Here is a 72,089-nt window from a genome sequence, read left to right on the forward strand (position 1 = left end):
TAGCCCACTCGCTCCAGTCTACCTTGGACAGTACTCCTGAACGTTCCAAACTCTCCAGCTCTGCTTCGACGGGTGGGCGGATCGCATAAGGTACCGGTCTGGCCTTAAAAAATTTTGGGCTTGCGTTTTCTTCCATTTTAATTGATGCTGTCATGCCTTTTAGTGTTCCGAGTCCTTGCTGGAATACTTCTTGCGCGTCGGTTATGATCTTTGATGAAATAAAACCTCTCCTTCAATGTTGACCCACCTGTTCAAAATATTGGCTGTTCTAAAAATTCCTCAGCCCCCTTGGGCATAAACTGCACACTTATTAAAAGTTGGGCCCAAGTCTCTACAACCCCCTTATAAAACTTCAGGAGAAGTTTAATCGATTTCAAAAATATACTATTGTATTCGATATACAATATCACCTGCCCTCCTATCCCACTTCATTTTAAAAAATGCTCAAAACTCTTCCAAAAACTTGTATTTGACTTCTGATGAAACCTCTTCGCCCATTTGATTCTAAAGGATTTTTTCTTCAAATCAATATCTGGGAAATTGAGTCCTCCCTGATTTCTCCGTCCAATGATGGTATTGTAAGCCACCAAGGCTGGTTTCCCTTCCCATAAAAACCTCACACAAGCCTCTCGGATGGACTTTTCCACCCACTCAGGAATATCCTCCACCGTCAATAAGCACCATAGCTTAGATAGCAGGAGAGCGGACCACTGTCGCTCTTCCTTGCACTTTCAACCACCTTCTTTCCCATCTTCCCAAAATCTTTTTAATTTTCATAACCTTTGGTTCCCAATTTAATCGATCCACTTCATCCCTGTATTCCTTGCACTCCATATGCACCCCCAGAACTTCCAAAACCTCCACCACCTTAAAGGGATTTTCCCCCAAACATTCCCCCCTACCCCTTCCAGCAACCAGGCATTGGGACTTACTATAATTCACTCTGGCTCCTGAAGCTCTACAATATTCCTCCACTACATCCATAGCTTTCCTCACTGACTCCCCATTCCTCAATGTCAAGGTTGTGTCATCTGCATATTGGTGTATCACCAACACCAGCCCAGAACCGGGAACCACAATCCCAACTACACCTTGTTTCTTTCGCATCATGTAACCTAATGGTTCTGCTACCAATGTGTACAACAATGGTGGCAGGGGACAACCCTGTCTCACCGATCTTAACTCTGCTGTTCCTAATTCTAAGAACCAAAGCGGAGTGGTCACTAAAAAGTACTTTTTTATAATAAATCTCCATCACCTCAGAACTTAACCCTTCCCACATTAACATAAAATCTATTCAGCTCTGTTTTAAAACATCACCCACCCAACCTGTTCTGAAGAACTCCTTTTTTATGGGGTTCCGGTCCCTCCATAAGTCTCTCAAATTTAAATTTGCCATAATTTTTACTATCATCCCTCTGGAGTTATCATGCTTAAAGGTCATCTGGGCTGAAATGTCCATCCGAGATAAAAATACATTAAAATCCCCCACTATACAAGGATTTTCCACCTCTGCCATTTCAGTGAATAACCCCCGAAAAAACTCACGACACTTGCAATGGTCGTTCGGTGCATAAATATTAAAGAGATCGCAATTAAATTCCTCCGTTTTTACCCTTAGCTGTAAAAATCTCCCCTCAGTGTCCTTGTCCACCAAGGCAACGTTCTCTTTTATGGATGGACTCAACAAAACAGCCACCCCTCTATGGTTATTGTTTGCACAACTTGCAAACACCCCTCCCTTCCAAGCCTTCTGAACTCTTTCCAGGATATCCTCATCCCAAAAGGTTTCTTGCAGACACAAGTCCGTGCCTTTAAAACCCTGCAACAACTGCTGCAATTTCTTCTCACCTCTCAGTCTGTTCCCATTAATCGAGACCAATGTAATCATGGCTCCAAAGAAGGGAAGTATGCTTGATAATCTCCCCATCATTTAATCTCTGGCCCTTCCCTCCTCCCAAGCTCCTTCCCAACTTTTTGGCCAGCTGTTGCTTTTTCCTGCAGCCTCCGACTTGTAGGATTTGCAAAATTGAACATTGTCCTATAAAGATCTATTGGCAGAAAAGGCCTTAATTTTAAAGACTGTTTTAAAAGAAGCACAGAAAAAGGGACACACAAAATGGCTGCCAGACCCCGTGACCAGCTTTTTGGGACATTTTAAAATGGTTCCTGCAGTCCACAGACAGCTTTGTGGATTCAGCCCACAGTAAGTTCTGGAATGCAATTTCGGAGAATGCGAAACCAGACAGAACCCCATACATATAGATTGGATGCAGATCCAATCAGATCGGCCTGTAGACAAAGGCCATCACAATGTTTACCCAAAGGGAAACAGCTTCAAATTCAAAGGGGGACATCAAGACCCATTAAAGACAATACAAGGTCATTCCAGACCAGAGATGACAGTTACCGGCCATCCTGAAAGTACTTTAAACACAATGACTACCCCGCTGCGCTACAAGCCTGCCAACATTTAAACATATGGCGGGAGATAAGGGTCTCAATGAGAAGTATAACCGGAGACCCGGGGTAGCATTCAATGGATATTCGATCTTGAACATTCGAGTCGTTCGGGAGGATTCGATAGACGATTGGGAGCGGAGGTGTTTGGAAGACTCAGAGTAGCCATTGGTGGTTCAGGTTGAGTCAGCGTCCAGACCCGGGGTAGCTATCGGGAGATCATCGACAAACCCCGGGCCGCTGACGAGGCGATAAGGCGGCAACCCTCCAAGTGGAGAAACCCATATAAAGATGGTCAAACAAATGGGCTCTCTCCACACCGACGTCCAGGCCTGCTAACATCCAGCCTGTCCATGTCCATCACCTCGAGGGAGAAAAGAGTGTGTCACAGCCCGCTGCGTTCCGCTGACCATATGGAGACAGGACGCCTGAGAGGACCAAACCGCAGATTTCAAAACCTCTATTTTCTAACTGGGACTGGTGAGCATGTTTCTGGCCCCTCATAAGCTAATCAAGATAGGTTTTAGGGCATTTGTGGGCTGGATTTTCATTCAGTAGTCGGGAAGGAGGCGGGACTACAACTTTCGGGATTTAGTCCCGCCTCCTTCGATGTCCGGCCAATCCACTCAATTTTCCATGATTGACCTTGTTGAGCCCGCCCAGCGGGCTCAGCAGGCCAATTAAGGGCCACCCGGCAACAGGTGATGTCACAGACTGAAATTTCATGTCAAGAGGTGTTGACAGATGAAATATCAGTGTTTCACAGCTGTTTGAAGCTGCCAAACATGGACAGTCTGACTTTTAACCTGAGTCCTTCTACGCAGACTCAGTTAGAACTCACACCAGCACTCAAAGCTGAAGGCTGTCACTTTTGACAGATCGCAGCCATTCTACTTTCAGTGCCGGCTGAGTGATGGACTCCCGACGCCTGGAGGAAGAAAGGCTGTTAAAGTAAGTACAGGTAATTTAAACTTCTTTACACACTTCAGACACACCAAACACACTTACCTTTGCACTCATGCACCCATCACTCACCTGAACACTGACATCACGACGCCTCCAAGTCCTTCAACCCGACGGCCCGCCTCCTCTAACCTGGTGTGGTTTGGAGCCATCGGGAATCCCACACGACACCCCTCAAAATAGGGATTAGGCTAAAAACTGCCTGTTAACTACCTGTTAACAGGCAGTTAATTGGCACTAATCCCTTCCCGCCTTGGGTCGGCGGGTCCCAGTGCGGGGCGGGTACCCGCCTCCTCTGAAACTTACGTGGAGGCGGGTTTTGGGTGGGATGGTGTCGGGACCCCCGACTTCGGGATTTTTGGCCCCCGCGCGCCTACAAGCCCGCCTCACGGCACACTGAAAATCTGGCCCAGAGAGTTTTCCTGCTATCGTGGTTTCTCCAGCAGTGCCGCTCCCTTCGACCTCATCTCAATCTCTGACCCTTCTCTCTCTGGGACAATAGCACACCTATATTGCTCCCTTCTGGCGTCTTTGTCTCGCCGCTCCTGTCCTGCTGCCCTTTAAGGCTCCTGCCTCTTGCACCCTCTCCTTGTCTTGCCCCCTCCTGCTCACCGAGATGTCCGACTCCCAGTCTTTTTTTTGGAGTACTTACATTTACCACGCACCCCGCTCCTGCCTCCTCTCCCCCCGCGGATACCAGGTTCTTTAGGGAGAGCTGAACCATATTAAGGCTCGATTCTGCACTCAACCCTTGCTGCCCTCTGCTGCCTTTGTTCTTTTCCACTGCACTTGGTGTGTTTTCCACCATCTCCATCCTGTTCTCTGTTTTGCAATTTTCTGCCTCTTCCTGTGCTCTTTTCTCCTTCAATTTACCAGCTGTGTCCTCCGACTGCTCCGCTCCTCTGGCCGTTCCACTCACACCTCCTGCTCCTTCTCCCATCTCTTCATCACTCATAGAGCTTCCTTCTGCCTCACACTCACAGTGGGTGGGGCCTTGGTGATGCACCCCACAGCTCTCCACCTTGCAGCTCCAGACAGGCCGCAATTATAACAGTACAAGTCTGGACAGTTTCTTACAAGATGGTCGTGTCCAAGACAATAATTCCAAACCTTCACTTGGTTATCATGCAGTACTCGTAAGTACTGCACTCCTTCCATTGTCTCGAATTACATGCTGTATGGTAATGACTTCACCCACTCTGGGAACCGCACCTTTATGTAACGGGTTCCATCTGCTACCCGTGTTCCTGGATAGTATCCCCTCTTTATTGCTGAGCAAATTTTAATGTCTCACGACTCCAACTTTTTGATTAGCACATCGTCGTCATTATAAACTGGCAAGTTTAAGAATGAGACCACCACCTCTTCCGACTATAGCAAAGATACCTCCAAGAATTTATCGCCAACTTTCAAACTGAGTAAAAGTCTTTCCACTTCCTTTCGGCCACTGACCTTCACCTCAAACCCAACATTCGGCTTTGGTCGGCAGGCAAAGCAACTTCCCTCACCACAGTCCTCATGTATCGCTTGGATAATATTCCAAGCTCGTATCTCCTTATCCTCGCACTGAAACACCACCGTGTTTTCTATTCCAAACCTCCTGCAGTCCCGGCCCAAATCTTTGGGCCTTTTTCTTTCCCTTCCAACCACAGTTTCTCCCCTAATTAAATTCATCTTGGGAACACTGTCCTCTGAGGGGCCCGGCACTCCGGACCCCTCAGCAGCCATCTGGCTGTTGTTTATGGGCCAAAAAGGCCCTAAAACCTGAAAACAAAAACCCCAAAAGCCACCACCAACTTTTTACAAACTCACTCCAACTCCCTGCTGCAATCAGGCAACAAGTAACACCTGCTCACTCCTAGCCCCTCCCACCAGTGAGCAGTAGCTGCATCACTGAGTGAATGAATTAAATGTTGGTGGCTATTAAGAGATGAATTTACTCACATTGACCCAGTCAGAGACGGAAAAACTCAAGTTTAAGCGACACATTGCATAGTTGAATCATCATTGTTGGTTATTACACTTCTGAAACATTAATTTATTTTCATAAATTAGCTGATTTTTTTACATAGCATCTATAGAAGCTGTGAAAGGATTATTGAAGCAATATTAAGGCAACCATTTCTATTTCAAGTTATCATTCATAAGTTATGTTCATGTTTGAACAGCGTGATGCTATGATTGTGTTAAATCAGAGCAGATACAGAGGAAGAAAGCTACATATCTGTTCTCAGGTAAAAATATCAGTTCCCAAAAATGTTATATTCTGCATTTCAAACTCCAAGCTCTTCCTCTCTGTCCTGTGCAGATCATTTATATTTTGCTTGTGCTATTTGTGCATAGATGACAGATGAACCATCTTCCTTTGAAGGAGCCAGGTTCTGCAAGAGAGAAATTAACCATTTATAATAGTGTGATCTATTATTGCATCTCTTTACATCAGATAACAACTTTACAAATTTGTTGCAGATATTAATATTGTAGGTCACGTGATTTCAATTTACTTACAGTATCTGAAGATTGCTTATTGCACTGTGTACCATGTCTGGACCCTGTGATAATTGTAAACATCACAATTAAAGGATAACATTGACGGACTGGGCTGACAAAAATACTGACAATTGGCATAAAAATGTCCGCAATTTACTGCATTTCTCTCATACAGCCAATGGATCAGCAAGACACTGATTGACGGTGAACCCAGTTGGCCTCTGTATGACTCAAATCCACACTAAGCATTTACACAGTGAGCCATTGGGAATATCATAAATGAACTAAGCTACTTCCATGAGTGTTGGGAGATTGCATGACCCGCTGCTAGCTCGTTCAGGTGCTGTTGGAAGTGGGTGCTCTTCGGATGAAACCACATGAAAGTGAGGCTGGTGGAAGCGTGAACTCCTCCTCCAGTCTTATTTCCATTGAAGCATGGGGACAACATAAGGTCCCGTGTCACAGAGCACCATCCCTTTTCCTAGCATTAAGACCCAGGGAATAATTGTTTCCTCGCCACTGATAGTAAAATCAGCTTTACTTATATCTACATGGGAGGAATTTTCACAGTGCCTTTCACATCTTCAAGACATCCCAAAGCAAAATAAACACTTTTATAGTTTAGTCACTGTTCTAGACATCATAACTCCAACAATGCAACATTCCCTCTGTGTAGATTGCAGCAAGCAAGGCTTGAACCCACGACCTTCTTTCTCAGAGGTGAGAGGGCAACCCCTACCCAAGCTGGCAGTCAGAAGGCTGAATCAAGTTTCTTTCTATACCACCTGTGCAATATTTGGTATGATTTGATTCCAAAATGTCAGATGTTTTCCGCTTACTATAGTTCCATATTGCTAATAACTTCAACATTTAGTTCAAAAATAGTTGCAATAAAGTGGTTGTCTATCACATCAACTTTTTTCTAGAAAATGTTCCAATTGGAAAGGCACTACCAATTCTATTAATAAAGTATACAATGTTGCCAATATTTACCATGTGTTATTATCTGTGCAGGAGAATGCATTGGTCTTAAGGGTCCTTCGCCATCCTACGATATTTTATATGTTTATTTTCAGGATGTGGCTGACCCTGATCAGAGACACATTTATTGCCCATCCCCAGTTGCCCCAAGAAGGCAGTGGGCATTCTTCCTCAAGAAATTTTATGTTTCAGAGAGCAGTAAGCGTTAACTACATAGTGTGTATTAGAGTCCCATTTAAGCCATAAGGCAGTTGCATTTCCCTGAAGGACATTATTAAACCCAATTATTTAGAGTTCCCTGGTGCTAGCCTACAAATGATAAGATTTATTGGATTCAGTTTATTGGATTCACTTTCACAACATGGTAGGATTGGAACTCCTGACTTTCCGGTTTTTAATCTAGTACCGTAGTCACCACAATACTGTGTCTTACTGTTGAGGTACGTTAATATTTGTTGTTTCTAGTTCTACAGTCTCAAAGCAGTTCCTACTAGGAACAGACCTGCAGCACAATACTTTCTCTAATTCAAAATTATTGGCAATTTCACTCACAGAGGGCACAAGATGTATGTGTGTGGCAAATGGAAAAATGGCCCAATGGTGCCCTTCCGAGGTTGGCGATGGGACACTTTGACGGGGCAGAGTATGAGGAGCTTTACCCGAGGAGTGCCTGATGAGGTGCCTAAATGAGTTTTATTACCCAGCACTAACATTCCTCACCTTGATGAACACAAAAATGAAAAAAATGAAAAAATGTTAGTTTTCACTACCTGGTGCTTTTTCCTGAAAAGCGATAGATCCGTAATGAATATCTTCTCTCTCTGTGTCTGCAGAGAATAAGATGGAAATAAAGAGTTTGCATCTAAGTATTTAGGCCTAGTAGGCCAGAAAGCTGCCAGTACCACCATGGGCCGAGGTTAACGGCCGGCCGCAAAAAGAGCGCAGGCAGCACCGGTATTTTGGTGCTGCCCGGTCATTATCATTATTCAGCCCAGCAAGGACTGTGAGGTGGGTCGGGACTCGAGGCCAGCATCGGGGGATGGGGGGACCTGGAATCGGGGCCAGCATCGGGTGGGGGGGGAGATCGGAGAGGGCCTGGAGGTTGGAGTCGAGAGTGAGGTCGGAGGTGCTAATGGTAAGTACTTACCTTTTTTCCATTCGGCATTGTTTAACGTTTGTTTTCCCGGGAGTAAACATCGCTGGTGCTGGCTGCCTCAGACGCAAGCCAAATTTGCAAGAGGGAGCAGAAGCAGGCGTTAGGCCCCTTATTTGAATATGTTAATGGGCTGACACCTGCTTCAAATGAAGCTAAACAACGCCTTTGTTTTGTCATCACCAATATGGCATCTGGCACGGCCTATGCCGGAATTGGTTGGTAAAATGTTGGAGTCCATTATTAAGGAAGCAGTAACAGGACATTTGGATAAGCATAATTTAATCAGACAGAGTCAGCATGGTTTTATGAAGGGGAAGTCCTGTTTGACAAATTTGCTCGAATTCTTTGAGGATGTAACAAACCGGGTGGATAAAGGGGAACCAGTGGATGTGGTGTATTTGGACTTCCAAAAGGCATTTGACAAGGTGCCACATAAATGATTACTGCACAAGATAAAAAATCACGGGATTGTGGGTAATATACTGGCATGGGTGGAAGATTGGCTATCTAACAGAAAACAGAGAGTTGGGATAAATGGTTCATTCTCGGGTTGGCAATCAGTAACTAGTGGTGTTCCGCAGGGGTCAGTGCTGGGACCCCAACTCTTTACAATCTATATTAACAATTTGGAGGAGGGGACCAAGTGCAACATATCCACGTTTGCCAATGATACAAAGATGGGAGGGAAAGCAGTGAGTGAGGAGGACATAAAAAACCTGCAAAAGGACATAGACAGGCTAAGTTAGTGGGCAGAAATTTGGCAGATGGAATATAATGTTGGAAAGTGTGAGGTTATGCACTTTGGCAGAAAAAAATCAAAGAGCAAGTTATTATCTAAATGGAGAGAAACTGCAAAGTGCTACAGTACAAAGGGATCTGGGGGTCCTGGTACATGAAACACAGAAGGTTAGTATGCAGGTACAGCAGGTGATCAGGAAGGCCAATGGAATCTTGGCTTTTATTGCAAGGGGGATGGAGTATAAAAGCAGGGAAGTCTTGCTTCAGTTATACAGGGTACTGGTGAGGCCACACCTGGAATATTGCGTACAGTTTTGGTTTCCATATTTAAGAAAAGATATACTTGCTCTCGAGGCAGTTCAGAGAAGGTTCACTCGGTTGAATCCGGAGATGAGGGGGTTGACTTATGAGGACAGGTCGAGTAGGTTGGGCCTCTACTCATTGGAATTCAGAAGACTGAGAGGCGATCTTATCGAAACATATAAGATTGTGAGGGGGCTTGATCGGGTGGATGCGGGGAGGATGTTTCCACTGATGGGTGAGACAAGAACTAGGGGGCATAATCTTAGAATAAGGGGTTGCCTTTTCAAAACTGAGATGAGGAGAAACTTCTTCACTCAGAGGGTAGTAAATCTATGGAATTTGCTACCTCAGAGAGCTGTGGAAGCTGCGACATTAAATAAATTTAAAACGGAGAAGGCGGTTTCCTAGCTGATAAGGGAATTAGGGGTTACGGGGAGCGGGCAGGGAAGTGGACGTGATTCTAGGTTCGGATCAGCCATGATCCTATTGAATGGCGGAGCAGGCCCGAGGGGCCATATGGCCTACTCCTGCTCCTACTTCTTATGTTATCTTATGTTATCTTATGGGCAAATGGCATTTATTCCACAGAACCAGCCTTAACAACCAACGCCAAACTCCCGAATTTCTAGGCCTTAGCGCCTTAAAATATCCCAAAGCAAGTAATGAATTACTTTTAAAGTGGAATATTGTTGTCAGGTAAACAAACACTATTCAAGGTCCCAAAAGCAGGAAATGAGGAAACAACCAGTTAATCTCTTGTGGTCGTTTTGGTTCCGCGAAGAATTTTTGTCAGGACAACTTCCTGCTCCACTTCAAATGATACGATGGAATCTTTAACATTCACCGAAACAGTTCTCAACTGAACGTCAACACTTGCAAAACTGCAGTCCTCCCCCTGAAGTGTCGGTCTAGAGTATATGCTCAAAGTCTGTAATGGGGCTTGAACACACAACTTTCTGTCTCCGAAGTGACGGTGCTGCCAAGTTGTCTCATAAATTGGAGCATCAACACCGTAGATCTATTGGTGCAGATTTACTAAACAATGTAAATGAAAAACAGCTCGCTGATCATAATATCTTTTCCAATTTTAATCTCTTTATTCTCTTTTCTCCCACCTCTCCTGACTCTCACTGGGTTCTGGTTCCACAAGTACTGACAGTCCTCCAGTAAATAACTCAAATATTGATTCTTCATCTGTGAGTCTGGATATGAATTGTTGGGAAGCTATATGATCATGTGGAGTCTCAAAGCCAAGCGTGATCCTGACATCTGCACTTGTTGCTACTTGTTTACTTTGTTTTAGTGATTCATATTATTTCTAAACAGCCATTCCTATTGCAAACTTGTAATCTACACAATGACTAACATGACTGAATAAATAGGCTGCTGTATTTTGCTTGAAGTCTTTTATCGTGCACCAGCGTCACAAAGATCTATTTTACTAAAGATTGTTAAATATCTCAGAATTTATCATTGCCTCTCTGAAGAGCTTCCGAGCCAAATTATTAAACAAGAACCAACATTTTAACTCAATGAAATCTGACAGTTTCTATGTTAACAATACCTCCACTGATAGAGCCACATAATATGATTCATCTACTTACCGTCTTCTTTTGCCTTTCTACTGACAGTTGCATATTCAGCAAATCTACTTGTCTCAGGCACCGGCGTCTCGTTATCTCCTGGGGAAAAAATATTTTTTTGATTAATACATTAGCATGGCCTGATTTTCAAAAAGTTGTATCAGGTATTTAAACAAAAACTGCTCCATTGCGAATGAGATATATTCGAATGATCAGGAAAGTGGGATCAGTCCTTCAGAGGAAACATTAATGTCTAAAAAAGATATTCATGGCGTACTGAATCTTTGGCACTAGTTGTCTCGAGTGGTTTTAGAAACACTAGAGTATTTGTGACATGTGTTGGAGGCATCTAATGGTTGTAGGGTGATATCTGAGGAAATGTATGAGCTCTCTTTTAGAGGGGAAATGTTAAGGATTCAAAATGCAACTATTAATCACATTGGCCCAGAAATTCGGGTCTCCACGGGCGAGCACGCATGGGGTACTCACCCGTAAGCCCAATGGAAGTGCCGGTTTCCTGCATGCACTGCGCATGCGCGGGAAACCGGCACTTCCGTTCCCCTGAAAGAAGGGGTTCAAAAGTCGAACGCGTGCGCAGGAGAGGCAGCGCGTGCGCATCAAACTTACGGTTTTTCTGCAGGTTTTCCCGGTAGGGTAAGTCTCCAGAAGTTAGACATGTAAAAGACAGTCGCAAGGCCTGCTTTTTACAAGGTAAGTGGTGAATTAATTAAAATTAAAACATTTTTTCCACAGGTTTATTATTTTTAAATACTTTAAAGAAAGGTAAGTTTATTTTTAGCCCCGTTAGAAAATGTAATTATTTTTTTCAAAAATTTAAATTATTGTTTAAAATAGTTATTTCATGTAATTTATATTTATTTTAAAAATGTGATTTTTTAAAAAATTTATTTGAAGATTTAGTGATGTTTTGGGGCTTATAGTATTTATAGGTTTGACAGCCCTTCCTGTCAAACTAATGAATGAAGCATTCCCTGCTACCATTGGCTCTCCATGGCCCACGTGATCCCAGGGGACGCATCGAACTAACTGCGCCCCTGGGATACGCAAGCACTGTGCACCGGCAGTTGGAGGCCAAGGATCGGAATTTCACGTGGGCCCACAGCTCAACGGCCGGCGCGGTAGGTAAGTGCAGGTCGGGGGCTTGAACCCGCGGGAAGCCCCCGACCTGAATTTCTGGGCCATTGTGAATTGGGATACAAAGCAACACAGGCTATTGTTGTGTGATGTGTTTTATTAATGTTAATGATTTGAAAGTCTCCAAATGAAGATCAGAATATGTTAAAATGGGCTAAATTGGCTCTTGTGAAGTAATGCCTTGATTTTACAATTCTCCTTCTTGTTTTCAATCCCTCCATGGCATCGCCCCTCCCAATCTCTGTAATCCCCTCCAGCCCTACAACCCTCCGGGATCTCTGCACTCCTCCAATTCTGGACTCTTGAGCATCCCCAATTATAATCGCTCCACCATTGGCGGCCATGCCTTCAGCTGCCAAGGCCCTAAGCTCTACAATTCCCTCTCTAATCCTCTCCGCCTCTCTGCCTCACTTTCCTCCTTCAAGACACTCCTTGAAACCTCTCTCTTTTCTGCCCTATATCTCCTTATGTGGCTCGGTGTCAAATTTTGTTTGCTAACACTCCTGTGAAGTGCCTTGGGACGTTTTACTACGTTAAACGCGCTATATAAATACAAGTTGTTGTTGTTGTAAAATGCCATGCATATAGAATCGTAGAATCATAGAACGGTTACAGCACGGAGGAAGGCCATTCGGCCCGTCGAGCCCGTGTCAGCTCTCTGCAAGAGTCCTTCTGCCAATCCCACTCCCCCGCCCTTTCCCCGTAACCCTGCAAAGTTATATGAAATATGACAAATAATTGAAGTCAGATCATGACATAAAATAATATTGAACTACATTGTAGAACATTCCAGATTAATTCCCAGCCTTGAGTTCCAAATACTTTCAATGAATGAGCTTCAACAGGTTTTTGGATGGGTAACTGCGACCAGTCTCACCAGCAGTAATCTTACTCCTGGGTGTTGTTTAGGAAGAGCTGATCATTGTGATCTTTGAGTAGTCTATGTCCCACGGCATCCTAGGATCTAAGCTTAAGAAAGTACTCAAATAACAAAAGTCTGTAATGAAGGCCTAACAGTAAAAATGGGAAGTGCTTATGAAGGATAAGAACATGCACTTGCATTCTAAAATATATTTGGATGTGACAGAATAAAAACACAACATTTCTGTGTTTGAGTGTCTTTTAAGTGTAACTGAAAATTACAAAGGGGATTCATAATAGCCATGAACAAATGGAGCGGAGCACTTGTAAAACTCTTCCTCTGTTATTAGTGTTTAAATGTTACCTTGGATTTGCTGCATTTCATTAGCATTTGAGTAAATCTGAGATGCATCTTCTATATTTTCTTATTGACACATAGAAGGACAAACACATCCGTATATTTAATCCTAATGGATTACATTGTTTAATTTTAAACAAGGATATAATTGTTATTACTAATTTTTGGAATCAGGTGCCACATTCACATTATATTACATGTCTGAAACCTGGAATTGGTTGCAGCAATTTACATATCTTACCTACAACCTTGCTCCTTCTCAGACACAGCACCACTGTCAGGATAACGATAATGATGAGGAGAAGAGCCAGACTCCCGAAAATAATGACATCGGTATGTTTAAAAGTGTAATCTGTCAGATGAATAAGCATTGATTTCACATTTAGTTTATAGATTAACATTAAATAAAAAATTAAGCTTCCCTAATGACCCAGTCGATAACCCTACTGCCTGATTTACCATTAAGCCATACAGGCCAGAAGGTCCTTGGTTTAATTCCTGATCCAAGTTAACTGACCTCACTCAGGAACATTGGAGTCTTACAACTGTCCTCAGTGCACGTCAGTTAGGGACAGGAAAAAAAATCACACAGAGTATTGTGTACAGTTTTGGTCTCCTTACCCAAGGAAGGATATACTTGCCATAGAAGGAGTGCAACAAAGGTTCACCAGACTGGTTCCTGGGATGTGGGGAATTTTCCGATGAGGAGAGATTGAGTAAACTAGGCCTATATTCTCTAGAGTTTAGAAGAATGAGAGATGATCTCATTGAAACATACAACATTCTTACAGGGCTTGACAGGGTAGATGTAGGGGGGATGTTTCCCCTGGCTGGGGAGTCTAGAACCAGGGGGTCACAGTCTCAGAATAAGGGAATCGGCCATTTATGATTGAGATGAGGAGAAATTTTTTCACTCAGAAGGTGGTGAATCTTTGGAATTTTCTACCCCCAGAGGGCTGTGGTGACTCAGTCGCTGAATATATTCAAGACAGAGATCGATAGATTTTTGGATATTAAGGGAATCAAGGGATATGGGCATAGTTCAGGAAAGTGGAGATGCGGTAAACGATCAGCCATGATCTTATTGAATTGCAGAGCAGGCTCAAAGGGCCAAATGGCCTCCTATTGCTCCCATTTCCTATGTTCTTATGTTCTTTTCTATGATTCCCCGACCAATCATTCTCATCCAATCATTCCCTGCCCAATCATTCCCCAACCAATCATTCTCATCCACTCATTCCCTGATCAATCATTCCCTGACCAATCATTCCCTGACCAATCATTCTCATCCACTCATTCCCATCCAATCATTCCCCAACTAATTATTCCCCAACCAATTATTCTCATTCACTCATTCCTGACCAATCATTTTCCAGCCAATCGCCGCCACTTCCAGGATTTCAATCCAGAAGTGCCATTGGTCAATTATTGGTCATATTCAAATGTATGGTTGGGACAGATTGACATCATGAGTCACATTTTCCATCATTCCCCACCATAGCAACACTGGGTGCAAGAAAAACCATTCTGTTGCTGGCATCTAGTCTTATTACAGTGGGCAGGAGGGGATTTAACATTTAAAAGATTATTTACAGGAGTGTAATGGACCCCAAAGATATAAAAAATGTTCTCCTCTTTAGCTCCTCTCTATTGCTTTGATTGTATAGTTTGATTTTTGATGTTAAATTGTTTATATGTGAACACCTGTGACTGAACTCTGAGTAATATGGAGTGCAATAGGATCTGAGAAGTAAGAGGTTATCATAATAAAAGAGCAGTGAGTGACAAGAACTTTCTATGGAGGTTAAAAGTGAAAAACCTGAGTCACTTACTGTTAACCTTCAGATAATATGGAATTAAAACACTGGGCGTGTTTTGATGAAACAAAACACATGTCCAGTTCCTTCTGTCTCTATCGGCTTTCTGAATAATCAGCCGTAACAAATCCTCTTCCTGTTTCTGTTCCTTAAAAGTTGTCTCTCCAACAGTTTTGCCATCACTACTGATCCAAACAAGTCTCATTGATTCAGTGACATCAGAGACAGAGCAGGTCAGGGTAACGGTGTCTCCCTCAGTCACTGCATCAGGTGGTTCAGCTGCGACTGTGTAAAGAAGAAAATCATTTAGATTTTAAACAATGTCCCGGACTTTCCTCCCCATTGCGTTGTTCTTTTCGGTACAATTCGCCCGATATCGGCCTAACCAATACATAGGATATCGAAATTTTAAGCGCAAATTGCGTTCAGTGCAATTCGATTTTCCGCGATCTTTTGCACTAGATTTAAAGACATCTCGCTAGAAGCTGGCACCGCCCACAAAACTGGCCCACCCACAACTGGTCCCGCCCACACAACTGACCCCACCCACAAAACTGGTCCCGCCCACACAACTGACCCCACCCACAAAACTGGCCCTGCCCACAGGGTGAACCAATCACCATCGGGAGTTTCCACTAATTGTGCCCGTTTGCTGGCCGATGAGGAGGCTCCAAAAATTAAGCTGGGTCTTTTGGTCGCAAGGACACGAATACGTACATTTTGAAATGTTTTGAAATAACTTTTTAAAATTTACTAAGGAACTGACTACTGTGCCCCAATCTAACTAGAAAATAGTTCTGTATATTTTTTAAGGTAATTTTCAGTCATTTAAAATCAGTTACTCACAGATGGTGGATCGATACTGTGATTTAAAATGATTATTTTTTGTGATAAACCCACTTTCAGCTGTATTAAGCAAACTGCCCCAAGTTACCGTTCTTAAAGGTAGCCTAGAATACTTTTAAAGCAAAATTAGCAAAAAGAAATTACGTTTTAACTCACTGTCCAATTGCGCTGGTTCAGGGCAGATTTTGTGTTTGGTGATATGTAAATGAGTTTGAGTGGACCCTCGGGGGGTGGGGGGGAAACACTTTTCAAAACCGGCGCAGTTTTGGGCGCAATTTGTTCCGGAATCGCCGATTGTGCCCAAAGCGGAAACTCTACCCGACTTTATCAATGAAAACACCTGCAGCATTCTGTCTCCTACCTTTAACTGTGATTAGTTTAATGGTTACATAATTGATTAACCCCAGAGAACAAGTGTAAACTCCTGCATCTTCAAACAGTACGGGGACAATCCTCACTCTGAAGTTCTTGTCATTAAAATTTCCCACAGTGGGCACCAGTCGACTCCCAAAGTAGGTCCTGTTTACTTCGATAGGCTTAGATCTGAAAGTAGAAGCTATTTCTTTTTCTTGATTCTGAAAATGTCGTGACCTCCAAGTCCATTTAGTTTTAGTGATCTCAGATTCAGCTTCACAAATCAGGGAGAGTTCACTGTGAGCTGTGCCTGACCGATAAAGTGTGTAACTCTTACTGCGTAAATCTGAAATAGAGAGACAGGAAACAAGGTGTTAGATTTATATAGCTGCTGAGATACAGATGTTCTGAAATCCCACAGGGCCATTCAGCGCCCTCCTGACATAAGCCCGCTGGGAGTGCAGCATTGGGACAGGGGAATCGGCTGGGACCCGGATACACTGGCAGCCGGCCCAGGCTGCCTATTGTTTAAACGCTGGGTTGTGCAACAAAGTCCATCTACACCAATCATGGCCCCCGTCAAAGTGATGTTGTTTCCCCATGGACTGTAGATTATAACCAATTTGTTATCTGTCTCAGCAATCGATTGTCAATAAACGCCTCATACAAATTGTGTTGGCACGTCTGGTCCCCACAGGTTGTTAACAGAAGGAGATAAAACAGAGAGAGAGAGACAGAAGCAAACAGGCAGGTCCATCAAAGGGAGCATTGTCAGTCTGGCTTGATACAGAAAGTTGCAAGGGCAAGCCTGGGCCAGGCTCAGAAGTTTAGCATGTAGGAGGGTAGTTACGAGTTAATGGGTGAAACTTCGGGGGCTTTACGCCACCCGTTACCGGCAACAAATGGCGAAAGAGTGAGCGACCACTGCTCTTTCACCAGCTGGTGGTGGGTCCTGCAGTGTCCTCCATTTTCGATGTTTGCTTTGCATTGTCGGTAACGGGCAGCGCCCTGGAGAAAAAAATGCAACGCTGACTGAACATCATCATTCCGAACTTTGACCCTAGCGCTGAATTCAGTGCTGGATCATAAGCACACGAGGGAAACTTGGCTTGCAAGCAGGCTGACAGTGGCAATGTCAGGACCTCTTAAAGGGTCACATACATGATTCAGGTAAATTTGGATTTAAGCTTTCTGAACTGGATTTTTTGATTGTATTGAAGTAGTTGCTTGCTGTAGTAGATGTTAAAATTTGTTAAGTATGTAGGGAGTGCTGCTGGATGCTTGCAAGCCCTCAGATGGTAAAGGAAGGCCTCTGAAAAGACAGGAAATGCTGCAAATACACAGCAGGTCAGGCAACATCCATGGAGAGAGAAACAGAGTTCACCTCACAGGTCGAGATGCTGCCTGACCAGCTGAGAATTTCCTGCATTTCAGGTTTACAGCATCAGACAGTACCATTGTTTAAAAAGTGAGAAAGGGATAGACCGAGCAATTACAGACCAACCAGCCTAACCTCAGTTTTGGGAAAATTACTGGAAAAAATTCTGAGGAACAGGATAAATCTTCATTTAGAAAGACACGGATTAATCAGGGACAGTGAGCATGCATTTGTTAAGGGAAGGTCCTCTCTGACTAACTTGATTGAAATTTTTGAGAAGGTAACAAGGAGGGTCGATGACAGTCGAGCATTTGATGTAGTCTATATAGATTTTAGCAAGGCTTTTGATAAGGTCCCGCATGGCAGACAAGTCACGAAAGTAAAAGCCCATGGGATCCAATGCAAAGTGGCAAGTTGGATCCAAAATTGGCTCAGAGGCAGGAAACAAAGGGTATTGGTCGAAGTGTGTTTTTGTGACTGGAAGGCTGGTTCCAGTGGGTTTCCACAGGGCTCAGTACTTGGTCATTTGTTTTTTGTGGTAAATAGCAATGATTTGGACTTGAATGTAGAAAGTATGATTAAGAAGTTTGCAGATGAACAAAAATGAAGAAGAAAGCTGCAGACTGCAGGAAGATATCAATTGACTGGTCAGGTGGGCAGAACAGTGGCAAATGGAATGCAAGCTGGAGAAGTGTGAGGTAATGCATTTGGGGAGGACTAAAAAGACAAGGGAATACACTATAAATGGTAGGACACCGAGAAGTGCAGAAGATCAGAGGGACCTTGGAGTGCATGTCCACAGATCCCTGCAGGTAGCAGGACAGGTACACAAGGTATTAAGAAGGCATCCAGGATACTTGCCTTTATTAGCCAAGGCATAGAATATCAGAGCAGGGAGGTTATGCTTGAACTGTATAAAACACTAGTTAAATCGCAGCTAGAATACTGCGTGTAGTTCTGGTCACCACATTACAGGAAGGATGTGATTGCACTGGAGAGGGTGCAGAGATTTACGAGGATGTTGCCTGGGCTGGGGAATTTTAGCTATGAGGAAAGATTGGATAGGCTGGGGTTGTTTTCTTATGATAGAGGAGGCTGAGGGGAGAATTAATTGAGGTGTATTAAATTATGAGGGGCCTAGATAGAGTGGATAGGTGTAAGGTTTGCAAAATTTCTGAAAATTTTGGCAGCCCCCGAAGATTATTTGATTAAAGAAAACCTGGTTGGAATGTATCTTAAAAACCCAGGGCTTCAAAAATGGCTGTCCCGCCTCATGGCAAAAGAGAAAGAAAGCCTGTCTGAATATCTCCCATCACTGGCTGACAAAGGATTTGGAAAAAAAAATACCAGCCTGTGTGAATGTGTTTAAGTACTTGAAACTGTCAATCAACTGCGATTTAGGAAGTTTTCAATACGGAACAAAGGACTTTGTTTACAAGCACTCTACAGTGTTGACTCAAGGGCTTAAGTACTTAAAGCTGTCAATCAATTGCGGTTGAAATGTAACCACAGGACAAAGGATTGTTTACCCTTGTTCTCAAGTACTGTTTACTGAACACTTAAGGATTTGTTTGCCCAGCCCTCGAGAAATCAGTGGGATATTTCAAACTGCTCAGCTCCATTCACAGACCAGTTAAATGAATGGGAAATGCATCATAGCCACATTCAAACCCATTACAGTCAATGGGGACAGATTGGGCCCATTTGTGTAACTCAGATACGTCCAGATTTGGGTACGAAGATAAGGGCTCCCAATGAGGTATAAAGATAGCCCCTCAGGAAGCCATTCTCTCTCTCTACTGCCTCACCTCCAGTGCCCTGCCTTCAAGAGGACCGTCACAGCCCGCCCAAAGATGTGGAATACCAGCAGTTACTTTTGAATTACTGGGGTATCTCTACTTCAGGGTGGTGAAGAATCCAAGGCAGACCGCAGGCGCATGGAGCAGGCATTTACTGGTGAGCATAAACTTTCTGGCCCATTACAAGGCAACCTTGATAGGTATAAGGGGTGGGAATTAAAGGGGAATCTTGTTAAATTGTCATTTTAGTCAATTTTCCCTCGATGTGTCCGTCTTCTCTCCTCCCCGTTAAGTAAAGGTGTGCAAGTGTGCTGTATTCATAATTATTTTCACTGTATAGCAATTTATTCTTTATTTCAATAAAATACTGGTCTTCTTTGCACCCAACCACGAGTCTCGTTTTGTCTATATCACTACTGAAATAAGTCCGGCGGTCAGAACCAGAAAGGGAAGCGATTCGAAACCGCACGGGGCCTGGAGCAGCTCAGATACGCCTGACTGGCCAGACATAAAACCCCACACCAAAACCCCCCCGCTTTCCTCCCCCCCCCCCCCCCCTTCTACATATGAAGGACCTATTCCCCTTAGCAGCAGGTTCAATAACCAGGGTGCATAAATTTAAAGTAATTGGTCGGAAGTTTGGAGGGTATTTGTGGAGAGTGTTTTTCACCCAGAGGGTGGTGGGTGTCGGAACTCACTGCCTGAAAGGGTGGTAGAGGCAGAGACCCTCACCACATTTAAAAAGTACTTGGATATGCACTTGAAGTGCCGTAACCTCCAAGGCTACGGACCAAGTGCTAGAAAGTGGGATTAGGGTAGATAGCTCTTTGTCAGCCGGCATGGACAAGATGGGTTGAATGGCCTCATTCTCTGCTGTAAATTTCTATGATTCTATGAATAACCTACTCACCCGACCCGGCCCGGCTACCACTCTGGAAATCTCTGGCCATATGTGTGTTTATTGGAAGAAGACTGAATAGATATTCAGGGATGGAATTTAATGCTGTGCCCTTGCAGTGAGTAAAGTGAACCATATTTAGAAAAGAATTGTCTCTGTGTTTTGGTAACTGATGAGCTGTGTGAGAATGTTGCTGTCCACCTTCAACCCTTTAGCTATTTATTGTCAGATCCATCAGGACCTGGTTGTTGATATTTGTCCACTGTATTGCAATGTTATATTTACACCAAAGTTCCAAAGAGAAAACAAGGTCCCAGTCTGTAGTAAAAGCATATGCTGTCTCTGTGCTCCCTGTACCTTGTGTGTAACAGTGTTATTTCAGTAACTATTTAATATCTACTGTAAGGTAGTTCTGGCCTTACCCTGATCCACATCAATAGTTTTGATGCTATTTTAATAACAGAGTCTTTTTCTACACTACACACAAATGCAAATTCTTATCTTCTACTACAAAGTTCCACTCTCAGCTTTTCCCCACTTCCTCCCCCAAAGCCCCACTCCCAGCCTCTGTCATTTCCCTCTGCCCACCATCTCTCCTCTACATTGCCATCATTTCCATCCTTCCCTCTCCGTTCATGGCCATTGATTCCCTGCCCTTCCCTCTTCCCTCAGTCCTGCTCCCAGCTGAATGCTTATTTGAAGCCGAGAGTATGCAGCAGCTGGAATCACTTCAAATAGCAGCAGAGCTCGGTTAGAAGTGGCATTGAGGGGCGAGAGGCCCGTTTTTTGTTCAATGCTGATATGTGCACCAGGCCCCCACATGCTGACTGTAAGCATGAAGTGCTGATGGTTGACATGTATGACTCCACTTTATATGTAACAGTTAGTAACTCTTTAATAGCTACTGTGAGGTAACTGCACTTACTGTGGTTCACATAAAAATCAGCTTTTCCTGTGAGAATAATGGATCCATTTTCCTGCACTTCACACGCGTACAACTCCTTATCCTCTACTGCAACATGTTTGACTATCAGATAGACTGTGTTATTTAGTCGGATCTGATCAGTGTTCCTCCTGTTCTGCTGAGATGAGTCTCTCTGTTTCCATTGAAGACTGACTGTATCTGAGAGTTTGGAGATGGTACAGCTGAGTGTAACGTCACTGCCCACCACAACACTCTGTGGACTTGACTCAACTGTGAAAAACAGATCAATAAGATTTAGTGTAAGTAGTGACATGTACAATCCAACGATTAGGTTCTAACTGACCGTAGGATGTGCCCATCATCAGCACTTGTACCTGCTGCATTAAAGAGTCAGGCCAGATTACACACAAGTGCATTTTAGCAGTAGAATAACACAGTGGGCCTGAAAATTTTCAGTCCTGCTCTGCCAGCGTAATGAGCCAGAGTGCGACCGATGACCTTTACCCCTGACCCTGCTGGAGTATCCGGGGTCAGGTTAAGGTTACATAGTTTGGATGACATTTGGGGAAGCCGAAACCACAATGGGAGCCAGTGCACAAATTCCACATCAAAAGTCATTACGTTATTTAAATTAGTGGGCTCCCAAAATGCTCCTGAGCAGGGCTCCAATCATTGAACGTCCATGAGGAACGGCACTTCAGGAGAGGCTTGTTCTAAAAATGCCCACCCTGACTCTCAGTCCCACCTACAACATGACAAGTAAGAATCAAATCTTCAACAGGGACTTTGATTCCAATATTAGGCCAAAATAATGGTGCCATCCATTAGCTGCTGGCGCCCAACACTCTGGTGCCCGACCCATGTGACATTCCCCGAGTACCACGCACTATGTACCATGAGTGCCACTAACAAATGTAAATGAGTTGACTTTCTATTATGGTCAACTCATTCTGGTGCAGTTTGGGCCAACACCTCAGGAGCAATGGTCCAGGCCCAGTACAGTCACCATCATATTTTGGCCACTATGACATTTCAGGATTGGATTATATTTTGTATCAAGTACATTTGACAGTGACCTCAGCCTCATTTAGATGTTACACACATCAACCAACCAGAAAGTGCAGCTGTTGAGCAGCATCCTTGGTTGGCAGAAACTAAAGATTTTGTTTTACTTAAACTAAAGTTTTTAATATATTTTTGCCAAGATATAATGGCCGGAATTTTTTTTTTTTTTAATTCGCTTATGCGATCTGGGCGTCGCTGGCAAGGCCAGCATTTATTGTCGATCCCTAGTTGCCCTTGAGAAGGTGGTGGTGAACTGCCTTCTTGAACCACTGCAGTCCATGTGGTGAAGGTGTTCCCACAGTGCTGTTAGGGATTTCCAGGATTTTGACCCAGTGACGATGAAGGATCGGCAATATAGTTCTAAATCAGGATGGTGTGTGACTTGGAGGGGAACTTGGAGGTGGTATTGTGCCCATGCGCCTGCTGCCCTTGTCCTTCTAGGTGGAAGAGGTCGCGGGTTTGGGAGGTGCTGCCGAAGAAGCCTTGGCGAGTTGCTGCAGTGCATCTTGTAGATGGTACACACTGCAGCCACGGTACGCCGGTGGTGGAGGGAGTGAATGTTTATGGTGGTGGATGGGGTGCCAATCAAACGGGCTGCTTTGTCCTGGATGGTTTCGAGCTTCTTGAGGGTTGTTGGACCTGCACTCATCCAGGCAAGTGGAGAGTATTCCATCACAGTCCTTACTTGTACCTTGTAGATGTTGCAAAGTCTTTGGAGGCAGATAGGGAGTGGCGGGATCTAATTTAGCGACAGGGCCTGATCAACATTTAAAATCTCTGTTTCCCGCCCGCAGCCAGCCAGAAGGAAAGGCTCGAATGTAAAGGCCTGGGACACCAGGCCACAGAGAGGAGGAAGTGAGGGACTGGTGGGGTTATCGGAAGGCCGGAGTGGGGAATCGGAGGTCCGAGAGGGGAAGTCAGAAGGCCGGAGGGGAGAGATCGGATGGCCAGAGTTGGGAGGTCGGAAGGCTGGAGGGAGAATCGGAGATCGGAGAAGGGATGGAAAGCTGCAGTGGGGAGGTCGGAAGGCCAGAGGGAGTATCGGAGATCAGAGAGAAGTCAAAAGGCTGGAGGGGGGAGGTTGGAAGGCCAGAGGGGAGGGCAGAAGGCTGGAGAGGTGGTCAGAGATCGGAGGTCTCGTGGGGAGGTGTCGGAGGCCCCAGGGTGAGTTTGGGGGGCGATCAGAAGGGTCGGGGTGGGGCGTCCGATCATGGGCGGGTGGCGAGGCAGAAACCCTGGATGAAGCAGTCATCATCACCCTTTAGCTGGCAGGTTCCCCGATCCCACAGTTAAATTTAAAATGGTGGATCACTATGAGGCACCCAACCCCATTAGAATATTTAAAGTGCAAACTCATCTCCTGTGAGCAGGTTAGCTGCCCCCCCACCCCCGTTAAAACCAGAAGTGGGTGGGTTGGAGGCAAGTTGGGGCCAGGATTCAGATTTTTAATTCTGGAACCTCCCACCCGACCCCAAACCAACCATTATTTGGGGTTAAAATTCCCCCCATCTCCTTTTCTTTGCCATGTTCTTCTTGCTTTCCTGAAGGCGTTAACTCCTTGTCATAGTACGAGTTCCAGGGACACTTGACATCCTCTGGGATCTCAACCTAGTGACACATCTAACAGGCTCACTGGACAGCAAGCAGGAGCAGCGATTCTGGCCAATCTTATTCCTGTCCCATCGCGCTGAGGCCCATTACTACAAGGGATCTATTGGTTTGGTAACAGAATTCAGTACATCTGACAGAGAGTGCTCCAGTGTGCAGACCATAATACTCTCTGTGGGGTAGATTCCTCGGTTTGCTATTTCTGGTGAAATTGTCGAAACGTTTTACTCATGTTGACCATTTCAGGAGAAACAATGAACACAATCTTTCCCCTAGTTGTTTTACTGAGAGATGCTCTCTGCACTGGGTGATATAAACCTCACGTGATCCGGGCAATCTCTCATCACTACACATGAAATTATTCACCGAGAATCATTTTATTGTTCCTTTTCTAGACTTTGTCCCACTCACCTTTGATCCCAAATATTTCGTACTGGTTCAGGGTTTTATTGCTCGGCTGTGTTTGAGTCAAGATGAACAATCCCGCCAATTTAAATGCGCCATTTCTAATTCTCAGATTAATGCTCCAAGGATTCCATCCTACCATCTGGTACAAGTTGCTGTTTTCAAAATGATCGTTCCATTGTGCTTCCCACCAGCCCGTACTCCCTTTGTAAAAAGTAACCAGCCGCTGGATTTCTTGCCCTGAGTGTGGTTTCCATTCCCAGACAACAGGGCCATTCCCAGGATTGTCCGGTCCTTTTAATGGAATGTCATCTCCCTCATCCAAAAAATAAATATGATTTGGGTTTCCTGGTAGAAAGACGAACAATGTAAGTATTTAAATATTGAAACCACAACTCCTTAATCCCGTGTTTGTAATGATTAATATTGGACTTCATTTATTCACAGTCATATTTTTTACATACAACGGATTCAGCAATGACACATGCACACCCCAGTGAAGAGCTGAGTGTCTGGAATAATCTGGCCTAATCCACTGATACTTTAGGACATTAGAGGGTGAATTTCTGCCACTGCACTCTGACCTCCTGGGCCTGCAGTGTCCAATTTCACAATACGTATTTCCAGCATTAACTGGGAGTGTGGAAGGGGAATCGTTGTTAAGAAACCTGAAATACCATCACAATAATCAATATTCTCCTAAAACTGAATAGAGTACTGGAGCAGTCTTATCACTTCAGGCTCAAAAATCAGGTCAGCGATCTCTACAAGTGATCTCCCCTTCTCTTGTGCAATGCCCAGTACGTTGTTGGTTCTCCTGGACCACCAGTGACCAGGCTACCCACAGGATTACCTATAACAAAAGGGAGGCAGGATTTTCCACTTGGCTATTATCTGCATGTAGGTCAGCGTGACAGACTCCGTGCCCGCCTGTCTTCCCAAACCAAGATCCCTGGGGAATTTCCTGAGATCAGCATAATTGCGATAATTATTGTGGGCTCCCAGCAGGATTCGTACATTGATCCGAGGGACCCACCTGGAAGAGGGAGGGATCAAATTGCTTTGATCATGATCAATTGCTTTGCTTCAGATAGGTGTTTGATATTGAAATCCCCTCCCTCAAGCCAACACAAAACTAGATGCCGGGAACATGCTGCTGTCCCTTGTGTTCCAGCATTGTTATGGCAGTAATGATGGTCAATGTAACATCTGATAACACTTGGCATCTCCACGTAATTTGAATAAATCTCTCCATATTTGGGTCTATATATTCAGTGAAGTGACGACAATGTGCAGGGAGCAGCCCACCGGATCCCCATCCCCACTTTCATAGAAACATAGAAGATAGGAGCAGGAGTAGGACATTCGGCCCCTCGAGCCTGCTCCGCCATTCAATGAGATCATGGCTGATCATCCAATTTCAGTACCCTGTCCCTGCCTTCTCCCCATATCCCTTGATCCATTTAGCATTAAGAAATATATCCAACTCCTTCTTGAATATATTTAATGAACTGGCCTCCACTGCCTTCTGTGGTAGAGAATTCCACAGGTTCACCACTCTCCGGGTGAAGAAATTCCTCCTCATCTCTGTCCTAAATGGCTTACTCCTTATCCTTAGACTGTGACCCCTGGTTCTGGACTCCCCGGCCATCGGGAACATCCTTCCTGCATCCAGTCTGTCCAGTCATGTTAGAATTTTATAAGTTTCAATGAGATCCCCTCTCATTCTTCTAAACTCCAGCGAGTATAAGCCCAATCAACCAAATCTCTCCTCATACGTCATTCCTGCCATCCCAGGTATCAGTCTGGTGAATCTTCGCTGCACTCCCTCCATGGCAAGACCACCCTTCCTCAGATAAGGCGACCAAAACTGCACACAATACTCAAGGTGTGGTCTCACCAAGGTCCTGTACAACTGCAGCAAGACATCCTTGTTCCTGTACTCAAACCCTCTCGATACGAAGGCCAACATACCATTTGCCTTCTTAACCGCCTGCTGCACCTGGTGCACAAGGACACCCAGGTCTCGTTGCACTTCCCCTTCTCCCAATCTATTGCCATTCATATAATAATCTGCCTTCCTGTTTTTGCCACCAAAGTGGATAACCTCGCATTTATCTACATTATACTGTATCTGCCATGCTTCTGCCCAATCACCCAACCTGTCCAAATCATGCTGGAGTTTCTCGGCATCCTCCTCACAGCACACAGGCTCACCCAGCTTTGTGTTGTCTGCAAACTTGGAGATATTACATCTAGTTCCCTCGTCTAGATCATTTATATATATTGTGAATAGCTAGGGTCCTAGAACCGATCCCTGCAGTACCCCACTAGTCACTGCCTGCCACTCGGAAAAAGAGCCGTTTATTCCAACTCTTTGCTTCCTGTCTGCCAACCAGTTCTTTATCCAAGTCAGTACCTTGCCCCCAATCCCATGTGCCTTAACTTTACACGCTAATCTCTTATGCGGGACCTTATCGAAAGCCTTCTGAAAGTCCAAATACACCACATCCACTGGTTCTCCCTTATCTATTCTACCAGTTACATCCTCAAAAAATTCCAGTAGATTAGTCAAGCACGATTTACCTTTTGCAAATCCATGTTGACTTTGTCCGACCCTGTCACTGTTTTCCAAGTGCTCTGCTATTACATCTTTTATAATGGACTCCAGCATTTCTGCCCTTGCCGACCACAATCTATCCAAAATTGGACAAGAAGGGAGAGTGAAATCCAGCTGGCAAAGCTCCTTCATTGAGGAGTTCAATCCAGAGAAGGTTACAATGAAGCAATAATACATGAGGAGAAAGCACTGTATCATGTCACCGTCACTGCAGGCACTGTTACAGGGAAAAACAGAACACTTCCAGTAGATATTCTGTGTATCTATTACTAGAGCTTTCTGAACATAGATGGAGATATTTCTGTGCTGTAAAGTACTTAGTAATTCTATGTGACATACATTATTATTACAAAAAGTAATCAAAATAAAAAGAGAGGTCATGGCTAAATTTCTTGTTACAGAAAATAAAGGCTCCATATCTCCTCGCAACTCCTGGTCTGCAGGGGACATTATCTAGGTGGAAAGGAGCTTGGGGAGAGAAATTGGTGCAGGTTACGGTTACGTCGGGTCTCCACCCTGTTTGTCCTGTGACAGGGTTTTCTGAGGTGGGCAGTGATCAGGCAGTTCCTGCACCGCCGCACCCCCCCCCCCCCCACCCCCCGTGTCTGATAAGACACCGTGACAGAGATAAACCAGCTCTTGGAACTTGACTTGCAGCCTCTTTCCACCAGGTGCTTTGCCTTTTCTGTGAAAGGTGAAACTGTGGCTGTGAAGGTGACATTTAACGTTAATGCATTTCGATAATTCCAGGTGGCCTCTGGTGACAGTGGTCACATCATTCAGTCAATAGTTCCACCTTTGAATCATAATCTTCCTTCATTTCAAGGGTAACATTAAACTAATCCTCATTGTAACCATTATTTTATTTACATTGTCATAAGGGACGTGATCGAATACAGTAAACCCCATGGCCTAGAAATTGAGTTGTCTTAGCGCCGATTTTGCGGCGCTAGAGGGCCTAGCGCTGCAATTGGCGCCGGCGCCGAAATTGCCTGGGGCCCTTCCGCCGCGGTAGACCGGTAGCGCTGCGCCGGCACCGATGACGTCATCGGTGTGCGCAGCGTCCCAGTTGCCATGCCGACGGGCCCCAGCGCCGAAATTCAGTTGCGGCCGCCTCGCCCGTGGCAGCCGCAACTAAGACTCTGGCAACAGAGTCTTGCATGACTTTGCGCCGGCGCATTAAAGGCACCGCGGCGGCCGGCCGCTTTCCCGCCGGCCGCCTGGCCGCAGCTCCCTCCCCGGACTTCCCCCCCCCCCCCGGAACAGAAGCAAGCCCGGCACTTGTCCGAGGTGCCGGGCTCATTTTTAAAAAGATTTTCGCGGGCCGCGGCCGGGTGCAGGCAGCTCCTCCTTAAGGGAAGGAGGAGGCCTGCACTTCCCGAACCTGCCGCAGCGCCGGAATAGCGCCGATATTCAGCGCGTAGCACCAGTTTTCAGGCGCAACCAGCTCTCAGCAGCGCCGGCAGCCGTTTGGGCGCAGAATTGGTGAATTTTGGGCCCGACCAGCACGACTTAGCTCCGGCACTAACTTCCGGCGCTAAAGCCCTGGCTGCGCCAAAACTCAATTTCTAGGCCCATGTGTCTGTAAGCCTTGATTAAATACCAGCTCACATCGCAATTACCAAAACCACAATGGCTCTGTGCACACTGTATTCACAGTGATGTTTAAACACCTTTGGACACTAAACCAAGATGTGACCCAAAGTGAGGATCAGCGACAAACCTTCAAACCTTTTCAAATGATGTTATACCCAAATATAACTTTTATATGTTGCACAGCCTCGAACACAAAAAATAATCCTCAATAATTCCTAATTTTAACATTTATTAACATTTTAATATTGTTGTTACTTTTGACCCATTCTATACCATGCAATCTGTTAAGCTGTTTATTGATCAAATATAACATATCATAGAATACAGAAAATGCTCTGATGGACGTTTGCTACATGCAAGAGTAGATGTACAGACAGATAGAGAGATTAATAGATAGATCGGGAAAAGGAATTGAAGAGCAATGAGAAATCTGCTAACATTTTTCATTTTATTAAGTTGTTCCACTGTTGGACTCTGAAAAGTGAACTTACACAGCGGCCTGGCGTTTCCGCTCGATCATGCTGTTTTTTTCAGCACGATTTCCCCGATATCGGCGTAAACGGTGCAAAAGATCGCGGAAATTTAAGCGGAAATTGCGTTCAACAGTTCTAGAGCTTCCGCCATCTTTTGCGTTACATTTAAAGCCATCACGCTGGAAGCTGGCCCCGCCCACAAAACTGGCCACACCCCCAGGATGAATTAATCACCGTTGGGAGTTTCCATTAATTGCGCTCATTTGCAGGCCTTCGAGGAAGCTTCAAACAGCACGGTGGCATAGTGGTTAGCACTGTTGCCTCACAGCGCCAGGGACCCAGGTTCAAATCCGGCCTTGGGTGACTGTCTGTGTGGAGTTTGCACATTCTTCCCATGTTTGCGTGGGTTTTCTCCGGGTGCTCCGGTTTCCTCCCACAGGCCATGATAAAAAATAAAAAAAATTGGCCCTTAGTGTTAGGGGGGATTAAATACGTGGGGTTACGGTGATAGGGCTTGGGTGGGATGGCTGTCGGTGTAGGGACCGGGTGCTAGGGTTTGGATGATCAGCCATGATCTCCTTGAATGGCGGAGCAGGCTCGAAGGGCCGAATGGCCTACTCCTGCTCCTATCTTCTATGTTAAAAAATAAGCTGGAACTTTTGAGCGCAAGGACACTAATAGGTATGTTTTGAATGATTATTTTTTATAATTTACTAAGGAACTTACATCTAACTAGAAAACAGCTTTGTATATTTTTTTTAATTCATTTTCAATCATTTAAAATCACTTACTCATAGGTGCTGGATTGACACTGATTTAAAATGCTTATTTTTTGATAAATCCATTTCCAGCTGTATTAAGCAAACTGCACCAAGTTACCACTCTTAAATATATCAAGGAATATTTTTTAAAGCAACTTTTAAAAAAAATACATTTTAAAACGTTGCCCAATTGCGCTGCTTCAGGGCAGATTTTGCTTTTGCCGATATGCAAATGAAGTTCAGCAGAAACTCGAGAATTTTTTTTTCCCAAACGGGCGCAATTTTGTGCGCAATTTGCGGCGCAATCGCCGATTGTGACCAAAGCGGAAACTCTACCCCCTGTTTAAAGGAGCAGGGACATGAAAATAAAGACCTTACTTGCTTGCTGAATACTAGGTGTGTGAATTCATTAAACACTCTGATAAAGTAAAACAATATGACTGTGATTGGTGGAAATAAGGCACTTACTTTGTGTGAAAAAAGACGGAAGTAGAAACACAAAGAAACTGAACATCAAACCAGCTGGCATTTTGTTGCAGACAAATCGTAGCCTAATTTCACAGGTTCCGCCTCTTTGCCTGTAAGAAATATACATATAGATATAGATAGGTATATAGCACCAGAAAACCACCAGAAGTAAAACTGCGGCACATTTCCTGAACATGTTTAACACTTCAGACTGTGAAGAAAAGAAATGAGGTAAAACAGCTTTCCAAATTATTTCCCAATTCTAACTTGGAACTGTAAAATATACAATAAAATTTTTCAGTAAATTTCTTCATAAACTTCTTCCCCACCTCTTCCTCAGAGAAGTGTAATAAAAGTTACTCATCCTAATAAACGATGGACCGTGCAAAATCCACCTCTTATCCACCAGCCACATAGACTTTCCAACTGAGAATAACATACTTGAAGTAGAACTAAAAAGTGAAATGAAACCTATTCTAGGAAGAATGGACAAAAAGTGCACTTGCGAAGATTTTCACAATGTGATTTTCACTTCCACATAGTTCAATAAAACTGATCAGATAACCTATGAATTTTATGTAACCGAGGATATGAATTAACAGAAATTAGCATTTTCTTATTCACTGCTGCTCAATTTATTGATAATAATGTCTATATAATAATATGCTTTCAGTGGCATTATCGGCAAATCCACCACCAGCAACTTCCATGGGGTCGCCATGGACCAGAAACTCAACTGTATCAGCCATATAAATGCCTTGGCTACTAGCGCAGGTCAGATGCTGGATTTGATGAATCAAGTGACTCCCAAAAACCTCTCCACCACCTACAAGGCACAAGTCAAGAATGCGATGGAATACTCTCCACTTGCAAGAAGCTCGACACTATCCAGGACAAGCGATCCGCTTGATTGGCAACATATCCACTACCATAAACATTCCCGCCATCCACGACTTGCGCACCATGGCTGCAGAGTGTCCTATCTACAGGACGCACTGCACAACTCGCCAAGGCATTTTCGGCAGCACCTCCAAAACCTATGAACTTCACCACCTAGAATGGCAAGGGCAGCAGGTGCATGGGAACACCATCACCTTCAAGTTCCCCTCCAAGTCACACACCATCCTAACTGGACATATATTGCCGATCCTTCATTGTCGCTGCGTCAAAATCCTGGAACTCCCTACCTCCTTAAGAACTTAAGAATTAGGAGCAGGAATAGACCATACGGCCACTCGAGTCTTTTCCACCATCCAATAAGATCATGGCTGATCTTTGACCTCATCTGCACTTTAATGCCCTATCCCCATATCCCTTGATTCCCCTAGAGTCCAAAAGTCTATCGATCTCAACCTTGCATATAATCAATTACTAAGCATCCACAGCCCATTGGGGTAGAGAATTCCAAAGATTCACAACACTCTGAGTGAAGAACGTGCTCCTCATCTGTCTTATAAAGCCGACCCCTTATCCTGAGACTATGCCCCCTAGTTCTAGACTCTCCAGCCATGGGAAACAACCTCTCATCATCTACCCTGTCAAAGCCCCTCAGAATCCTATATATTTCAATGAGATCACCTCTCATTCTTCTGAACTCCAAAGAGTATAGGACCAATCTACTCAATCTCTCCTCACAGGACAATACTCTCATCCCAGGAATCAATACAGTGAACCTTCGTTGCACTGCTTCTAAGACAAGTACATCCTTCCTTAGATAAGGAGACAAAACTGTGCCCAGTACTCCAGGTGTGGTCTCACCAAAGCCCTGTACAATTGTAGCAAGTCTTCCTTACTTATAAACTCCAAACCTCTTTGCAATAATGGCCAACATGCAACCTAAAAGGATTGTGGGAGAGCTTTCACCACCTGGACTGCAGAGGTTCAAGAAGAAGGCCCACCGACACCTTCTCAAAGACAATTGATGATGGGTAAAAAATGCCAGAATTACCAGCGATGCCAATATCTCGAGAATAATTTATTAAAAAAAAATCTTTGTTGTGCATTTTTAAAAAACCTTTACAAGGCTGTTTTGCATCTCAGTGAAAGGATATTACAGGGCACCACCTTCACAAGGGCATTTAGGGACGGGCAATAAATGCTGGCCTTGCCAGCGATGCCCACATCCTGTAAATTAATACATTTAGAAAAAATTAAAAACCTGATATAAAATAATATAAACGACTGGTCAGGATTAGGGTTAAAAGAAGTAGTTACCAAAAGGAAAGTCTTGGTTTGTTCATCACTAACACTGAGCCAAATCAGAGTCAGCTTAGTTCCATCACACCTGTGCACCAATAGATTTTGCTTGTCAGTTGTGTGAAAACTCATCCTTGTTTTCAATCCCTCCATGGCCTCATCCCTCCCTATCTCTATAATCTCCTTCAGCCCCACAACCCCCTGAGATATCTGCGCTCCTCTAATTCTGCCCTCTTGAGCATCCCTGATTATAATCGCTCAACATTTGGTGGCCGTGCCTTCTGTTGCCTGGGCCCTAAGCTCTGGAATTCCCTGCCTAAAACTCGCCACCTCGCGACCTCTCTTTCCTCCTTTAAGACGCTCCTTAAAACCTACCTCTTTGACCAAGCTTTTGGTCACCTGCCCTAATTTATCCTTACGTGGCTCGGTGTCAAATTTTTTGTCTTAAAATACTCCTGTGCAGCACCTTGGGACATTTTACTACGTTAAAGGTGCTATATAAATACCAGTTGTTGTTGTTGTTGTTGTTGTTGTGAGCTGTTAGATAATCTTACCTCAGGTTGTTGCACTCTGTATTAAGCAAAGAAATTCCTTGTTTTGAGATTGCATATGATTCAAATCAGCAGCCTAGAGGTGGCAGCAGTCTATCTTGAGGCTGGGACTGAAAGCCCATAAAATTCCAACGCGCAGCCCCCATTTTTATGCACAAAATAGCATCCTGAGCTACCAAAATATGGGCAGTAATGGCCTCATCTTGGGAAGATTGGCCTCCAATGACCACAATCTTCTTCCATTGTGCCAGGTTTGACTCCAACACTGAGAGTATTCCCCCTGATCCCCATTGACTTCAGTTTTACTCGGGCTCCTTGGGGCCATGCATGGTGAAATGCTGCCTCGATGTCAAGCGCAGGCTATAAATACATGTTTTTTCTCTCTATGTGCACGCACATACATGTGTACGTTCTCAGGCAGAACCTTAACAAGTAAATGACTACCTCCAGGATAAGGGGGGAAAAATTCGGTGTGTAACGCCAGCAGTTAGCGCCTAAAGAGGGCAGTCAGTGGCTGTAGCGCCACTGGCCGCGCCTCCCGCGATATTTGTCGGGGGCGCTAAAGGCAGCGTTAGCCTGTAGCGCTGCGCCGCCACCAATGACGTCATCGGTGTGCACAGCACCCCGCTACCGCCCCATCGCTATATTTGTTTATGTCCGCCTCCGCTATTCTGGCCGCAAATCGCGCCCGGTTCGCGGGGCCTACCTGTGGCGGGAGTGGCGCAAATTAAGGTGGAGGTGCGGGGCGGCTGTTTTTTTCAGCGGCCGCCTGCCAGCACCTCCGTCCCCGGCCTCCTTATCTCCCCCCGCGGCACTGCCGGCTGTTTTCCGAGAGCCCGGCACTTCTCCTCGGTGCCGGGCTCTTTTGCCAGCACTTGCGATCGGAGATCGTGCTGCAGCAGGCCCCTCCCCCTTAAGAATGGGAGGAAGGCCTGCAGTGCCACAGCGCACCGTGCCACAGCATGTGGCGCTGCGGCACGTTGCATTGCGAAATTCAGTTTCAGCGCCCTAAGAGGGACGCGGGGTGCCTCGAGCAACACCCCGTGTCCCTCTTGGGGCACTCAAGTCGAATTTCCGGCGGGCGCAAGCGGCTCCATGCGCAGCGCAAATTCCATCGCCCAGGCGAGCTTGACGCCCCTAAACGGGGCACCACCGAATTTTCCCCCAAGGTTCTTTCTGATGGATACAAAGATAATTGCTCAATGTAATCTTCAATGACATCCCTCCTTTCTATAGAGACATTGAAGATTGTGTCACAGAAGAATTTGTCCCGTTGTGTCTGTGCCAGCACTTTGCTAGAACAATCCAAAACTAATCCCACTGCCCCATTCTCTCTCATAGCCCTAAATCTTACCCTGCTTCAAATATTTATTCAATTTTCCTTTAAAGATGCAATTGTCGCTGCCTCAGCGATACCTGTAGCATGTAGTTATAGTGCCTTTCTCAACCTCAGGACATCCCAAAACACTTTACAATCAATAAAGTACATTTGTAATGTAGTAAACACGGCAGTCAATTTGCGTACAGCAAGTTCCACAAATAGTAATGACATTTATGACCAGAACAGCTGTTTTAGATTTTGGGTAAGAAACAAATGTTGACCAGGACAACAAGATAACAGCCCTGCTCCTCTTCAAATAGTACCCTAGGATCATTAATGTTTACCTGATAGGGCAGGTAGAGCATCCGAAAGATGGAACCTCCGACAGTGCAGCACTCCCTTAATAATGCACTGAAGTATCAGCCAAGTTTATGCGCTCAAGTCTCTGAACTGGGACTGTACACACAATCTTCTGACTCAGACACGAGAATGCTACAAATGAGCCACGGCGGACACTTTGGGGTAGATTTTCCTGGAGTCGTCAGGTGGGGTTTCAGGCGTGTGTGGGGGGGAAATCCCGAATTCGGGGGTCCCGACACCATCCCGCCCAAAACCTGCCTCCACCTAAGTTTCACAGGAGGCGGGTACCTGCCCCGCACTGGGAGCCACCGACCCGAGGCGGGAAGGGATTAGTGCCAATTAACTGCCTTTTAACAGGTAGTTAACAGGCAGTTTTTAGCCTAATCCCTATTTTGAGGTGTGTCGTGTGGGATTGCCGACGGCTCCAAACCACGCCAGGTTAGAGCAGGCGGGCCGTCGGGTTGAAGGACTTGGAGGGGTCGCGATGTCGGTGTTCAGGTGAGTGATGGGTGCATGAGTGCAAAGGTAAGTGTGTTTGGTGTGTCTGAAGTGTGTAAAGAAGTTTAAATTACCTGTACTTACCTTTACAGCCTTTCTTCCTCTAGGTTTCAGGAGTCCATCACTCAGCCGGAACTGAAAGCAGAATGGCTGCGAGCTGTCAAAAGTGACAGCCTTCAGCTTTCATTGCCGGTAACAGTTCTAACTGAGTCTGTGTAGAAGGACTCAGGTTAGAAATCAGACTGTCAGTGTTTGACAGCTTCAAACAGCTGTGAAATGCTGATATTTCATCTGTCAAGACCTCTTGACAGATGAAATTTCAGTCTGTGACATCACCTGTTGCCAGGTGGCCCTTAATTGGCCTGCTGAGCCTGCTGGGTGGGCTCAGCAAGATCAATCAAGGGAAAATTGCGCGGATTGGCCGGACGCCGAAGTAGGCGGGACTAAAAGCCTCCTTCCCGACAGCTTTATGAAAATCTACCCCTTTATATTTTGAGCGTTTTGTCTGCAACTTATGTGAAACTAATAATTTTTGTATTTGTAATTACAAACAAGACTTTTCACACCAACTCTGCAATATAAGTAAACATATGTTTTTTTAAGGATCTTTAAAATGTCAGACAATAATGAAATGGTCATAGGCTTGTCTAACTGGTCCTGAGTTAGGTCATGTGACTAACCCAAAGCAGTAGATGGTTATCGTAGTGTCACAGTCAACCTGCCCAAGTCAGAAATGTGGTTCATCTAAAAATGTGACACTAAGAGAACCATCTACAGCTTTGAGTTACTCACATGACCTGAATCAGGACCAGTTAGACAAGCCCATGACAATTTCATTATGGTCAGACATTTTAATGATCCAAATGACCGTTAATAGACAGTGATCCTTCTGTTTATAGATTTCCAAACAGAATTCTTTAAAGGTAGTGTATCTGCTATGGTGCTACTCACAGTAGGTCAGAGGCTGGTTTATAAGGGCAGGAGCATTGTACCATCTCACACACACTGTATTGCTGTGCCGATAAAGGGAAACTGTGATAACTCAATGTGACGATTTCAGACTGCAAGGTGTAATTGCTGTGCTTTCTGAGCTCAATTAGAAGGTAACGGGTTTCAGGCAGATCCTTAGGTCAATTAGAGCTTCTGCTTTTCCCTGTATCATATTCACTGGAGGAGCTGAACGAAAAGTAGGGGCAGTCGTCAAGCCCACACTAAGGGCTGCCAATCAAGTTCGCCTGTAATGGTTCATCTCTTCTCTTACATTTTAGTTTTAAACTCTTTTACTTCCTATTTCTCCGGGAGACGCTTTCAACTAAATTGGGCATCACTGATTAGTCAAAGTACTGAATCGGCAGCAGAACTTTGAAGGACAATGAAAACCTCAAACAGAACCAGAGTATCACTTGGGAAACCAGAACATTCAAGTCCAGTTAAAGACAAAATTTTATATCGACCAGGCAACAAGCAGGAAAGCTCAAAATGTGTAAAATAGCAGACAGCAGTCATTGAGTTGTAAGAAACCCCCTTAGTGTAATTTTATGAAAAAGATGAAACCATATAAAGGATTACATGTTGCCCTTGCTTAGTCTGAAGGGTGCAACATCTTTGAAAAAGACGATCAATTATTTAAGCCACATTTAAATCAATCCTTTAAAAAGTATGATTGCAGTAAGATTGCCTACCTTGTGGGAAGAGACTCGTGAAGAAATCCAGAGTCTGAGCAGCAAACTCCCAGCACAGCGACGCACAACACTGAGGTTCTCAGTTGTTGCTCTGCACAAAGTAAATGGCGTTGTCTCTTGTGAAATCACAGGGCAGGCGAGCTTCCTCTTCCCTTTCAGCTCAGGGTTCAGACACCATTGGTGTTGTGCACGTTTGAGCTGAGATCGGAAATTGGCTCAAAATAGGAAACAGAGGGTAGCTCAAGATGGGAACTATCATGTTCAAAATCATTTCGGTATGGGTAGCTCTGTTATTTTAAATGTTACTGGAGGATCTCAAATGGCAGAGCTCATGGTAAATCGGAGAATCTGCTGTTTTATAATGAAAGGAGTGTTATACCGTGAAGTGCCGGGGTCGAAATTCTGTGCTTTTAGCTCCACTACAGTTTTTAAGAAATCGTGCCAAACCCCAGATCGAATAAATCACCGTGGGGAGTTTCCGGTATTTGTGCCTGTTTGTGGGCCTTCGAGGAGCCTCTTAAAATTAAGCTAGTTTTTTAGGCGCAGGGACACTAATAGGCATGTTTTAAAAGTTTTTGAATGTAAGTTTTTTTTAATTTACTAAGAAACTGACTGCTGTACACCAATGTAACTAGTACAAATGGTTCTGTACAGATTTTTAAACTATTTTTCAGCTTATTAAAATCGGGTCACTCACAGGTGGTGGATAGACACTGATTAAAAATGCTTATTCTTTGTGAGAAACCCATTGTGATCTGTGTTAATAAAACTGCACCAGTTACCACTCTTCATTATATCAGGGAATATTTTTGAAAGCAAAAGTTTACTTTTAAAGGTTACGTTCTAAAATACTGGTTCATGGCAGATTTTAAATTTGGTTTGAGGGGAAAAAAAGCACTTGTGATAAAGAGCACAATTTTGGGTGCAATTTGCGCTGGGATCGCCGATTGCACCCGAAGCAGAAACTCCAGGCCACCACGTTTATAAAGATCCACTTTTCCCTTGCATTCCCATTGTACTTCAATCCTGTTGTTACAGAATGCACCAAGACTTTCACAATCTTTGAAAAGAACTAATGTGGTCTTCTATTTATGGCGATGCTGAGTTCTCGACCACATACCTCCTGGCTTTTCTCCGAAATCTGTATGGAGCACTTCCTCTACTGAAAAAGCGTCATTTACAAAACATATTTTACTGCAATCGAGCACTTTTTCACGTAGTGCAAATTTCTGTTTCGCTGTTCCTGCACCCCCTTTTAAAATTGTATAATTTTGTTTATATTGCCTCTCCTCATTCCTCCTACCAAAATGTATCACTTCACAGTTCTCTGCATTAAATTTCATCTGCTATGCGTCTGCCCATTTCAACAGTCTGTCTATGCCATCCTGAAGTCTGTTACTGTCTTCTTCATTGTTCACTACAGTTCTGAGTTAAGTGTCATCTGCAAAGTTTGAAATTATGCACAGTGTACCCAAGTCCAGGTCATTAATATATATCAAAAAGAGCAGTGGTCCCAACACTGACCCCTGGGGAACACCACTGACCCTCCAGTCTCTATGGAGTATGCCAACAACCTACGAAAAGATAAACAATTTTACCTTGTGCGAGGCCCAGAACGGAGACTTGCTGTTCGCCGCTGCAGAGCTCGGCGCAGCGTGTGACATCAGGGAGGCGGCGCGCAGCATACAGCCTATGTGTAAGGGAAGACACACCCACAAAATCTATCAAAACTAAGCCACGCCCATGAAAACACCTTTAGTCTCTTCCATTGAAATTACATTTCAAAAAGTTTTAAAAACTTTAAAAACTTTTTAAAACATCTAAGAACATGTACTTTATTGTAAAGTGATACCAGAATGGTTACCAATTCTTTCAGACGCACTCAAATGGGTTCCAATATTTTCCTGAAAGGGCAACTAACACATTCGACCATTTAATGAGTAGGTTTTAAGAGGACACTGAATGATCTTAAAGAGGTTTACGTGTCACACCAAAGTTCAATGTGAATTAAAGCTTGTGGCTACATCAAAAGTGAAGTGATTTGTCAGCAGATCATTTTCGCAATCATCCTCACTGTATAACTTCTATTAGATTTTGGAAATAACCAGCAAACATAATTTTGCTTTACTTTTTTCATCCAAATTCACAATTTTATGTCCCGAAGTATACAACATTCTGTTTTGATACTCAGTAAAGGTCCAGCACTCCGACAAGTAATGTTGTTGAACTTCAGAAAGAGATTCCCAGCCATATATTCAATGTTAATTTTCAGGATTAAAATATATTATTGAGATCTCATTTAGACTGGTAACAGATAAATCTATTTTCCTTGTTATAGATGCATTATATTGTTTGTTACGTTGTTCATTTTTGAGTTGAAAGGACAGAATTGGTCACTAAATTTGATAGATGTTCACTTTATTTAACTTTCTTATTCAACTTCCCAAGTAATTAAAATGAAACTTGACCGACAAAAAAAGTTACCTCCACCAAAACGTACACAATAGATAGACATAGGTCTTCTTTTAAGATGTGAAACAGGCTCCTGTGCCTGCTTTCACTAACCGCACAAAAAAGGTCTGTAATTGCTGGGCAGTTGGTGGGCAAATAGCCCAATTCTGTGCCAGCAATTGGGATTTCCAGGGCAGTGTGGATCATCTGTCTAGGCGTACCTTGATAGATCGCAAGTTCATCTTCTTCTTCTTCTTAGGCAACTTCAGGATTTAGTGCAATGCGGAAATCCCAAACCGCCTGCATATTTCAAAGGTGGTATGATGGCATAATCTCAGAGTACACTGTCATACCTACTGCAAAATCCGAGCCAATGTATTGCGAGAAACCCGATAAAGTAGGGATTTTGAGATATGGCTACAGAATAATCAGGACTAGGAATTAAACATTGCAGGGTATAACATATTTAGAAAATGTAGCAAGGGAAAAAGGGGAGGTGAAGTAGCTGTACTTATCAGAGATAACTTAATGGCAGTAGAAAAAAGTGATGCAGCCATCAGTAAGACAGAAATATAATCCATGTGGATAGAGATAAAAGATAACAAAGGATCAATCACACTAGCTTTAAGAACCGAGTTTCAGACTTAACTTAATCACTCTCAAACCCAATATAAAATTCTATCATATTATGTTCACTCTTCCCCAGATGCACCTTTACTACAAGGTTATTAATTAATCCTTTCTCATTGCACAACACTAGATCTAAAATATTTTGTTCCCTAGTTCGTTCCTCGACATACTGATCTAGAAAACTATCTTGAATCCATTCCACAAACTCATCCTCCACACTATTACCACAAATTTGGTTCGCCCAGTCTATATGAAGATTAAAGTTCCCCACGATTACTGCATTATCCTTGTTTTATGCAACTCTAATTTGCTGACTTATACTCTATCCAACAATACAATTACTGTTAGAAGGCCTATAAACTACTCCCACCAATGTTTTCTGCCCCTTGTTGTTTCTTAGCTCTACTCAAAGTGATTCTACATCTTGATTTTCTGAGCTAAGATCCTTTCTCTCTACTTTCTTTACCCCATCCTTTATTATCAGGACTACACCCCCGATCCCCCACTGCCCCTTTTTGCATTTTGCCTAACTCTTCTAAAAGTCAAATATCCTGGAATATTTAGTTCCCAACTTTGGTCACTCTGCAACCACATCTCCATAATGGCTATTAGATCAAACCCATTTATTTAAATTGTCACTATTAATTCATCTATTTTGTTGCGAATGCTTCACGCATTCAGATATAGTGCCTTTAGCTTTAACTTTTTCCTCTTTTTCCCTGACGTCGCGTTAGTCTCTAATGCCCTATATCCTCTCTGCCCTTTCCTGGCCCACTCTGCTTATTTTAACCAAATCGCTACTCTGCTCTACAGCCTTGACATTTCTATTACTGCTTTTGAATTGACCCTTTCCTGAATCCTCCCTCCCCACTTCATTAGTTTAATGTCCTATCGAACGCTCTAGTTATTTGATTCATCGGGACACTTATCCCAGCCCAATTTAAGTGGAGTCCATCCCAATGGAACAGCTCCCTCCTTCCCCAGTACTGGTGTCAGTGCCCCATGAAGCGAAACCCCTGCCTCCCACACCACTCTTTCAGCTATGCATTTAATGTTTTCATCTGTCTGTCCCTATGACAATGTGCATGTGGCTCAGTTAACAATCTAGAGATTATTAGCTTTGAGGTTCTGCATTTCAATTTCGACCCTAGCTCCTTAAACCCTCTCAGCAGAAACTCATTCCTAGTTTTACCTATCTCGTTGGTTCCTATGTGGACCACAACAACTGGATTCTCACACTCACACTCCAAGTTTTTCTCCAGCTGCGAGGAGATGTGTCGAAGTTCGAGCAAAACTCAGACACACAGTAACTGGCAAACCATCCTTTTTTTTTTTACTTGTCACAAGGGGAGAGCAATACAATCAAAGGTTGACACTTACAACTCCGACGAAAGCTTACAAGAGGCTCATATTTATACATTGGAGTAAACAAGTTCTGGATAAACACATGGATATTACATCATTGGTTTAACAATACCAATTTCTCAAAAAACAACTTACATTAAACAAAGCCTATTCTTTCAATTCCGCTTCTTATCTCTACTTAGTCCAACCATCTGAATCACAGATTCCTGTCTTATCTTACCACAGCATATGCCTTTCTGAGGTGCTGAATCGCGATTGGATGCCGTACAATAGCTAGTTAACCATATCCTGCAATGATTCAATCTTCCATCTAGCAGTCAAGCCCTCGTGACCTTTATTGTTCTTTAATACTAAACCACAGGTCAAAGAGCAGGTGTCCCTCTTCCTTCTTATTGAGTTTGCAAACTGCCAATTCTGCTATGCTTGCATTTTGCGAAGCTGAAGTTCCTTTTTTTTTGCTCCCTTTCTGAAATGCAATTCATTCCTTATGCAAAGCCATTTTGTTAGCCAGTTCGTTGGCCATTTTATTTACACTTCCACATTCCCCCCTTTTGTCCTTCTCAAGGACAATCTTTAAATTTAAACCTCAATTTTGTTCAATCATTCTATCTCCTCTTCTTCTGGACTCTTGATTTCCATCTGGACCATCAGCTTCGCAGGCCCTAGCTTGGTTAACATTTGACCCATGTTATTACAACAGCATTTAAGCACAGCCAGAATTAGGAAGATACTAACTATTATTACCACTAGCCAAATTAGTCCATTGACTAGCCAATCCCACCAACTCCCCATGGCCCAGTTGCCAAAATAGTCTCCCCATCCCTGATTCTCACGTGCTCTCTTTCCACTATCTCTTATCTTGTCTACAAGACTGTATATCTCTTCTGAGTTATCAGGGATATAAGTGCAACATGTAGGTTCTATTATAGCGCATGTCCCTCCTTGTTCTGCTAGTAAGTAATCAAGTGCCATTCTGTTCTGCAAGGCAACCGTCCTAATGGCCACCATTTTGTCGGTTAGCAACTGGTTGGCTCTAGCAGTATCATTGGCTACCTTCTCTAGTAGTTGGTTCATTACCTCAGTTTCCCTTATTGTTTGGTGTAATCCATATTGGGGCACAAAGAGGCTCAATACCTTGTCCCATATGGGTATTTTCCGTTTTACTCTTTGCTTGACTTTCCTTCTTGCCTCGTCTAGATTTCTGACATGGAACATGCCTGGTTGAACATATCCCAGGAAACACGTGCTATCCCATTCCTGTGGCAGCCAAGGATAAGCCCGGTTACCACATATGAAATACATGCCATTGTATGCTCCCCGTGTTGGGTTTTGGGATCTATCTGCACTTGCGCAGATGGTAACCCGTGATTTGACTCCACCCCGCCAAACCCGTGATTTTACTAGGCAAACTTCAAACCCTCTGGTGTATACAGTGATATTTACAGATCCTTCAAACCCTCTGGTGTACACATTGATATTTGCAGATCCTTCAGACCCGTTTTTCAGTGGAACATTTAGGTTGTTGGCCTGGGGGTTGTTCCATATGTGGGGGTTGTTCCATATGTGAATAGTAAGGTTACAACCTCTAGTTTTATTGATGGTTGTGATTTTCCCTAAGGCGAAGTCTAGGCACACCTTCCCAGTTACAATTTTATCAATTACAAGGGCTGGAGGGTTGTGTGTTCGATCATAACTGGGGACATACCATCCTCTAAACTTATTTAAGTTATACCCCATTTCTTGCCATTGGTATCGAGTTGTAATTACTGGGTCACCTGATTCGGGGGAGTTGCTACAATAGCTTTCGACACTTGTTTTATTTAACAATAAGAGCCATGAAATGGTTTCTTCCAGTGGAAATGGGATCACATTCAAAGGAAGTCCCTCGTCGGCATTTGCCGGTCCTTGTAAACATATCCAGCAACTGGAGAGATCCAACTGGCTTGCATACTTCCATGACATATACAAGTAACTATTCCCTGATACTCTTTTCCTTGTTACTTCTGTTGCTGTATGTAAACCGGTTATCAGGACAACACATGTGACCAATATCTGATACATTGTTTTAACAATCTTTTAGGGCTTTCTCTTTGTTTTTTTCGTTATTCCCTCCCGGGTTCTTCGTCTGGAGTCGGAGCCTTCTTACAGTGTGACACGTGTATCCATGTAGGCCTTTCTTTCACCTTTACGGCTGTGTTGGTGGTAAGGAGGATTTGGAACGGTCCTTCGAAGCGAGTTTCCAGGCCGTTCTTTCTTTTGAAGATCTTTACGTAGACGTTGCCTCCTGGCTCGAGGTTGTGGCAATGTCCATCTGCAGGTTCAACCTGGGCCTCCTTCACCAGTTGGTGGAAACTAGAAATACATTTTGTTAGTGCAATGCAGTAGTTCAGCATATTTTCTTCCATCTTGTGAATGTCCATTTGCTTGGCTGTGAAGGGTGCTGAGAAAGGTAGTCTCTGTGGCCTTCCCATGACGATTTTGTGTGGTGACAGTCCTGTAGTCCTGTTGGTTGCGGATCGCATCGTCATCAATGCTAAAGGTAGTAGTTCAACCCATTTAAGTCCTGTTTCTTCACTGAGTTTTGCGAGTTTGTTTTTCAGCAATCCATTATATCTTTCCACCAATCCTGCTGATTGGGGGTGGTAACTGCAATGGAAGTGCTGGTTAATCTGTAGAGCTTTACATAGTTCTTTGATTACAGTTCCTGTAAAATGGGATCCGTTGTCGCTTGATAATTGAACCGGTATTCCGAAGCGAGGTACAATATCTTTCAACAAGTATTTAGCTACAGTAACAGCATCATTCTTTTTACACGGAAAAGCTTCAATCCATCTTGAAAACATATCTACAATGACTAATACATATTTAAATCCCATACATGCTGGTAGTTCTATAAAATCCATCTATAAATGCACGAAAGGACCCATGGGGTTTGGATGGGAGGCAGACTGTACTTTCTCTGTCTTACCCGGATTCATAGTCTGACAGGTAACACAATTTTCGCAAATACTTTTTGCAACGGCCGAAATACCTGGGGCATACCAGGATTTTAAAATATAATCTGCCATCCCCCCTTTGCCCGCATGGGTGAAAGAATGAACACATCGGGCAACCCAAGGCAATAGGGCTCGTGGTGCCACTACTCTACCATCCTGATGAACCCACAATCCATCCGGGTTCTGGAAACAATTTTTGGACACGTATTCTTTTGTCTCATCGGCAGTGGCCTGAGACTAAGAGGCCACCACGTCATCTACAGTGGGGTTTAATTCCTTCTGTGGAGGAGCTGGTTTTAAAGGTAACATCGATACCTGAGGACCAGTGAGGGACAAAGCAGCTCTTTTTGCTGCATGATCTGCCTTTTCATTTCCAAGTGACAGCTCATCCTGACCTCCCGTACGAGCTTGACATTTAATATTCGGCAATTGTTTAGGTCTCTGAATTGCTTTTAAGAGGTTTTGTACTTCTACATGGTTTTTGATAGCTGAACCGGAGGATGTAAGGTATCCACGTAGTTTCCAAATCTGTCCATAATCGTGGGCCACTCCAAAGGCATAACGCGAATCAGTATAAATGTTAGCCACTTTCCCTTCAGCTAAAGTACAGGCACGGGTAAGCGCAAACAGTTCAGCTTGTTGAGCTGAGAATCCATCTGATAGGGACGCAGCTTCAATGGTACCATGTGGGGAAACGACTGCATAGGCAGCTCATGGCTGTCCTTGTTCGTTGCGGAGGGCTGAGCCATCCACAAAATAAATGTGGTCTGGGTTAACTTTAGGGATATCTGTGAGGTCTATTCTTGGTTTAGTGACCAATCGGGTAACTTCCTCACAGGAATGTTGTTCCCCGTCTTCTTCCGTGGGTAATAGGGTCGCAGGATTAAGAATAGTGCAGCGCCGTATGGTCAAGTTTGGGTTTGATAGTAGCCCAACCTCATACTTAGTGGACCTTGCAGAGGTAAGGTGTTGGGTAGCACATTTGGTAAGTAAGATATCGATCGAGTGTGGTACGTGGAGGATGGAGTGGTGGTTCAGAGTTACAGTCTGACTTTGTTGGGTTGCATAATATGCGGCAGCCAGAGCCGGAAGGCAGCCTGGCAGTCCTCTAGCCACCGGGTCAAGTAGCACACTGAAATATGCGACCGGTCTATGTCGATTTCCGTGCAATTGGGTAAGGACGGATTGAGCAAATCCTGATTTATGGTGGACGAAGAGGTGAAAAGTCTTTTGATAGTCGGGCAACCCAAGTACTGGTTGTTAGATCCGTGTATCTTGTTGTGTGTCCTTCAATAACTAGACACGAGACTGCAGGGAACAATCAACAGGTGTTTACTGGATGAGGGTTAGTCTAAAACTAAACGTACAGATCCCTACTCAGGGTTTATATACAGGTATGGTCACTGCCGGTACTACAGTATACAGGAGCTGTAAAAAGTAGATCTCCCCTTAAAGGTACATACACTTCAATTCCTCCCCTTTTAGATTAACCGTACCATAACATTCATTTAACAATTAACACTTTTAACATGCACATTAACTGAAAATGGTCCATTTATAAATTCAGTCTTTGGGGCGGCTTCCTGATCCTTTCTGGATAGCGCCTTTCCTGAGTGTCTTGCTCTTGGTGCGGAGGCCCCCTGTCTTCGGTTGGTTCATCAGCTTCCGATGCTACTGTTTCTGGGGTAGATGCTACCTGTATGTTGGGTTCATCACCAGGTGCGCGAGACATAGGGTTGACTCATTCCTGTGACTCTAGGATCTGGTCGACATGGCGTCTCACAATGTTCTCCCCAACATCCACTGTGTACATTAGTGGCCCCTGCCGTGTGCATTTTGTTCCTGGTTGCCATTTCTCTGTTCGGTAGTCGCGGGCCAAGACTGGTTGCCCTACATTGAAGCTTCTTGTCGGCTTCTCATTGATGTGCTAGAATTCCTTATTCTCAACATCTCTTCGTACATTTGGTCTGAGCAAATCCAGACGAGATCTCAACCTTCGGTTAAAGAACATCATGGCCGGGGTCTGGTTGGTGACTGCATGTGACGCATTTCTGTAGGCTAACAGGAAATTGTCCACCTTATGCTGCAGTGGAATGTCATCATCGCACATGGCCCTTACTGCTTTCTTAAAAGGTTTGTACGAACCTCTCAGCCAATCCATTTGTGGCTGGATGATACGGGGCGGATGTGTAATGCCTTACCCCATTCCTTTTCATGAATCTTCGGAACTCTTCGGACACAAACTGTGCTCCGTTATCAGAGCAAATCTGCTCTGGCAAGCCGTTCCTGGCAAATATGGTCCGTAGGACTGCAATAGTTTTCTCCGTGGTGGTGGACGACATTTTGATCACCTCAGGCCATTTCGAGTGTGCATCCATTAAAAACATCGAGGCCATGAATGGACCAGCAAAATCAATATGCACCCATTGCCATGGAGATGAGGGCCACTCCCATGGGTGTAGAGGGGCATGTGGTGGTGCATTTTGAACCTTCTGGCATCCTGAGCAGCTCATTGTCAGGTCCTCAATTTGCTCATCGATCCCCGGCCACCACCCATAAGCCCTAGCAAGGCTTTTCATCTTCACCCCTCCCAGATGGCCTTCGTGAAGCTCATTGAGCACTCTCTCCCTTAACTTGGGTGGAATTACCACTCGGGATCCACACATCAAGGTCCCCTGGCATACTGACAGCTGTTCTCTTCTGGATAAGAATGCTGGCAACAGTGAGTCGCCATGTGTTGGCCATCCCTTCACTGTCAAGTCATATACCCGAGACAGTGTCGGGTCATTTCGGGTCTCCTTCTCTATATCAGCGTTAGTTACTGGCAAGCGTTCAATTATAGTCGAATAAAATATTTCGACAGGGTCCACTGCTGGTGCTTCCTCCGCAGTAGGCAGTGGCAGGCGTGATAGCCCATCAGCGTTTCCATGCTGTTTCGTGCCCTTATACTCGATTTCATATTGGTTCGCCCCTAGAAAAAGGGACCATCTTTGTAGCCGTTGCGCATTCATCACCGGGACGCCCTTCTTTGGATTAAAGATGGAGACAAGTGGTTGGTGGTCCGTCAGCAAGGTGAACTTCTGCCCGTGCAGATAGGGGTTGAACTTTTTCACTCCCCACACTAGGCTGAGGGCCTCCCTGTCAATCTGGGCATAGTTACGCTCGGCTGAGGTTAGTGACCGAGACGCAAAGGCTACTGGCCTCTCTGAGCCGTCCGTGAATTTGTGCGACAGCACCGCTCCAATACCATAGGGTGATGCATCGCACGCCAACCGAATTAGTAGTGCTGGGTTGAAATGAGCCAACACCTCTTTTGATGTGATCAATTCTTTGCACTTCTGGAAAGCTCATTTACATTCGTCATTCCACTTCCATGGTACCCCCGTTTGCAGTAGGGTGTTCAGTGGGTGTAGTACTGTAGACAAATTCGGCAAGAGCTTATGGTAGTAGTTCACCAGCCCGAGGAACGACCTCAGTTGTGACACATTTTCCGGTGCTGGAGCCTTGACTACTGCCTCAATCTTTTCAGGGGACTTATGTAACCCCTCTTCATCAATAACATGGCCACAATACGAGATCTGCTTCTGGAAAAACTCGCATTTGTGGCGATTTGCTCGTAGCCCATATTCCTTCAATCTAGTGAGCACCTGCTCCAGGTTGGCAAGGTGATCACTGTCATTTTCGCCCGTGAACAGGATGTCGTCCAAATAACACTGGGTCCCTGGAATCCCTTGCGGGACTTAATCCATTGCCCTTTGCCAAATAGCCGGAGCTGATGCTACCCCGAACACCAGCCGGTTGTATTGGTAGAGACCTTTATGAGTGCTGATCGTGAGGTACTGTTTTGAGGCTTCTTCTACCTCCATTTGCAGGTACGCCTGGGCCAGATCAATCTTAGTGAAGTGTTTCCCTCCAGATAGCGAGGCGAAAATATCTTCAATCCGCGGAAGCGGATATTGTACCGTGTGAAGGACTGGGTTCACTGTCACCTTAAAGTCCCCACAGATGCGAGCCTTCTTTGGTTCCCCAGGCGTATCACTCAATGACCTCTTCATTACAGGAACGATGGGTGTCGCCCACTCGCTCCAGTCCACTTTGGACAGTACTCCTGAACGTTCCAAACCGTCCAGCTCGCTTCGACGGCTGGGCGGATCGCATAACGCGCCGGTCTGGCCTTATAAAACTTTGGGCTTGCATTTTCCTCTATTTTGATCGTCGCTGTTATGCCTTTTAGTTTTCCGAGTCCCTCCTGGAACACTTCTTGTGCGTCAGTTAGCATTTGTGATAGTCGTCGAGGTGTGACGTCATCATCCTTTTTGGCATCTACAGTCAGTGCTTGTAGGAATGCCAATCTAGCTGTATCTTCCGGATCCATTCACGTCCTAGTAGTGGTGGTCCTCCATCTGGCTATACATATAGGTCCATTTTTGGTGTTTCCTTCCCGTTATATATAACGTTCACCCTTATTTTTCCTTTGGGGTAGGCTTTTTGCCCCGTGTACGTCTTCAAGACAATCTCTGTATCTCTCAAGGGTATATGTGAGAATAGCCGCTTGTAGTCCCTTCGGTTTATGACTGTTAGGGCTGATCCTGTTTCCAATTCCATTTTCACTTGGACTCCAGCTATCTTGAGCATGACCCAGATAGTTTGGTGATCCTCCGTTTTGATCACCTTATATAGTTTCAGACAACCCAGCTCCTTGCTTCCGGAGTCTGTATCACTTTTCTGTTCGCCTGAACTACTCTCCGTCACCTAATTTACCTTCTTGTACTTCTCCTGTGGAGATTTCTTGCTGCTGGTTTTCTTTCCTGACCTGCAGACTCTTGCTATGTGTCCTACTTTTCCACACTGTCTGCACACTTTGTCCTTGAACCAGCAATCATTATGGTCGTGTGTTGTTCTGCCGCAGCGATAGCACTTCACTGTTCCATATGACATTTCATTTGTACCATATTCTTGCGGTCTCCGTTGTATCTCTGCAGCGCCCCGTGCGGCTGCTTCGTGTGATACTGCCATGCTGAAAGCCTTGTCCAGCTTAAGATCCTTTTCTGATAGAAGCCGTTTCTGGGTTCCTTCACTTTGAAGCCCACACACAAACTTATCCCTTAAAGTATCTGCTAGTCCCGTTCCAAACTGGCAGTGTTTCGATAGCTTGCGCAGTTCCGTTAAATACTCAGCATTACATTCATCTTTATGCTGGTTCCTTTTGTGAAACTTAAATCTTTCTGCTATCAGCAGCGGTGTGGGGTTTAAGTGGTCCTGTAGGATTGACACTATGTTTCCAAAATCCTTTTCCACTGGCTTCTCTGGGGTTACTAGGTTTCGCAGTAAGCCATACGTTTTTGCACCCATTGAATTCAACAATACCAGCGCTTTCCTCTCATCTGGCACTTCATTCGCCTTGCAGTACACTTCTATGCGTTCGACATATGTCATCCAATCTTCGACTTCATTGTCGAACGCTGTGATACTGCCACTCTTCGGCATCCCTGGGTGTGGTTAGACTGGCTCAAAATGGCATTTTCCCATGCTCTCCCTTCTTCTCGCGGCTCAAAATGGCATTTTCCCGCGCTCTCCCTTCTTCTCCGCTGCGGCTCAAGATGGCATTTTCCCGCGCTCTCCCTTCTTCTCCGCTGTGGCTCAAAATGGCATTTCCCGCGCTCTCCCTTCTTCTCCACTGCGGCTGCTCGGCCCTTGAACACCGGCTGTGCTCTGCGCATTTCCCTTTCTTCCCCGCTGATGCTGCTCGTCCCTTGAACACCGGCTGCGCTCTGCGCGTTTTCCTTCGCGCCTCTCTCTCTTCTCCCATCGATGCCGTTCGGTCCTTAACACCGGCTGCGCCCTGTGCGCTCTACCCTCTCTCTTCTCCCATCAACGCCGCTCGGTCCTGAACACCGGCTGCACCCTGTGCGCTCTACCCTCTCTCTTCTCCCGTCGACGCCGCTTGGCCTTTTCTGTGCCGTCGGTCGTCTCTAGCCACCGCTGTCCGGGAAGGGTCTGCGCCGTACTTGTTGCCAGCCCGTTTCGCTGGAACTCCGTGACTAGAGAACCAAGCCCAGCTCTCAACAGCCTCCCCTGCGATGCTCAAATCTCCGCTGGATGACTGGGCGGTTACTCCTGGTCGACGCCCGTGCTTCTGGACTTGACCTTCTTCCACTGTTCTCCAGGAGCGAATCCCTGGGAGGTGATGCAGAGTTGCAGGTAGGTCCGAATCTGCCTCGTCGCCAATGTTAGATCCGTGTATCTTGATGTTGTGTGCCCTTCAATAACTAGACACGAGACTGCAGGGAACAATCAACAGGTGTTTACTGGATGAGGGTTACTCTAAAACTAAACCTGCAGATCCCTACTCAGGGTTTATATACAGGTGTGGTCACGGTTGTATCCGTGCGTTAATGGAGACACGGAATGCAGGAGTTGGTTTAACAGGTGTTTACTGAACAAAGTCTGGAGGTGAACTAAAAGATACAAGATGCTATACAGGCTTATATACCCAAGTGGTCACTACCGGTATTACAGTACACAGGGGCTGTTAAAGGTACATACACTACAATTCCTCCCCTTTTAGATAATTAGTACATAACATTTTAAGTAATCATTAATTAACATGTTTACAAGAACAATAATATACACATTTGCTGCAGTTAATCAATTATAAGTCAGTCTCTCTGGAGGCTTCCTGACTCGGTCCGGATAACGCCTCAGTGGTGTAGTAGGTTCTTTTGGCAAGGTCGATTCGGCTTCAATGCCAGTGTCAGGTTCATCTGGTTCCAGTATCACCGGATCGGAGGTAGATACTATAGGTATCTCTGCTTCATCATTAGGCGTATAGAGTTGTGGTGTAGGTTGTCCCTTTTTGGATGACTCTATGATCTGGTCAGCATGGCGCCTTATTATGCTTTCACCAATGTCTACGGTATACATCAGCGGTCCTAGTCGTGTGCAAATAGTTCCAGGCTGCCATTTCTCGGTACGGTAGTCCCGGGCCAAAACTTGTTGACCTATCTGGAAGGTTCTAGTTGGCCTTTCATTCATGCCTTGAAATTGCTGGTTCTCTACGTCCCTTCTGATGTTTGGCTTGATCAAATCCAGCCGGCATCTTAGTCTTCTATTGAAAAACATCATGGCGGGAGTTTGGTTTGTAACCACATGTGTTGCATTCCTGTATGCAAACAAAAAGTTATCTACCTTATGTTGTAGATTTATGTCTTCATTACCCATGGCCTTTATGGCCTTCTTGAAGGTCTGGACAAACCTTTCAGCTAATCCATTGGTGGGGGGATGGTATGGGGCAGACGTGTAGTGCTTAACCCCATTGTTTTTTAAGAACTTCCTGAATTCTTCGGACACAAATTGCGGTCCATTATCAGAACAGATCTGTTCAGGCAGCCCATTCCTGGCAAATATGGTCCTTAATACTGTGATGGTTTTTTCCGTGGTGGTGGAGGACATCTTTATTACCTCCGGCCACTTGGAGTGTGCATCAACCACGATTAAGAACATTGAGTCCATAAATGGACCAGCAAAGTCGATATGTACCCTTTCCCATGGAGATGAGGGCCACTCCCATGGATGTAGAGGGGCTTGTGGTGGGGCGTTTTGGATCTTCTGGCATCCTAGACAGCTCTTGATCATTTCTCCGATGTCTCCATCGATACCTGGCCACCACACAAACGCTCTGGCTAGGTTCTTCATTTTCACTCCACCCAGATGCCCCTCCTTTAGCACTTTATCCTGGAGTTTGGGTGGAATCACCACTCTGGATCCACACATCAAGGTTCCTCGGCACACTGACAGCTGCTCTCTTCTTTGCGAGAATGCTGGCAACAGTGGTTCGCCATTTGCTGGCCATCCCTTCACCGTTAAATCATAGACTCATGAGAGAGTCGGGTCATTTCTCGTTTCCTTTTCAATGGTAGAATTTGTTACTGGTAGACATTCTACTATGGTTGAGTGGAACATCTCCACTGGGTCCACTGTAGGTGCCTCTTCTACCATTGGCAACGGTAGGCATGATAAACCATCAGCATTCCCATGCTGTTTTGATCCTTTGTATTCTATGTCATATTGGTGTGCCCCTAGGAAAAGGGACCACCTCTGTAGCCTTTGCGCTGTCATAATGGGAACGCCCTTTTTAGGGTTGAATATGGAGACGAGGGGTTGATGGTCAGTCAACAAGGTACATTTTTGTCCGTGTAGATAATGGTTGAATTTCTTCACTCCCCACACCAGGCTGAGTGCTTCCCTGTCGATCTGGGCATAGTTACGTTCAGCTGAGTTCAATGAGCGTGACGCAAAAGCTATCGGCCGCTCCGAGCCATCAGAGAATCTATGCGATAATACCGCTCCTACGCCGTAAGGGGATGCATCGCATGCCAGTCTGATTGGCAGTGATGGGTTGTAATGAGCCAACACTTCCTTGGATGTGATCAAGCCTTTGCATTTATGGAAGGCATGTTTACAGTCTTCGCTCCATTTCCAAATTACTCCCGTTTGTAGCAGTGCGTTAAGAGGGTGCAGAACAGTTGACAAGTTCGGTAAAAATTTATGATAGTAATTTATCAATCCCAGGAACGACCTTAATTGTGAGACATTTTCAGGTGCTGGGGCTTTTATCACCGCTTCAATTTTTTCAGGTGACTTATGCAACCCTTCTTCGTTAATTATATGGCCACAATATGATACTTGTTTCTGGAAAAATTCGCACTTGGGGCGATTTGCTCGTAGGCCCTGTTCTCTCAGCATAGTGAGCACCTGCTCCAAATTGGCAAGGTGCTCGTTGTCGTTTTCTCCTGTTACAAGGATGTTGTCTAGGTAGCATTGAGTCCCCGGAATACCTTGCAGGACTTGCTCCATAGCTCTTTGCCAGATAGCTGGAGCTGATGCTACTCCGAAAACCAGTCGATTGTACTGTTACAGGCCTTTGTGTGTGTTTATCGTGAGATACTTTTTAGAGGCCTCCTCAACCTCCATCTGTAGATATGCCTGTGCCAAGTCAATTTTGGTGAAACGTTTCCCTCCGTCCGGATAGTGAGGCGAAAATATCTTCTATCCTCGGAAGAGGATACTGTACAGTGTGAAGGACCGGGTTTACAGTCACCTTGAAGTCCCCACAGATGCGAATTTTTCTCTGTTCTTCAGATTTATCATTATTCAACATTTTCTTCATGACCGGGATGATGGGTGTTGCCCACTCGCTCCAATCTACCTTGGATAACACGCCTTCTTTTTCCAAATTCTCCAGCTCTGCCTCGACTGCTGGACGAATTGCGTATGGCACCGGCCTTGCCTTAAAAAACTTGGGAATTGCCGCATCTTCCACTTTTATTGAGGCGGTGACGCCTTTCAAGGTTCCTAGTTCCTGTTGAAACACTTCTTTGGCGTTAGCCAAGATGTCTTTTAATCATTCAGGTATGACGTCATCATCATTTTTTTTCTTACTGGTCACCGTCAGTGCCTGAATGGAGTGCCAGTCTAAACGTATCTTCCTGATCCATTCATGTCCCAACAACGGTGGACCACCATCTTGCAGAACGCATAAATACAACTTCTGTATTTCCTTGCCGTTGTACACAACAGGCACCTTTATTTTCCCTCTGGGGTATACTTTCTGCCCCGTATATGTCTTCAAGTTAATGGATGTGTCTTTCAAAGGTATATGCGGAAATAGCCTCTCGTAATCCCGTCGACTTATGACGGTCAGAGCTGATCCTGTATCTAGCTCCATTTTAACTGGGGACCCCGCTATCGTGAGGGTAATCCAAATGGTCTGGTAATCTTCTTTGGCAATTACATTATGTAATTTGAGACATCTTAGTCTCTTGTTTCCGGAGTCGCTATCGCTCTTCTGGTCTTCGGAGCTACTGTCCGTCATCATTTGTACCTTTCTGTACTTTTCCTTATTGACTTTTTTTCTGTCAGTGGATTTTTTGTTTCCAGATCGGCATACACGTGCAATGTGTCCCATCTTTCCGCATTGCCTGCATGCTTTGTCCTTGAACCAGCAGTCCCTCTGGTCATGGGTGGATCTGCCGCAGCGATAACATCTCTCGAAACCCCGTGTCATTTCATGGGTGCCGAAGTCCTGTGGCTTTTGCTGTATCTCTGCAGCTCCTCTTGCTGCTGCTTTGTATGATACAGCCATACTGAAAGCCTTGTCCAGTGTCAAATCTTTCTCAGAAAGTAGTCTTTTCTGTGTTCCTTCGCTTAGGAGACCGCAGACGAATTTGTCTTGTAGAGAATCTGCCAGTCCTGCCCCGAATTGGCAGTGCTTTGACAGCTTTCTTAATTCTGTGAGGTAATCAGCGTTACTTTCATTCTTGTGCTGATTCCTCCTGAAGAATTTGAATTGTTCCGCTATCAGCAGCGGTGTTGGGTTTAAGTGCTCCTGTAGGGTATCAACAATTTCCTTAAAATTCTTGTCCATCGGTTTGGCTGGAGTGATTAAGTTTCGTAATAGCCCGTATGTCCTTGCGCCCATCAGATTTAGAAGTACCGATGCCTTTTTATCATCCTCTATTTCATTCGCTGTGCAATATACCTCCACTCTTTCGACATATGTGGTCCAATCCTCTATATCACTATCGAAAGCAGTAATATTGCCAGTCTTAGGCATCCTGAAAATCAAAAATGGCGCCTCCCATGCTTTCCTTTCTTCCCTGCCGAGAAAAAATGGCACCTCCCGCGCTTTACCGCCGCTGCCGCTGCTGACAACGCTGTTCTCCGTGGTTTTTATTTACACAGATATTTTTAATAGTTGGAGACTCGTTCCCGCCGGGCTCTTTGGGACTTTTCCCTCCTCTGCTTGGTCCGAATGCCTTCTCCCGAGTGCTCCACCCTCCGTCTCTGTTTGCCTCCGCCTTCCGACTCGCTGCTCGGCCCCGCTGCAGAGCCACCCGATCGAGCCCCAGCCCGCCGCGCAGGAAGGATTAGTGCAGCACCTGCCACCAGCCCGGCTAGCTGGTGAAACCACAGTTTTTTTTTTCTTCGACCTTCGTCTGAGGAATCGATCTCCTTGAGGTGCTGCCGAATTGCAGGTAAGTCTGTTTCCAATTCGTTGCCACTGTTGTATCCGTGTGTTAATGGAGACACGGAATGCAGGAGTTGGTTTAACAGGTGTTTACTGGAGGTGAACTAAAAGATACAAGACGCTGTACAGGCTTATATACCCGAGTGGTCACTACCGGTATTACAGTACACAGGGGCTCTTTAAGGTACATACACTACAGTCACTGCCGGTACTACAGTATACAAGAGCTGTAAAAAGTAGCTCTCCCCTTAAAGGTACATACACTACACTGGTGCTGACACCAATGCCTGTTTTAGTTGTTGGAAGGATGCCAGTGACTTATCTGTCGAATCTAATGGGTCAGTGGCTGTAGGTGAGCTTATGTCTAACAGTGGCCTGGTGATTTCTGAAAAGTTAAGGATCCACTGTCTACAGTACCCCGACATTCCAAGGAAATGCTTCACTTCTCTTTTAGTTACAGGTTTGGGTGTGTCGCAGATGGCTTGTACACGGTCAGGTGCCAATTGTTTAGTGTCCTTGCACAGCTCGTGCCCTAGATACCTCACCCTTGGTGAAACCAACTGCAACTTTGCTTTCGAAACCTTGTGGCCTTTTTGTGCTAAGGCTCTGAGGAGCACAAGGGAATCTTGCTCACATGCTTGCTTTGAGGGAGACACTATCAGTAGGTCATCCACATATTGAATAAGTGTGGAACCTGCGGGGAGGACAAGATCCTCCAAGTCCTTCTTGAGGCACTGGGAAAATATAGTCGGGCTTTCGGTAAAACTTGCAGCAGTCTTGTCCAGGTGTACTGGCGTCCCTTTTACGTAAAGACAAACAGAAATTGGGATTCCGGGTGTATTGGAATGGAGAAAAAAGCTGAGCACAGATCTACAACTGTATAATAGGTTGTGCCTGGCGGAATACTTGTTAGGATGGTGGCAGGGTTTGGCACTACCGGGTAAGTTGGAAAAACTGATTCGTTGACAGCCCTTAAATCCTGTACTAGTCACCATTTGTTAGTCGCAGCCTTCTCGACTGGCAGTATAGGAGTGTTGCAGCTACTGGTGGTAGGTACTAGTACCCCTTGTGAAAGGAGGGACATAATTACAGGCTCTATACCCTCCTCTGCCTTTCTTGAAAGGGGATACTGGGCTTTTCGTGGTAGAGGCGCATCTGGGTTCAAGGTGGCCTTATAGGGTTGTGCTGTTAACATTTTTCCTACCTCATTTGGATGTTGCGCCCATAGCGTCTCGGGTACCTGCTGTAAGAGATCAGTCTGTTCAGTGCATGGCCAAATTCCGGCCGGTCATCACTGCGTCCTTGTCATTTCCCCGTTGAGATCGAGCGGTTGGTTTAGTTGAATTGAAAATCCTCCGTCCTTGAATTCGATCAAAGTGGCCCCTGATCTTTCCCATGTATGCTGGACCTTCATCCATGGCTTCATTCGTGTTGTGTATGTACCTTTAAGAGAATAACTGGTCTCAGACTGCAGTACCGGCAGTGACCACCCCTGTATAAAAGGCGCTAGTGAGCCTCTGTTGTTTCAGTTTCACTATTGACTTCCATCAGTAAAGACTTATTTTGTTCCATTCCTGCTGGCCGTGTCTCAATCATTCACGGACGTAATACTGGCGACGAGCAGATACGAACCTACCTACAGTCTGCACCACCTCCTGGGATCCATTCCTACAGCGAAGTGAGCAGAGGTCGAGGCCAGAAAGAAAAGAAAGTAAGAGGCAGTAGAAACGGGCGTCGACCGTGGGCATCCACCCTGTGTTGCAGAGTTGAAGATTGCTGGAGAAGCTGTCGGATGCGGGGCCTGGTTCCTGTCGACGGTGCTTCAGCTAATCGGGCTGGTGGCAAGTAGTGCACTGATACTTCCTGGGCTGCGGCGGTTGCGAACTCGAGTGGGTGGTTTGCAACGGGGCCGAGCAGCGTTGTCGGGAAGAAGAGAGAGGGAGGGTGGAGCACACAGGGCGCGGCCGGTGCTACAAAGCCGGGCTGCGTATAGACCCGCGAAGAGGGAGGCAAGAGTCCCACAGGGTTGTTCCGTGACGGGAAAATAAAAAAATTAAAAAATATTAAACGCGCAAGAAACCGTGGAAAGCAGCGCTAACAACAGCGGGGAAGAAGGCAAAGCGCAGGAGGCGCCATCTTAATCAGCGGGGAAGAAGGCAAAGCACGGGAGGCACCATTTTAGATTTGCAAGATGCCGAAGACTGGCTGTATCACTACTTTTGATAATACAATAGAGGACTGGACCACGTATGTGGAAAGAGTCAAGGTATATTTCGAGGCAAACGAAATAGCGGAGGAGAAAAAGGCATCGATATTGCTAAACTTAATGGGCGCTAGAACGTGCGGCCTATTGCGGGACCTGATTACTCCAGCCAAACTGAAGGTGAAGAGTTTTAACGAAATTGTTGCTGTCCTACAGGAACACCTAAACCCTGCACCGCTGTTGATAGCAGAAAGATTTAAATTCCACAGGAGAACTCAGCACAAAGATAAGAGCAATGCTGAGTATCTTACGGAACTATGTAAGCTATCAAAGCACTGCCAGTTCGGAGCAGGACTGGCAGATACCCTACGGGACAAATTTGTCTGTGGACTCCTGAGTGAAGGAACACAGAAGAAGTTACTCTCAGAGAAAGAGCTGACGCTAGATAAGGCTTTCAGCGTGGCAGTATCGTATGAAGCAGCAGCCAGGGGAGCTGCAGAAATTCAACAAAAACCACAGGAATACGGCACCCACGAAATGACACGGGGATTTGCAAAATGTTATCGCTGCGGCAGAACTAACCATGACCAGAAGGACTGCTGGTCCAAAGACAAAATATGCAGGCAATGCGGGAAGATGGGACACATTGCATGAGTTTGCAGGTCTGGGAAGAAGACCAGCGACAACAAAAAGGCTACTAAGGAACCGTACAAGAAAGTACAAAAGATGACGGACAGTAGTTCCGAAGACCAGATGAGCGATAGTGAATCCGGGAACAGGAGACTAAGCTGTCTCAAACTTCACAATGTAATCGCAAAAGAGGATCACCGAACCATTTGGGTCACCCTCACGATAGCAGGGCCCCAAGTTAAAATGGAATTGGATACAGGATCAGCGCTAACCGTCATGAATCGACGAGACTACGAGCGGCTATTTTCACACATACCCTTGAGAGAGACATCCATCGTCTTGACGACGTATACGGGGCAAAAGTATACCCCAGAGGAAAAATAAGGGGGCCTGTCGAATATAACGGCAAGAAAATACGGAAATTGTATCTCTACATACTGCCAAATGGTGGACCACCGTTATTGGGACGGGAATGGATCAGGAAGATAAACTTAGATTGGCACTCCATTCATGCAATGACGGTGGACGGTAAAAAAGATGAAGACGTCACTCCTGGACAATTGTCAACAATCTTAGCTAACGCCAAAGAGGTATTTCAACAAGAACTGGGCACGCTTAAAGGCGTAACTGCCTCGATAAAAATAGAAGAGAATGCAGTTCCCAAGTTTTTCAAAGCAAGACCGGTACCATATGCAATTCGCCCAGCTGTTGAGGCAGAGCTGGAGAATCTGGAGAAGGCGGGCGTGTTGTCTAAGGTTGACTGGAGCGAGTGGGCGACACCCATCGTTCCTGTCATGAAGAAAACGTTAAGCAATAAGTCCGGGGAGCCAAGGAAGATTCGCATCTGTGGGGATTTCAAGGTGACGGTGAACCCACTCCTTCACACAGTACAATATCCTCTTCCAAGGATAGAAGACATCTTCGCCTCACTGTCTGGAGGGAAGCGTTTTACAAAAATTGACCTAGCACAAGCATATTTGCAGATGGAGGTTGAAGAGTCCTCTAGGAAGTATCTCACGATAAACACTCACAAAGGTCTTTACCAGTATCATCGATTGGTATTCGGAGTAGCATCGGCTCCGGCGATATGGCAAAGAGCAATGGAACAAGTCCTGCAAGGGATTCCGGGGACTCAGTGTTACTTGGACGACATCCTTGTAACAGGTGAAGATGACAGTGAACACCTTAACAACCTAGAACAGGTGCTCACTAGACTACGGGAACATGGGCTGCGAGCCAACCTCCCCAAGTGCGAATTTTTTAAGAAACAGATATCGTATTGTGGCCACGTGATTGATGAAGAGGGGTTACATAAGTCCCCTGACAAAATTGAAGCGGTTGTTAAGGCCCCAGCGCCTGAAAATGTGTCGCAACTGAGGTTATTCCTCGGATTGGTGAATTACTATCATAAGTTTTTGCCGAATTTGTCGACAATTCTGCACCCACTGAACGCCCTGCTACGAACGGGGGTAGCATGGAAATGGAGCGATGATTGTAAGCGTGCTTTTCAGAAGAGTAAGGACTTAATCACTTCAAGGGAAGTATTGGATCACTACAACCCAGCACTGCCGATCAGACAGGCATGTGATGCGTCTCCCTACGGCATTGGGGCGGTACTGTCACATAAATTCCTTGATGGTTTAGAGAGGCCGATAGCTTTTGCGTCACGCTCGTTAACTTCTACCGAGCGTAACTACGCCCAGATTGACAGAGAGGCCCTCAGCCTAGTGTGGGGGGTGAAGAAGTTCAATCACTACCTGCACGGTCAAAAGTTTACTCGACTAACCGATCATCAACCTCTTGTCTCTATTTTCAACCCTCAGAAGGGCGTACCGATAATGACAGCACAATGGCTGCAGAGATGGTCCCTTTTCCTAGGGGCACACCAATATGACATCGAGTACAAAGGAACTAAACAGCATGGAAATGCTGATGGATTGTCACGCCTACCGTTGCCGACGGTGGAAGAAGAAGACCTTGCAGTGGATCCAATGGAGTTATTCCACTCGACCATAGTCGAATGTCTCCCTGTGACGAATGCAAACATAGAAAAGGAAACACGGAATGACCCGACACTATCACGGGTCTATGATTTAATGGTGAAGGGATGGCCAGCACGTGGTGAACCACTGCTGCCAGCATTCTCGCCGAGAAGAGAACAGCTGTCAGTGTGCAGAGGAACCTTGATGTGTGGATCCAGAGTAGTAATTCCACCTAAGTTGATGGATAGAGTGCTGAATGAGCTTCATGAGGGTCATCTGGGTGGGGTAAAAATGAAGAACTTAGCCAGAGCGTTTGTGTGGTGGCCGGGGATCGATAGAGAAATCGAAGAGATAACCAAGAGCTGTGCAGGATGCCAGAAGGTCCAAAACGCCCCACCACAAGCTCTTCTGCATCCATGGGAGTGGCCCTCATCTCCATGGCAAAGGGTGCACATTGATTTTGCTGGTCCCTTCATGGACTCGATGTTTTTAATTGCGGTGGATGCACATTCAAAGTGGCCAGAGGTAATAAAAATGTCCTCAACCACCACGGAAAAAACTATCACAGTTTTATGAACCATATTCGCCAGGAATGGGCTGCCTGAACAGATTTGCTCTGGCAATGGACCACAGTTTGTGTCTGAAGAGTTCCGGATGTTCTTAAAGAACAATGGTGTTAAGCATTACACATCTGCCCCATATCATCCAGCCACTAATGGATTGGCCGAGAGGTTTGTCCAAACATTCAAGAAGGCTATCAAGGCAATGTGTAATGAAGATATACCCCTACAACACAAGGTGGACAACTTCTTGTTTGCCTACCGGAATGCGACACATGCGGTTACCAACCAAACTCCAGCTATGATGTTCTTCAATCGAAGACTACGATGCCGCTTGGATTTGGTTAAGCCAAACGTCCGAAGAGATGTGGAGAACAGGCAGTTTCAGAATATGAATGAAAGGCCGACCAGGAGTTTTAAGATAGGTCAACAAGTTTTGGCCCGGGACTACCGCACTGAGAAATGGCAGCCAGGAACGATTTGTACATGACAAAGGACCTCTCATGTATACCGTGGACGTTGGGGAGAGCATTGTAAGACGCCATGCTGACCAGATTCTAGAGTCACTGGAAAACGTCAACTCCACACCACGATCTGATACACCTGGTAATGAAATTGACGTTCCAATTGCAGCTACCACAGAACCGGTAATATTGGAAGCAGATGAACCAAACAACGATATTGATCCCGACTCAACATTGCCAGAAGAACCTGATACCCCAAAGAGGCGTTATCCAGACAGAATCAGGAAGCCTCCTCAAAGACTGAACTTATAATTGCTTAAACTTAACCAATGTTTCTAGCAACAGTAATTGTGATTGTAATTAGTTATCATTTAGTTGTTAAATGAATGTTATGTACTGTTTATCTAAAAGGGGAGGAATTGTTGTGTATGTACCTTTAAGAGAATAACTGGTCTCAGACTGCAGTACCGGCAGTGAACCACCCCTGTATAAAAGGCGCTAGTGAGCCTCTGTTGTTTCAGTTTCACTATTGACTTCCATCAGTAAAGACTTATTTTGTTCCACTCTTGCTGTCCATGTCTCAATCATTCACGGACATAATAATTCACTTCACTATTGGACCTAGATCTTTAGAATGGAATCCTTGGGCGACTGCAAGGGTACAGTGTGGATAAGAATGTTTAACTCTATAAAGAGGCATAGTCCTGGAGGATAGTTCAACAGCAGCAGCTATACCTTCTGGTCCGATAAAGATTTTTTTTATTAATCGATACTTTAGTCCTATAAAGGGTTGATAAAACTGTTCCATTTCTATGTCTTTTCCAGTTTCATCATAGTACGCCATACAATGTAGACCAGGGTGCCAATCATCCATATTCAAATCCTTTAAGTACTGTGATACCAAGCTGGTTACGAAACCCCATGCTCCCACCAATGTAGCTAATTCTGTGCTAACCGTAGTGTCTGATATCATCCATGCGTAGAGGACAGGGTCCTCAAGCTCTCTTAGTGGGAAGCATGTTAATGGACTAGCGAAACATTTATCCACTGGTATCTCTATTTCAACTCCCCTCGGAGAACACAAAATTTTAGCATTCATTTTACACAGTAAGTCTCGCCCTAATAAGTTCCATTTTGTATCATTGGATAGGAGAAATGCATGAGTTTTGGTCATTCCATCAGCTTTTACATCCAAGGGTTCAGACAGCGATAAACGAGAGGGCACTCCTCCTAGCCCAATAATTGATATAGAGTTTTGTGACATTGGTTTTCCTTCCGAGTACTCTAATTCCAACATTGACCAGGTAGCTCCTGTATCTACCAAGAAGGGGACCTCTTTGTTGTCAATCTTAAGTTTCATGATTGGCTCATTTTTAGGATTTACTGACAGAACGGGCATCAGAGCATCTGGGTCACTTGGGAATGATTTTGGTGGTCAATATTGGTGGACTACCGTTTCCTTGATGGGGCCCTCTTGCCGGATCATTGACTGTGAAATGAGTCTGGGGTCGGTTGTGACCTTGGACTGGGGGTGGCCTTTGGTTGTAATTATTGGGATTACCTCCCTGTTGTTGGGGCGGTTGGCGGCAATCTCTCCACCAGTGGCCTGTCATGCCACAATTCCAACATGTACCGGGTGTGTTCCAACCTCCCCCTTGATTTGTTCTTTGGCCTCTCCCTTGCCCCCCAAATCCCCTTCCTCTTCCTCTTTGTTGTTGGGGGTAATAGGGGCCTGCGTACATCATTGCAGAGGGAGCCTCATGCTGCACTTCCTTTTCCGGAATGAGGATGGCGGCTTTCCCTTTTTGGTTCTCTGATTCTCTACTTCTCTCTTGCAGACCCTTGAGGATCGCAACTAGTTCTGGGAGGGGTTTTTGTCTCCATTCTAAACAAATTAATTTTAGTGGGTCTCTTAATTCTGGTCTTAATCCATTTACTAGGGTGCTGACCATTGGGCCAATTGATTCTGTATCCTTCAGGCCTGAAAACTGATCCATATTCTTTTGCAATCTCTCAATATAATCCTCTACATCCTCATCCTTTTTCTGGGTGGTTTCCATAATTTTTGACCAGTTTGTCTTTTTCGGGAAAGTTGTTCTTAACGCGGTGTTAATTTCTTCCCAGAAACCTGCCGTTGGCATGGTGGTGGGACCGTTATCGGAGCTTTCTTGATGGTCTCTGAAACCCGCAAAATTCTGTTCCAATTGTTTAAATTTTGCGTCTTTCAGCCACCCTTTTACCAATATCTGTCTGTCCAGGATACTGGGTTCATAACACAGTACTAGTGTTTTAAATTGTTCGATTGCCTTCCTTCCCTTTTCCAATCGCCGAATGCTGACCAATTAACTTTCTTCTTTCCCCTTCTACCTGGATCTCTATCAAGAAGACACTCTTCAAGACAAATAATCCTATCTAAATTAAAGGATCCGTCTGGCGGAAAGGGTCTTATTTTATTTTTAGTCCAATTAGTCCAATTTTCCATATGGTCGATGGAAGACTGACCACAATTTTTCAACATAAAACAGTGCCTTTTTCTGGCATCTTACTTGATTGACTACCCATTTTGTAGTGTGTGTGCCTTTAAGAGCCCCATGTGTACTGTAATGCCGGTAATGGCCACTCGGGCTATATAAGCCTGTATATTGTGTTGTATCAGTTAGTTCCCCTCCAGACTTTGTTTAGTAAACACCTGTGAAACCAACTCCTGTCTTCAGTGTCTCTATCAACACACGGACACAACACATTTCCCTCTACGTAACTGTTAACAGGGGTACTTTCTCGGGGTCTGTTGTCTTTCTTACTTTCTTAACAATTACTACTTTGATTCCGTAGCATAAAATTATACACCACAATATGAGGATTGTAATTAACAATCCGAACAGTTGTCACAACACTTCATCAATATTATGAGAATTAACAAAATTAGACATAACAATTAACAAACATTATGAGACAATCCTAGTGGTCTTTATCAATATCGAACCAGTGTCACAGAATCTCCAACCTTTGCCGCTCAGAGTGTCTCAGGGTCTTGGCGCCTACTTCGTGGTCCTGGCCTTCACATGGGGCATTTGCCCTCTTAATAACCGGCCTGAGGCTAGGTGTTAGAGATTTAACACTCTCCTTGTCCGATCGGGCTCAGTTGATTGGCTGTGACAAGGCTCGATACCGAGAGACCATTGTAGTGTATGTAACCTGTACTACCTTAAGAGGATACCTTAAGGTGAAGGACTACGCTTTAACAGCTCCTGTACATTGTAGTACCGGTAGTGACCACACCGGTATATAAACCCTGAGGAGTAATATGTATCTCAGTTCCCGCTCTGACCCTCAATCACTAAAGACCTGTTTAGTTACTCTCTGTTGTCTGTGTCGTGTTATTCATAATAACTGCACTTGTAAACACAGACTCAACAACCACCATGAACAATAAACATGAATTTAAGTACTTATAGTAGCAATTTATTACACCGCACGGACCTTAACCTATTCTTCCTACCGGGACTCTAATCCGTCACACATTCCCTTCTTCTATTTGGGATTCCAACCCGCCGGTTTTCCCACTATCGGGACTTCAACCCGTTACACATCCACTTTTAGGGATTTTAACCCACCAACCAGTTTAGGAGTCCAACCCGCCGGTTTTCCTACAACTATGCTACTCCTTCTTTGGTAGTAGTCTTAACCTTCTGCTGTCCGGACAGTCTTAACCCTTAAACCTTACTGGTATCTCTTACTCTCTACGTGCCAGTATTTTCAGGGTCCGACTTTCCGAGAACCGATCCTCTCTTTACTGTAGTTGATAAAAGAGCAAATGATTACTTAAAGTCAACCGAACCCTGAACTGAGTCTACTCACAGATCGCAGTACACTTGTCGACGAGCGGGACTCAATAGTACCTGTTACCGGGGAAGGCTTCCTGGTTTTGAGTGTTCAAGAGACACTCCCTGGCCAGTCAGGGACCGTTCCCCGGAACGTCACAATCTTAGCGTCCGCTCCCCGTCAAGTAGTAAGCGATCTCGGTGGGACCTCCAAGAAATACTGTCGAAGTTCGAGCAAGACTCAGACACACAGTAACTGGCAAACCATACTTTTTTTACTTGTCACAAGGGGAGAGCAGTACAATCAAAGGTTGATACTTACAACTCCAACGAAAGCTTACAAGAGGCTTATATTTATACATTGGAGTAAACAAGTTCCGGATAAACACGTGGATATTACATCATTGGTTTAACAATACTAATTTCTCAAAAACAACTTACATTAAACAAAGCCTATTGTTTCAATTCCGTTTCTTATCTCTACTTAGTCCAACCATCTGAATCACAGATTCCTGTCTTATCTTACCACAGCGTATGCATTTCTGAGGTGCCGAATCGCGATTGGATGCCGTACAATAGCTAGTTAACCATATCCTGCAATGATTCAATCTTCCATCTAGCAGTCAAGCCCGCGTGACCTTTATTGTTCTTTAATACTAAACCACAGCTCAAAGAGCAGGTGTCCCTCTCCCTTCTTATTGAGTTTGCAAACTGCCAATTCTGCTATGCTTGCATTTTGCGAAGCTGAAGTTCCTTTTTTTTTTGCTCCCTTTCCGAAATGCAATTCATTCCTTATGCGAAGCCATTTTGTTAGCCAGTTCGTTGGCCATTTTATTTACACTTCCACAGATGTCCTTAATCCTTAAGGCAGGCAACCTTCAGAACACCCAGTCATGGCTGCAGAGAACAGTATCTATCCCCCTGATTATATGATCCCCTATCACCAATGTTCCCTGTAAGCTGCACGGTCGCATAGCGCTCTGGTCCTCCTGCGCAGCTGGCTCACCGACTTATCAATGGGAAAAATCACGCATGTGCTGCATTTTGAATGGGCCGTGCTGTCCTTTTTCACTCCCCCCCCACTTGAATGGCCTCCTGTACCACGGTGCCAGGGTCAGTTTGCTCATCCGCCTTGCAGAATTTGCCCTCATCCACACAGACAGCAAGAACCTCATACCTTTTGGATAAGGGCAAAGGCCGAGACTCCTCCAGCACTGCAATTGGGATCCCTTTACCTGCCTGAGCAGCAATCACACCCTCCTGTCCCTGACCATTAACCAATCTTGTACAACTACCTAACCTAGGGGGTGTGACTGCCTTCTGGATCAAAGTGTCCAGGTAACTTTCCCATTCCCTGATGCCCCGCACCTTGAACTCCAGCTCAACAACTCTGAGCTGAAGTTCCTCGAGTTGCAGACACTTACTGCAGATGTGATTGTCTGGGATCGCGATGCTCTCCACAAGCTGCGGTTGAGGCACACCACCTGCACTGCCACCTCTATCTCACCTTGTTTTATTTATTTAGTTATTTACTTAAAATTAAATTAAAATGAGGGACTCCTTTTTAAACTGCTCAGGTTCCTCCTCTTTTACTCTGCTCTGCTCCTTGTTTATTATTCATTTATTAGATTATTTAATTAACACTTATTTATTATTTATATATGCCAGATTTTAATACAGTGAAAATTCATGTTAGTATCCTCTATTTAGTTAATTTTGATGATCTGTCCCTAGATCTGATTAATTAATTAAACACTAAATTTAATGATATAATAAATTATGCACTTGACTTAGTTATAAAATAAATTGATCATTAGCGGTAGTTCCTCAGGCTCGACCACTCCTTTGGCGTCACATTTTCAGATTTAGAATTTTTTTCAGATTCTTGCCTGTGTCACAGAGAGACCGCTCCTCTTGTGCTTTATCTCAGGTCCGCTCCTCTCTCTCTTTATCCCACTTTTCTCGAGAAAAGAGGTCTTTAAAATTATAAACGGGTTCAATAGGGTCGAGAAGATGGTTCCACTTGTGGGCGAGTCTAAAACTAGGGTCTTGGTGAGACCACTCCTGGAGTACTGTGTACAGTTCTGGTCTCCTTACCTGAGGAAGGATAGTCTTGCCTTAGAGTGGGGTGCAACAAAGGTTCACTAGACTGATTCCTGGGTTGAGGGTATTGTTTCATGATGAGAGATTGAGTAGAATGGGCTTATATTCCCTAGAGTTTAGAAGAATGAGAGGTGATCTGATTGAAAATATGAAATTCTTAAGGGGCTTGACAGGGTAGATGCTGGGAGGATGTTGCCCCTGGCTGGGAGTCTAGAACTAGGGTCACAGTCTCAGAATAAGGGGTCGGCCATTTAGGACTGAGAGGAGGAGAAATTTCTTCACTTAAAGGGTTGAGCATCTTTGGAATTCTCTATCTCAGAGAGCTGTAGATGCTCAGTTATTGAGTACATTCAAGACAGAGAGTGATAGAGTTTTGGATATTGAGGGAATCAAGGAATGTGGGGATATGGCGGGAAAGTGGAGAGGAGGTAGAAGATCAGCCATGTCCTTATTGATTGGCGTAGCAGGCTCGAAGAGCCGAATGTCCTACTCCTGCTCCTATTTCTTATATTCTTATGAAATCACACTGCCAATTGTGTTAGTTGAACCCTCAGTTTATGGACTATGTATGGAAGCTTGCAGTCTCTGTCTCACTTCCTCTTTTCACTGATCCATGCTGTGTTGGGGATCAGTTTCTTTGCCCACAGATTCGGGAAAGGGAAAATCAGACACATTTCGTACCTGTGATTGCTGTCCTTTTAACTATCTTTTATTTTTTTAAGATTACCTACCAGGTCTTTCCTATCAGAGCGGTAAAGCCCAATTTTCTCCACTCTTTCCTAATAACTCAAGCCTCTGACACAAGAAACCAGCCTTGTGACTCGTTGCTGCAATGCACTCAAGACTCAATTTTAACGCCGCCGCCAAGCGAACTTTTAGGCATGTGGGGGGGGGTTAAAAATCACAAAACCTGAGGGTTGGGACCCGCCCCCCCCCGGCCTGGTTCCCGCCTCCACGCCATTTTAACCTAGGTGTGGCTGATTGACCCGAATCAGCCCCGTCTGCAACAGGTGGGACTGGTCTTTAGGGCCTTTAAACAGCACTAATTGGCCTTTATAATCCCATTTTAACAGGCGCTTGCCTGTTTAACCCTTTTCCCATGTAAAACACGCCTGGTGGGGATCACGCCTGTGAAACCTGGCGTGAACACTATTGGCTTGCTGACTATCAGCTGCAGGTCCAACATTAAAGAGGATATTTGATCAGGCATCATTTGCAGGTGGCAGGACTTTGTTGTCTCAGGCCTGGGGCAACTTTTACCAGGCTTAACCACACCTGTGGAAGGTTGGAGCCTCACACACATCTCCAGTGTGGCCTCCTGGGAAACGCTGCTCGCCACATTCACTCAGCGCTTCCTCAATGGAGTCATACACCAGAAGCATGGGAGCCATTTATTTCCTTCCCTTCTGGGCATTAGATGAGCTCGAACACCAGCCGCGGCACCAGCAGAACCAGGAACAACAGCAGCAGCAACAGGAGCGCCAGGCTGCTGCTCACCCACCTGAAGCTGCACAGGCCAGAAGGGACCAGCGCTTGGAATTGGCTTGAGAGCACCTTGCTGCACATCAGGGGGCCATGGGGATCCGTATCTGAGTCGTACTCAGAAGGACTTCCATGAAGGTCTGGTTTCTCTGTTCAGTAGATGCCCATCACTCCTCAAGAGATGTAATTCTATTATGAACACTCACCATGTTTTCCATACCTTGGCGACTTATCTCCTCCATGGAGGTTGCCATCCTTTCCATGGTGATGCGTCCATGCACCAATGACCCCACAAAGGCTCTGCTCATGGTCGCTATGGACTCCTCCATTCGCTCCACACTCACATCGACCCTGGAGACAAAACCTGCCAGAGACTCCTGCATCTGTTCCTGGAGTTCCAGCCCCGATCTTATGGATGGACCCAGAGGCAGAGGGTCGACATGCAGCTGAGCCGAGCTGGCAGAGTCCTGCGCCCTCCAACTAGCACTCTCCACTGCTGTCCCTGTCTCCACAATCTGCTGATGCTCACTTGTGAGCTGTGATACACCAGGTGACAACACTACTCTATGTCCCGAAGGTCCCACCGAGGTGCGAGTGCCTGCGCTGGTGCTGGGTGCACTGAATTCTGCTGACGCTGCGCCCTCAGAGGTTGCAGATTCCTCTGAGGAGTCTGGAAGCTCAGGCCCTTCCTCCTATACAGTGGGGACGGTGGCTCTCGATGGTCCTGTGGGGGAGTGAAGGATAGAGCTAGAGATGTGAGAACAAGGTTACATGCACATTGCATATTGCAGATGATCATAGCTTCTGAAGCATCTGTTATAGCTTCAGAATCATTATCAGCGACTCATGCAATGTCAATGAGAGAGATGGAAAACTATTCTGTCCCCAGCTTGCTGTGATGCACCCATCTGTCCGTCCCCCACTTGCGCCTCATCCTCCAGTCCTACGATCTCCAAGATCGCCTCCTCCCAGGCGGTGAGGTGGGCTACTGAGGGTGGCCCTCCTCCTGTCCTCGCATGTTCTCTTTTATTATGAGCTCTCTTTTCCTGCACTGCAACCACGTTCTTCGTGTGAGCCCCAAGGAGTTGACTTGACCTGTCACCTGTAGCCACGCAGCCTTGGTCTGACTGGGAGGCCTGTTCCTCCCTGAAGAAGGGAACAGGACCTCCCTGTGGGCCCTATCACCATCCAGTAATGCCTGGAGTGAAGCCTCATCAAATTTGGGGGCAGATCTGGCCCTCCCGCTGGCCGTTGCGCCTGCAGGCTCCTGAGCCATCTTAATAGTGAAGTTTGGGAGCCTGCAGAGGAAGCAAGGCTTGCTGTGGACCTTAGAAGCAGCAGCAATGATGACGTCATATTCTGCGACTTTCTGACTGGAAATACTCAATTGCCAAGGCTTCCCACACGCTGGAAATCAATTGGCCAATTGAGTTAAAATTGCATCAGTCTCACAGACCCATTTATAATCGTGTCGGAATCACTAAAATCGGGGAACTGCCAATTCCCCACACCTGAGTTAAAATCGACCCCTCAGTTTCTGAACATGTGCTTTGTTTCTTGGTGACTGGAGCACTGCTCAGTTTGACTCTCACTTCCTCTAACTTGTACCTTACCATTTTGACTCTGTAGTTCAATCAGCTCTTGGACTTGCTGATCGCTGCTTTGCGTTGGTTTAATATGTTGAGGGTTGAGTCCACTAAGACTCTCTTAACCTCTTCCTTAGCTATTTCATGGCATACGTGTGCCGCCCATTTCTCTAACTTTCAGCAACACTTTACACTTGTCAGCATTAAGTTTCATCTGTCACTGTTCTGCCCACTTATTTATTTTGTCCAACTCACTCTATAATATCTGATCTGCCTCCTCCGAGTCCACTGCTGATTTTAGTTTGGTATCTTCTGCAAATTTAACTAATCTGGAATATTAAATATTAAAGCTGGCTTGGGACTTCAAGATGCATTAGAATTAAAATTGTCCTATAAGGAGGGATTGAGGAGACGTGACCATACGTCCCCACTTTTCTGGGGACATTCACTGGATGAGGGACTGTATCCCGGGGCAAACAATGTCCCCGGAAGAGTCTCTGATTCAGGAAACTCGTCCCCGAGCTGCCCTGCAGTCGATTAATAAAGTGGGCGGGGCTGTGCGGCGGGGCGGATTCCGATTGGTGGGAGGGATGTCAAACTCCTGTATCCAGTAGAAGGGGAGGACTCACTGGGGGACTTTAATTGTTGCAGAGATCCCGCTCTGTGGCTGCAGTATGCATGCTCCGCCACCTCACCCCACCCCCCTCAGCCCCTCCCCCTACCGAATCCCCGGACAGTCCTGTCAAATTCGGTTGAAGTGAAATCGGGCCCAGAGCCAAAATGTCCAAGTAACGGGGGCGCTGGTAACAGGACTACTGAGCGAGGGCCGGAGCTGGGCCTTGTGGATATCCTGAGAGCGGGATCAGGGCGCTCTCTGCGACCTCAGATAGTGAGGGTCAGTGTCGGGCTCTGAGGGGGGGAGGAGCCGGTGATTGCGGCCTCAGATGGTGAGGGTCAGTGGGGCTCTGAGGAGGGGGAGGAGCCGGTGATTGCAGCCTCAGATGGTGAGGGTCAGTGGGGCTCTGAGGAGGGGGAGGAGCCGGTGATTGCGGCCTCAGATGGTGAGGGTCAGTGGGGCTCTGGGGAGGGGAGGAGCCGGTGATTGCGGCCTCAGATGGTGAGGGTCAGTGGGGCTCTGAGGAGGGGGAGGAGCTGGTGATTGCGGCCTCAGATGGTGAGGGTCAGTGGGGCTTTGAGGAGGGGAGGGGCCAGTGATTGCGGCCTCAGATGGTGAGGGTCAGTGGGGCTCTGAGGAGGGGAGGAGCCGGTGATTGCGGCCTCAGATGGTGAATGTGGTGTATGTGCCTTTAAGAGCAATTGTGGTGTATGTGCCTTTAAGAGCCCCAGGTGTGCGTAATACCGGTAATTGCCACTTGGGCTATATAAGCCTGTGTATTGTGTATATCCTTTAGAACCCCCCCCCAGACTTGCTTAGTAAATACCTATGAACCAACTCCTGTCTTCAGTGTCTTTATCTACACACGGACACTACAATGGCGACGAAGTGGAAACGGACTTACCTGCAATTCGGCAGCACCTCAAGGACATCGATTCCTCCAGCGTCCAGAAGACTCAAGGAAGTAATAGAAACTGTGGTTTCACCAGCTGGCCAAGCTGGTGGCAGGTACTGCGCTAATCCTTCCTGGGCGTCAGACTGGAGTTCCAGCGGCGGGCTCTACAGCTGAGATAGGCAGCGAAATCGGAGGCAAGCAATAACGGACTGGGAGGGTGCACTCGGGAGACGGCCGGCACGGCAAGCAGGTCAGCGTTTAGACCTCCGTCGGGAACGAGTCTCCAACAGTGAATAAACGGAAACCACAGTAAAACAGCGTTGTTATCGGTAGCAGCGGCGGGAAAGCGCAGGAAGCGCCATATCGTTGCTACAGGAAAAAAAAAGCGCGGGAAGCGTCATATCTTTTTGGAAATGCCTAAGTCTGGCAATATTGATGCTTTTGATAACGAAACAGAGCCTAACTTTGGCAATATTGATGTTTTCGATAACAAGATAGAGGATTGGACCACATATGTAGAAAGAGTGGAGGTGTTTTGCACCGCAAATGGAATAGAAGATGAAAAAAAAGCTTCAGTGCTTCTGGATCTAATGGGCGCAGAAACATA

General features: G+C 45.3%; 1 protein-coding gene across 3 annotated transcripts; it reads right to left on the minus strand.

Annotated features, from left to right (window-relative positions):
* Nucleotides 1-5,382: 5,382 nt before the first annotated feature.
* Nucleotides 5,383-36,769, minus strand: LOC147114252 (uncharacterized). 3 transcript variants are annotated; one of them, XM_085995943.1, is made up of 11 exons: nt 36,670-36,769; nt 30,062-30,171; nt 24,150-24,491; nt 21,066-21,335; nt 16,073-16,411; nt 14,881-15,150; nt 13,290-13,400; nt 10,696-10,773; nt 7,665-7,721; nt 5,932-5,975; nt 5,383-5,804 (listed from the first exon to the last, which is right to left on the minus strand). In XM_085995943.1, the coding sequence occupies exons 2-11, from the start codon at nt 30,120-30,122 to the stop codon at nt 5,733-5,735; spliced, it is 1,644 nt and encodes a 547-aa protein (XP_085852069.1). In that variant the 5' UTR covers nt 30,123-30,171; nt 36,670-36,769; the 3' UTR covers nt 5,383-5,732. The 3 variants fall into 3 exon arrangements, with proteins under 3 accessions (XP_085852069.1, XP_085852067.1, XP_085852068.1); XM_085995941.1 differs by lacking the exon at nt 36,670-36,769 and adding an exon at nt 26,730-26,839 and having other exon boundaries at nt 30,062-30,152; XM_085995942.1 differs by lacking the exons at nt 7,665-7,721; nt 36,670-36,769 and adding an exon at nt 26,730-26,839 and having other exon boundaries at nt 30,062-30,152.
* Nucleotides 36,770-72,089: the final 35,320 nt, after the last annotated feature.

This window comes from Somniosus microcephalus, chromosome 8, assembly GCF_052327205.1.
Source record: "Somniosus microcephalus isolate GS21.2 chromosome 8, FLI_Smic_1.0, whole genome shotgun sequence".
Lineage (NCBI taxonomy): Eukaryota > Metazoa > Chordata > Chondrichthyes > Squaliformes > Somniosidae > Somniosus > Somniosus microcephalus.

Excerpts from the sequence above, each read along its gene's own strand:
- LOC147114252 (XM_085995941.1), bottom strand. The coding sequence starts at position 26,817 with ATGCTGGAGTCCATTATAAAAGATGTAATAGCAGAGCACTTGGAAAAC. Across the intron at positions 10,774-13,289 it reads GAGAAGGAGCAAGGTTGTAG|GAGATAACGAGACGCCGGTG; the intron begins GTAAGATATGTA and ends TTTTTTCCCCAG. Across the intron at positions 5,805-5,931 it reads ATAAGCAATCTTCAGATACT|AACCTGGCTCCTTCAAAGGA; the intron begins GTAAGTAAATTG and ends TCTCTCTTGCAG.